The sequence below is a fragment of the Coffea arabica genome, chromosome 6e (genome assembly GCF_036785885.1).
Source record: "Coffea arabica cultivar ET-39 chromosome 6e, Coffea Arabica ET-39 HiFi, whole genome shotgun sequence".
In the NCBI taxonomy this organism is placed as follows: domain Eukaryota; kingdom Viridiplantae; phylum Streptophyta; class Magnoliopsida; order Gentianales; family Rubiaceae; genus Coffea; species Coffea arabica.
Window position 1 is genome coordinate 21,704,335 of NC_092321.1, and position 72,089 is coordinate 21,776,423.

At 35.3% G+C, this 72,089-nt stretch overlaps 2 protein-coding genes, 1 long non-coding RNA gene and 1 other non-coding gene across 4 annotated transcripts; 2 read left to right on the plus strand and 2 right to left on the minus strand.

Moving 5' to 3' along the window:
* Positions 1-29,338: 29,338 nt before the first annotated feature.
* On the minus strand, positions 29,339-29,428 carry LOC113697643 (small nucleolar RNA R32/R81/Z41). The gene has a single exon (XR_003449928.1). It is a non-coding gene; the product is annotated as a small nucleolar RNA R32/R81/Z41 (small nucleolar RNA).
* Positions 29,429-30,800: 1,372 nt separating this feature from the next.
* On the plus strand, positions 30,801-35,496 carry LOC113695425 (uncharacterized). The gene is made up of 3 exons (XR_011817066.1): positions 30,801-31,241; positions 34,481-34,535; positions 35,271-35,496. It is a non-coding gene; the product is annotated as an uncharacterized lncRNA (long non-coding RNA).
* A 13,470-nt stretch (positions 35,497-48,966) lies between these two features.
* Positions 48,967-52,935, plus strand: LOC140009789 (uncharacterized). Its single transcript, XM_072056108.1, has one exon. It carries the CDS (start codon positions 48,967-48,969, stop codon positions 52,933-52,935), a length of 3,969 nt encoding a protein of 1,322 aa, XP_071912209.1.
* An 8,522-nt stretch (positions 52,936-61,457) lies between these two features.
* Positions 61,458-61,937, minus strand: LOC113696582 (uncharacterized). Its single transcript, XM_027215977.1, has one exon. The coding sequence runs from the start codon at positions 61,935-61,937 to the stop codon at positions 61,458-61,460; it is 480 nt and encodes a 159-aa protein (XP_027071778.1).
* Between the last annotated feature and the right edge of the window lie 10,152 nt (positions 61,938-72,089).

Genomic DNA, 72,089 nt, shown 5'->3' on the forward strand with positions numbered 1-72,089 from the left:
CTATAAAACATTATTTTCTACAACTTTCATGTTTTAACCTAAGGTTAATTCGGCCTTCATCCTATCCAAACAGTACCGGGCAGAACAGGGTTGGTTAAAACCCTAATCTAGAATTTTCGCTTCAAACCAATGATTTTACACAACCAATCATTTCCAACATATACCAACTCCATTTTACACTATAATAAACCATCAATCCATGACTAACCAACACTAAACATATAAAATCAGAGAAATCATGAATAATTATAAAAATTCACCAATCTCTGCCAAAAGTCACAAAATCTTACACAAAACCAACTCTATGACTAACACAAGTCATTAATTTCACATTATCAAAACCAAAGAAGGAATTCCTTAACTACTCACCTTGCAACCTCAAGAAAAGAGCCAACTTAGCACCACTTTCTTCCAAACCACTTCACCAACAACCTTACTACAACTAAGCTAAGGGGTTTTATGGAGAAATTTCAAGTTTAATCGGTTGGATTGCAAGCTTGAGCAAGATTGAGAGCAAAAGAGTTGAAGGTTTCTTTTCTTTTATTTTCTTTCTAGAGAGAGCCGGCCAAAGAAGCTTGAAATGAAGATGATTTTAGGTCAATTTTTGATATTTAGTAAAGTTAGTGTAAGATGATCAAAGTCCAAGGGTGAATGGAAAGTGACACTTGTCACTTTCTTTAATGCAAAACTATCCTTTTGTCTCTCCAACTCTCATCCATTTGATAACCTCTAATTATCTCTTAACACCTGGTAAATTAATCCCTGTATACAAAACGTAATCTAATTGGCCGAATTTTATCACACTAGCGGGTCCCACATCCAATATACACTTCTAAAATCTCATGAACTAACTTATACTAGGAAAATGATTTAAAAACCCTATTTACTCATAAAAATTATTTAGAAAATTTTTTCTAATAAAGAAAATGCATAAAAGGTATGCAATTAAATAAAATAAAATCTAGAAAATAAGAAAATTCACGGGTTCTCACACACTACATAATCTAAAATAATCCCGTGCTCAACTATAAAATGACATTTTTCAGTTGAGTACTAGATTAGTTTCTATACACCATGTTAAAATTAACTTCAAATTATTTAGAGGTATCAAAACTATCACCATACATACTAAAGTCATCCATGAATACCTTTATAATTTTCTCCATATATTCCAAAAAGATACTTACCATACACTTTTGAAAAGTGGCAGGGGTATTACATAATTCGAAAGGCATTCGTCTATATGCAAAGGTTCCAAACAGGAACGTGAAGGTGGTTTTCTCCTGATTTTCTGGTGCAATTGCGATCTAGAAGTAACTTGAGAAACCATCCGAAAAACAATGATAAACTCGACAAACTAACCTCTCAATCATTTAATCAATAAAAGGGAGAGAGAAGTGATCCTTTTTAGTGACGGCGTTTAGTTTTTGATAGTCGCTGCATTGCTGCCATCCGGTAGATTTTTGGATTGGAACTAGCTTACACTCTTGGTTAGCTTCTACGGTCACTCCTATTTTCTTTGGAATCACTTGTACTAGACTCATCCATGGGCTATTTGATATAGCATAGATAATCCCCACGTCCAGCAGTTTAAGTATCTCCTTCTTCACTACCTCCATTATAAGCAGATTCAACCTTCTTTGAGCTTGTCATATAGGTTTGGTATCTTCCTCGAGTCTAATTCTATGCATACACACAAAAGGACTGATCCCTTTTATGTCAGCAATAGTCCAACCGATCGCTTGCTTGTGCTCCTTAAGAACCCTAATCAACTTATTTTCTTGGGTTGGTGACAATTTAGCAGAGATGATTAAAGGAAGAGTCTTCTTGTCATCGAGGTAGGCATACTTCAAATGGTCTGGTAGGGGTTTCAACTCCACAACAGGTGCTTGCACAATTGAATCCAATTGCACAATTGCACAATAGCTCTATTTGAGATTTTTTTGGCACGAAAATGGGTGCAAACTCATACCTTGTCGTCGTGACTACTAGAGATTACAGTGCTCCAACCATGCATTTCAGATCCTAGCTCAATTCCACATCTTGAGTTGTTTCTAACTTAAGGTGCTTAGTTAGAGTAACTTACAACTCGTCCCTACTAGCAATTTCAAAAGCTTCCTATACTACATGATTGATGACACTCATAGAAAAAACAGAGTTAGAACTAGAAGTGAAAGAATATTTCATGGTCTCAAAAATATTGAAATGAATAATTTTTCCATCAAATTCCATAGATAAGGTACCCTTACTGACATCAATTTTAGTTTGAACCGTACTCAAAAAGGGTTTACCTAACAATAAAGGTGACAGGTCGGAGAAATGATCATCATCCATATCAAGGACATAAAAATGAGTGGGAAATACTAATTCATTAACCTTAATCAGAACATCTTCAATTAACCCATCGGAGTATGCATTGATTTGGTCAGCTAATTGAATAATTATTTTAGTTTCTTTCAACAGGCCTAGATTAGAGAAACATAAATGGATTTAGGTGTTACATTGATTGATGCTCCTAAATCTAGCATGACATTTCTAATCATGGTACTTCCTATTCTACAGGGGATAGTAAACATATCTGAGTTCCCACATTTGGGTGAAAACTTCCTTTGTAGAACTGCTCGCACGCCTAAAAGAAAAACCTCTTGGAAGTCTGAGGACCTTTAGTTCTCCCCCACAATAACTCTCTCATCTCCCTTCAATTTTTTTTTATTGACACACAAATCTTTCAAGAATTTTGCATACTTCGGGACTTGCTTGATCGTGTCTAGTAGGAGAATGTCGATTTCCACGTTACGAAATACCTCCAAGATCTCCTTTTCCTTGTCTTGCTTCTTTGGTTTCTCCAACCTGCTTGGAAAAAGCGGTGGATTAGTTCTAACTTTAATTACATGATTAGGGAGTACCTCTGAATTTGTGCTGCTTATGCCTTCTTCCTCAAGCTCTTTTTCGATCCGTTCTTCATTTTTATCTTTTGGAGTCACGAGCTCAAGTCCTTCAACTTCTTTTCCGCTCCTTAGAATCATTGTGCTTACATTCTTTGGGTTGAGATGGCAATTTTTTTTGAACTTGAGATTCCAGACGGTTGCTTGATATTGCCATCTGACTTATCTGATTCTGTATTTCTTTCATCTGATTCATTTGAGTCTTTATATTTTGCAAATCAGACTCCGTCTTTTGTTGGAACGACATAGTATTAGCAGTTAGTTCTTTTATCATCTCTTATAACGACAGGCTCGAACTAGAGGAAGGAGCTTGTGGCCGAGATTGATATTGCTGTGGGTACCCCTGTTATCTATTTGGCATGAGGTTCTACTGTCTGTTCCCTCCATAGCTGAGGTTCGGGTAGTCTCTCCATCCTGGGTTATAAGTGTTGGAATATGGGTCATATTGCTTTCTTGGCATGGGTACGTGACCAGTCATGTTTACCTGCTTAACACTCTCTTCTTAAAGCATTGGACGCAACTCTGCGATGTGACTCACGCTGATACAGATACCACACACCTTGGCTTGTAACAAGTTCCTTACAGCCAATTGTCTAACAAATGAAGTTAGTCTGGACAATTATTGTTAAATAGATAAGTTTCTACCTTTTTCACTCTACGCGTTGGAACTTCTTCGGTTGTACCAAATTGTTGTGAGTTCTCAACTATTCCCTCAATCAATTCCCATGGCTCTTGAGGAGTTTTGTTTACTAGCGCCTCTCCACTTGTAGCATTGATAATACTCCTATTTTTGAAGAGTAAACCGTCGTAAAAATACTAATCAGCAATTGTTCGCTTATCTGATGCTGAGAGCATTTAATGCATAGTTTCTTGAATTTTTCCAAGTAATCATATAGAGACTCCCACGGATGCTGTTTAATGCCACATATCTCCTTCCTCAGGCTGGTAGCTCTAGACGCAGGAAAATATTTTTTCAAAAATTTCTTTTTCGACTACTCTTAAGTTATAATACTACCTAGTGGTAGATAGTACAATCAGTCTTTTGCCGAATCCTTGAAAGAGAAAGGGAATGCTCACATTTTTATCTATTCCTCAGTAATTTCCAGAGGTTTCATACTGGTGCATATGACATCGAATTCCTGCAAGTGCTTTGGGGCTCCTCATCTGGAGACCATGAAAAGGAGATAAAAGGTGAATCAGACCAAATTCTAATTCAAAAGGGGTATTATCATTTAAATTCGGAAAGGTAATGCATAATGGCTACTGATTCAAGTCTGGAGTAGCCAACTCCCTTAATGTCCGAGTATTAGCCATTTTGACGTATTTTTTATCAGAATCACTCGAGGTGTCACCAAAAGAATTCGTCGGTTCGACTTCGAAATTGAGCATCTGTGATGCAGCGACTAATTGCTCCTCTCTATGTTGTCTGGTCTTTTTCCTTGTTCTACGTGCAGTCTTCTCTACTTCAGGATCGAAAATTAATTCGCCTGTACGAGAAGAGCGAGGCACAAACCAGAAAAAATACTAGAAAATTCAGAATGAAATGAACTCAAAAAAAATAAATTAAATAATGTCAATCCCCGACAATGGCGCCAAAAATTGACAGGTTGTTGAGCGTGTACAATAATAAATACTTGCTCAAATAATATAGATTTTGTATACAGTGGTAGGTCAAATCCACAAGGACTGGGGAAATTCGTTTTCTTTTGAGTTCAAAGTATGGGAAATTTTTTTTATAGAAATGGAAATAACCAAGCAACTCAAATAAAAATAAAAGAAATAAATAAATGCAAACTAAATGACAATTTATTAAAATTGAGTTAATGATAAATGAGCTCTAGCCAAGGAATAACTTTGGAAATGGTTCATTTAATTGATTATTTATGCAATGATAATTTCAATAATTTTGATTATTAATTGACAAGCAAATTATAATTCTCAAATAAGCGATGACAGTCAATCCCTCCTTATGGTATCGGTGATTAAATTACGACCGTTAATCACTACACTAATTGAGAAATAATCCTAAGTACAACCTTAGAATTCAATTGTTCAATTGCCTTACAAACTAGAGAAGGCTTGTTCTAACCAAATAACAAGTTATGAGGGTTATTTTAATTAATCCGTATATTTTTCTGACACAAACCCAATCATACCAGTTGTAACAGCCCCACCTCCCCCTAAGGCGAACCAGAGGGTTCGGCGGGCCGCCTGCCCAACTCTCGCCGGGACTCAGTCGTTCACTACAGTTCTCAATTAAATTACAATATAAATCTCAAATATACATCAAATGTTCCAACATTTACATGTCAAAAGCGAAGCGTCCACGCATCCGCTGCGCCACTCTGATCCTTGATCACAATTAATATACATGAGGAAATCCAAAACTAAGCTATTACACATCCAACCAATTCTAAACGTTCAATACAATCCCAATATGAACGATTACACAAAAGGAAATCCAAATTCAATCCATACATGAGATAATCCATGAATAAACACTACAAGCCCTTCCTTCGCCTTGAGCCCTGTGGAGGGGAATAAAACATTTTGGGGTGAGTTAGAAACTCAGCGAGTAACCAATAAAATCAGTTATCAAATCAGTTTCACAATCATTCATTTCAATAATGTCATGATTCAGTAATCAATGCACTTTCATTGCTCTCGTGAGCCCGTGAAATCATGGTACTTAGACGTCCAACGCTCCAAACAATCATTTAACATTGAACATTTAACATTGAACAGTGAGAAAGAGCCCATTGGTGCTCTACAGGTACAGGAACATTAAACAGTGGAGGAGACGTTGGGGTCCAGCACACGAATTCCAAATACTCATTTGAGCCAAAACATGTCAAGAACTTATATGCCGGCACACAGGATATGCAATCAAAGAAACGATGCAAGAAACATTTTAAAGTAACGTTGGAAACAGTTTAAGGTCACTCACCTCCACGGCTCATAATCCTCGTCCAACATAGACAATTTCATCGTTCAAGTCCACGCCTTTCACTTGAAACTTAAGGTAACCAACGCTATTCAAAATCGGATAGCATTTCCCCTTAATTCCTTTATTGTCCAACCTACAACCAAACCCAATCACATAGCAATTAACCACAATTGCTCATACAATTCGCAAACGATAAAACATATGCCATTAGGGCCACAATACCCCTCAATCAAGCCAATTAGAAGCTTAAAGCCAACCATTAGAAAATTCCCAAATTGAAACCCTAGAAACCGGAAATCACACTACAAGCGAAAACAATCACAATTAACGCATAAGGGTTCCAATTATCACCATATCCAACCATCAATCCAACACTAATCATAGCCATTATATAAAATCAGAAAAATGCCCAATAAATCAGAAATTCACCATAAATTCCTTCAACCCAAGAAATACTACCACAATACAACACACATAACCACCACAACCATTAATTAACCAATACTAGAACAAAATGGACTTGTTTATCCAACTTACCTCAAAATCAAGAAAGCTATCAAAGTAGAGCTTCCCATCCAAAATCAATCCATCAAAAGCTTTAAACCACCCTAGAGAGCCCTTGTGTGAAATATCTTCCAAAACCATCGGTGAAATCGCAAGATTTTGGGACAAAATTGAAGTTGGAAAATGAAGAGGTTTCTTTCTCTCAAAGCTCACGGAAGAACTAGGGAAGAAATGAGATATTTTGGGGTGCAAAACAGTTAAAAAGGAAGAGAAATCAGTCGGTCAAACTTGGCAGCCGGAGCTGCCACGTCAGAATCCGACCTGAATCTGGCCGGATTTCCGGCCGGATTCTTGGCCGGATTCAAGGCAGTGGCTAAGTCGGATTTTTTTCAAAATGTTCAAACAATCCGGCCAAGAACTGGCCGGATTTGCGGCCGGATTTGGCCCCTGCCTTTTTCAAAACTTTTTCTTTTCTTTTCCGAGTTGAAAAGCTGTGCCACTCCGCTCGAACAACAACGATATATATCAAATAAAAACCCTCCGTCATACGGGGCGTCACACCAGTTATCGCTATTTTAAAATAATTAAATAATTACAAATTTAACGCTTTAATTAGCTATAGGTTATTAAATTAATCTAAATTCTGGGCTCTGGATATTCAATTAATGTAACAACCATAAGACATGAAATCAAAGAATATACGAATACTAGTAAATAAAAGAAATAAATAAAATTAATTCGATCTCACGATTTCAGACGAACCAAGTCCTTCGTTGTTCCTTGATTAGAAATAGAGATTCAGTTGTAGAAATAATTGTCGAAAGCATTCTCTAAAATTTAGACAACAAGTCTAAAGAAAAGCCAGAAAACAAAAAATGAAGTGCCTACTGTCTCTCTTGCAGTTGCCCAAAAAATTCCAAGTCAAATTGTCTTATGACTAGTCACGTGTGGCACAAAAAGGAATCCTTGTTTCCTAATTGACTTGTTTCCTATTGCTACTAAACTAGTAATTTAAAGCAAATTAGAAAGTCTATAACAGTCATCTAATAGAACATCCATGAACCTACTTCAAGTCTTCAATGCACGATGGAATAATAAGCGTCCACTCCTGAGTCTCTTTAGGACGTGCAGAGTTTAATATTGACGTGACCACGCTGATCAGCAAATCTAGTGAAAAAACTCACGTTTTTTCTCCCTTTTTATCCAAATCTTTGCAACCAACACAAATTACCAAAAGTGAATAGAATCTGTCAATTAACGCAATGTTTGGTAAAATAAAAGAGGAAAATAGTTATAAAATTATTGACAAAATTGCAACCTATCAGCTAACAAAAAAAAACTTTAATCCATATTTGGCAGCATGAAACGGGGTAAAAATAGGAATAAAAATAAAATGAAATATACCAGACTGTAGGAATAGCGGAGGTAAAAGGTCTATTGTCTGTGTTTCTCCTAAAAAAATTAGATGATCATGAATTGTGATTTTTGAGCAAAGGAAGAAAAGAAGTATTCATTCTCGTGCAAGAAAAACACACATCCAATTAATTATAGAGAAAAAAGGAAAAGATGCATCGACTGAGTAGGAGGAAAAGCATGATGCTTCTCTCCTTGTTGAAGCCCCTACTCATGGTTCTTACAAGCGACCTGAGAACCCCAGTTGCTATAAGGTAATATTTGCCCTTCCTTTTTCTCATGTTGTTAACTTGTTATAAAAGTAAACCATTCTACTTGTTTTTTCAAACAATTTATGATCTTGTTGGAAATGTCTTCAGTATTTCCTCTGTTTATTTTCTCAACTTGATTGTGCATAGATACGTTTTTTTGTTATGTCAAACTTTGATTTCTTGCAAAATTGTGAAGCACTAAAACTTCATATGCTGAAATATCTTTTTGGTTCCTCATCCGGCTTTAGTATTTTTCCTCAGTATTCAGTTTAGTGGTTCAAGATATATATTGCACCAAAAGAGAAGCTGTTTGATGTGTACGCTGATATTATTTGCTTGCAGAGATCAACTTTTTGAAGTCTAGTGCCATATTTCATACTACAAGTAGTGGTATTAGTTGTACTTTTAGGTCGAATTGATTAGTTACTTACAGGTTCGCTAGATCATTCGAGTCTATTTGAATTACCATATTTATTTTGGAGCCACCAGATGAAATCAGAATTAGCTACCACTTTAAGGGGGAAAGGTCATATTATTACTTGTTTAATTGATAATAGCCCTGGAGATATATGTCTTTCCGCACATGATTACTTGATTAAGTGCAAAACTATGTTTGTTGGGAAAATTTACATAGGAGGGGTTTGCATGCTCTGGTTCTTCAATAGCTAGATTGCTTACATGATATCATGCACTAGTTTGAATTTCTCAATAGTTCCATACTGCAGATATCACCAGCATGCCTTCTAGTAAAGATATTATTTTGGATCTGATAAGTCACAATTTTGTCATTTATTTTATAATTAATTTTTCCTATTACCTTACCAAATGTGAATTAATTGTCAGATTCTACTCACTTTTAAAAATTTGTGGTTATTGCAGGGAATGGAACAAAATACCATGAAAATGTGCCAATTTGACGGTAGCTAGCATAAGAGTTTGAGTAGAGGTCAACAAGGTGGAGACTGAATCGATTTTGTTTCCTTGTTGCGTGGAAGATATGCGGCAGTCAGGGGCAATTTTGGAAGACTGGACCACTTTTCTTCTTGTTGGCAGTTTTCAAAGAGGAGGAAGTCAAAAGAGACTCGGGATCTCTTCCCTTTCTTTTTGGGGAGTAACCGTATAGTAGTAGGAATGAGATAGAAAAAGTAGCCGTCAATTTTGACTCTTTTTTGGCTATTGACTTTTTCATCTTTTGGGGTCCTTGGTTTTTCCTACGGATGTAAGAACCAAGTAGAGACAATTAGTTATCCTTTGACTTTGTAGTTCTTTTCATTATTATCATTATTATTCCATCGTTTCTTCCTCCTGAATTGAGGACAATGTACGCCGAAACTGCCTCTACAATTTTGCGTGGATTTTTCTCAATGGAGATGAACTAAGTCTATACTTCCAGTCAAGGAACAATAGAGGATTTGGTCGACTCAAATTGTGAGATTTAACTGATTTAGTTTTTCTATTTTTTGCTGGTATTCGTATATTTCCTACTTTATTTTCTTATGGTTGTTGTGTTATTCAATTGTCCCGGATCCGGATGTTAGATTAATTCAATGACCTAGAGCCAATTAGAATAATTAAATCCGTAATTGTTTGATTGTTTTAAATTAGTGGCAACTGGCATAATCGGGGTTATGTCAGGAAAATATACAGACTAATTTGTAAATAACCCTCGTAGCGTGTTGTTTGGTTAGAATAGGGTTTCTCTAAATCTTAAAGCAATTGTGAAATTTAATTCTACGGTCGTATTTAGGATTATTTTACAATTAGGGTAATAGCTAACGGTCGGACCTTAGTTATCGATAATTACAGAGAAATTGGTTATCATCGCTTGTTTGATAATTATAACTTGTTTATCAGTTTATATGTGGAGTTATTCTTGCATCGATGATCAATTAGAACAGTCATTTCCGAAATTGCTTCTTGACTAGAGCTGTTCAATACTATTTGAGTTTTTACCTTATTGTCATTTAATTTTTATTTAATAGCAATATTTGGTCAGCATAGCTTATTGTTAATTTTCCTAAAATCCCCCCATAACTTGAACTTTAGTAGAGATAAATTACTCTCAATCCCTGTGGATTCGATCCTACTTGCCCTATATACAAATTAACAAGTTCTAGTGAATAAATTCTGGTATATCGGATTTGACAAACTCTTCGAAATCAGGGTGAATCTAGTAACCCATTGCATATCCAAAGTCCCTACTTCAGTACTAGAATTGACTCGAAACTGCTTTTGTTGGCAACTAGGATTTTCAGTATTATTATTGTACAGGCTCGACAATCTGTCAATTTTTGGCGCTGTTGTTGGGGACTAGCGTTAGTTAATTTGTTTCTTTTAAATTTATTCTTGTTTTGATTTACTCGTATTTTTCTAGTTTATGCCTCGTTTTTCTCGTACAGATAAATTGATTTTTTATCCTGAGTTAAAGAAGACCGCATGGAGACCACGAAAAGATACCAGACAGCTCAGAGAGGAGCAATCTAGTGCCGCATCTCAGAGACCTGACCCAGAAGTTGAATCAACAAGATCGTTTGGTGATACTTCAAGTGATCCGGATCGAGAAGAAGTCACTATGGCTAATACACAGACATTAAAGGAACTGGCTGCTCCTAATTTAAATCAGCAGCGCTTATGCATTATTTTTTCAAATTTAAATAATAACACCCTATTTGAGTTGAAATCTGGCATATTCATCTTTTACCATCTTTTCATGGTTTACCAGGTGATGAGTCTCATAAGCACTTGTAAGAGTTAGATGTTGTTTGCAATAGTATGAAGTCTCCAGGAATTACGAAAGAACAGATAAAAATGAGTGCATTCCCCTTCTCTCTCAAGGACTCAATAAAAGATTGGTTGTAATACCTACCTCCAGATAGTATCACCACTTGGGAGCAGTTGAAGAAAAAATTCTTGAAAAAATATTGTTCTGTATCTCGAGCTGCAAGTCTAAGGAAGGAGAAACGTTGTATCAAGCAGCATCCAGGAGAGTTGTTCTATAATTACTGGGAGCGATTCAAGAAGTTATGCATCAAGTGTCCTCAGCACCAAATAAGCGAGCAATTACTTATCCAGTATTTTTACGAGGAGCTATTTTTCAGAGACAGGAGTATAATTGATACTGCAAGTGGAGGGGCGTTGGTGAACAAAACTCTCGAGAAGCGAGGAAGTTGATTGAAGGGATGGTTGAGAACTCACAGCAATTCGATACAAGAGAGAATGTCATAATACACAGAGTGAATGAGGTAGAAACATCCTAATCTAGCTGCAGTTGACGGAGTTAACGTTCTTTGTTAGGCAATTGGCTATAGGAAATGCACCACAGACCAAGATGTGTGAAATTTGTACTGCCATGGGACATTCTACAGAGATGTACCCGATGATTCGAGAAGAGAGTAAGGAGCAAATAAATATGGCTGGTCAAGCGCCCGCGCTAAGAAAGTCATATGACTCGTACTCGAACACGTATAATCCGGGTTAGAGAGATTACCCTAACCTCAGCTATGGAGGGAATAGGCAATCAAATTGTGCATCGAACAGACAACAAGGGTATTATCAGCAATACCAACCTCAGCCAGCACCACCACCATCTCTAAGCTTGAGCCCGTTTTTGGAAGAAATGATGAAGCAGCTAATTGCTAGTCAACAAAAGACGGAATCTAACTTGCAAAGTCAAATGGGTCAGATACAAGCAATGCAAAGTCAGATTAGTCAGATGGCAGTAGCAATCAATCGCCTGAAATTCCAAATTTATGAAAAATTGCCGTCTCAATCTAAACAGAACCCAAAGAACGTAAGTGCAATGACCTTAAGGAGCGGAAAAAAAATTCAGGGACCCAAACTCATGACTCCAAAGGACAAGAACGAAAAAAGATCGAGAGAGAGTTTGAGGAGGGGGATAGCGGCAGCAAAAAGTCAGTGGTACTCCCTGACCCAATCATTGAGGTTAGAACTAACTCACCAACTTTTTCGAGCAGGTTAGAGAAACGAAAGAAGCAAGCTAAGGAAAAGGAGATTTAGAGGTGTTTCGAAAGGTAACAATCAATATCCCTTTGTTGGACGCAATCAGACAAGTACCGAAATATGCTAAATTTTTGAAAAACTTGTGCGTCAACAAGAAGAAGGTGAGGGGGGATGAGCAGATTGTGGTAGGTGAGAACGTTTCAGCGATTTTACAAAGAAAATATCACCTAAATATGGGGATCCAGATGTGTTTACTATCTCCTGTAAGATTGGACATTCTAATATTAAAAATGTCATGCTAGATTTAGGGTTTCTATTAACATGATGCCTAAATCAATCTATGATTTCCTAAATTTAGGACCTTTGAAAGAAATCAAGATAATAATTCAATTGGTTGATCATACATTTGCTTATCCGGATGAAATAATTGAGAATGTTTTAGTACAAGTAGATGGATTAATTTTTCCTGCTGATTTTTATGTGTTTTATATGGATGATAGAAGTGTTTCAAATCCATCACCTATTATATTAGGAAGGCCCTTCTTGAGTACTGCCCAAACTAACATTGATGTTAGTAAGGGTACTCTCACAATGAAATTTGATGGAGAAGTAGTCTACTTTAACATTTTTGATACAATGAAACATTCTGTTAACTCTCATTCTGTGTTTGCCATTCATGCTACTAATTCCTCTATGCAAGAATTTTCTAAGTTCGATTATAAGGGTAAATTCAAAGGTGCTACGAACCAGTATCATGGGATTAAAGCACTTTATGAGGTGAAAATGGGTAAAAAATTAAAGAAGATGGTTGCACTCAATGACTATTTGGATCTCGGAGTAATATCACTGAATGCGAGAAAATCTGAATTACACCCAAATTGAGGAGTGGTGTTTAATGTCTAACCAAAAATGTTAAAGAAAGGCGCTCATTGACAGGCAACCCAATTTCTTTTAATTATTTGTTTAGTTTTAGTTGGTCGCTTCTGTGTGTTTTCTCAAGGTTTTTTCAAATTTTTGGTTTAATTTTTCGTTTTTGATGATTTGTAGGTGTTCCCCAGTCATGACGCGTCCGTGTCACTAGGGCACGTGATAATGTGCAACTCCCAAGTCGTTCATCAAAAGGGTTTCCTCCCTCATGAAACACCCGTGTCGGGTTGCCTGAAAAACTCTTCCTTCGATCTTGAAACGGACTGATCGATATGACGCGTCCGCGTCAACAGGGCGCATGGTAACTTTTATTTCAACGACTCTTCATCAAAAGGGTTCTGGCCGTCATGACGCGTCCGAGCTACCAGGACACGTGATAATGCACAATTCTCTAAATTTTCATCAGAAAGGTTCTTACCCTCATAACGCGCCCGCGTCATCAAGGCGCGTGGTAACGTGCAATTCTCAGGTGCCTCATCAAAAGGATTTCTATCCTCACGATGTGCCCGTGTCAACAGGGCGCGTGATACTTTTAAATCTTAACTCCTTCGTCAGAAGGGTTCTTGCATTCAAAACGTGCCCGCATCATATTCGCGGAAAAGGTATGCATTGAAATCCGAAAAAAAAAGAAAAAAAATAATTCAATTATTTTTTAATCTCAAATTTTGAATTTCAAACTTTAATTTTGTTTTTAAAAAATTCTAAAAAAAAAAATTCCGTTCCATCTTCAAATTTAATTTTTTTCCAATTTTAAATCTGATTTCAAAATTTAAATCTTAAAAAAAGGCACCCCTTCTTTTTCAATTCTTAATTTTTTTTTCTTTTTTTCTTTTTTTCTTTTCTTTCTTCTTCTTTCCGCCTCTTTTCTTTCTTTCTTCTTCCCCGATTCTCCCCTCCTTCTCTTTCAGCCGAAACTCGCAGCTGCCTCCCAAACCCAAGCCGCGCCCCGCCATCGCCACGCACGCAGCCAAGCACCGCGCGCCTCGTTCTCCCTCGGCGCTATGTGCACCGACGTTCCCTCCACCGCCACCTCTTGCTGTCACAAGGGTAAAGGTACTCCACTTCCTCATAGGGGTACATGTACTCCACTTTTCGTTCCATTTTGAAGCATCACTTCTGGCAGTATTTGTTTGACTCAGTTGGGAACTGCTTTGCTAGATTATACTGGTGTTGGGAGTCATTGCTTCTTAATTTGAACTGATGTGTTCTTTGGGAATTTTCTGATCTTGTGGCTGGATAAATCCTACATTTGCCTGTTGAATTGGGTGACACCTATGACACTTGAATTGCTTGTTGCAATTGGTAGAGTTTAATTGAATTGTTGGGGACAATCTGGCTGTTGACTTAAATTGCTGATTTGGTGGGGCATTGTCTGAGACTTTGGTCGAATCGATTGTGCAATTAGTTGTTGAACTGTAAGATACCATTTTCTTTTTATTGGGTTGATTATTGACTTCAGTGGACTGGGTTACTATTTCGGGTTTATCTACCTGATAGATTCACTGATATTTTAGTCCTCTGTTTGATTTCTGTTGGGAGTCAAAATTTTTGCTGATTCGATTGATTAATTGGGAGGCACTAGTGGTGTTTCACTTGCCTATTGGCTTCACTGGAAGCTATTGCTTTTTTATTGCTATTTGGTAAATTTTGTTGGATATTTTGTCTTTTGCTGTTTGGTTTGGCTGCTAGCGACAATAGTGAGACCCAAATCCTCTTCTAGGTCTAGTACCTCTCAACTTCATCCTACTCCACCTCAACCCACTATTCCTGTGAACGAACCTACCAACCAACCTTCCTCTTCAAGTGTCCGAACCCACCTAGGTAGGGGTAGAGGTGTTCATGTGGCTACACCCGCTCACTTTGGGGGGCATTTAAAGTTCACTAGGCCTGTCGATCAGCAGAGATATGCTAAGTGCTGTGAGCGGCATATCATACCCTGCAAATGTTGTGACAAAATTACTATGATGGCTCTGGCTATACGGGAAGAGGTTGAGCAGATGTTTACCGCCATTGGTTGGAGACCTTACCTTGATATCTTCTGTCCCGCTTTTGTCGAACTTGTTAGGGAATTTTACTCCACTTTCAAGTTCGACTTGCCTACGGAATATACTGTAGATATCCCAAATGTGATTCACTTCCGCCTCATGGGTCAAGAGTTCAATTTCTCTATCACTCAGTTTAATTTGCCTTTTGGATTCATTACTCGGAAATATGCTGAGACTAGAGAATATGCTGAGAGTGCTTGTGATTACGTAGAGCCATTTTTCTCCCACTACCCCGATATTTGGAAAGACATGTCTGTCGACGGGGACCGTTATGACCCCTCTCGATCCAGGAGTTCTTACCTTAAGGATCCGAGTGCCTATTTTGTTCAGCGATTCTTGGCTTATAGTTACTCGGGTCGCAAGGATAGTTCGGGTACACTTTCTCGACTCGAGTTCTTCTTTATCTGGTGTATGAAGAATAATATCACGATAAATTTGGGGTGTTGGCTGGCATCACAATTCAAGACCGTTTAAGTCAAAAAGAACAAACCTTTGATACTCGGGTCGTACATCACATACCTGACAATCTAGTTAGGGGTTCTTAATCTACAGGACCACGACCTCCATTTGGCATTTGAAATGGAATTTTTGGATGCGGAGGCTCTAGAAAAAATAGGAGTTCTAGAGCCGGCTGATGATTACTACCGGTTTACACTTTTCGGACCCATTCGGGCACCAGGTTGACGCTTTCCTACACGAGTAGGACCCTCTTCAGCCCCTGGATCAGCCGATGACACTGAAGGCCCTTCTTCTTCTGCACCGCCTCCACCGATGGCCTCTGATGTTGAGTAGCGTCACTTAGGAGCATAGGTTCACCATATGGATATGAGAGCGACAAATATCACCAATCAGGTGGCACAAATGTCTCAGAACTTGGCCGCGTATTTCTACCACATCGGCTTCACTCCACCGTTCACGCCTATCTCTTAGCCACCCGCGAGGGAGGTTTCGTTGTCCTCTTTACTTTATTTGCTTTATTAGCTCCATTGAGAACAATGTTGGATTTAGGTGTGGGGGGAAAAGCTGTGGTACAACTAGTATTTCTAGTTTTTAGTTTTTAGATGTTTTTTCTTTATTTTTTATTTGTTATTTGTTCTGTTTTTTGTTTATTTTCTTTTTACTTTTATTAGTGATCAGCTCTTCTGTGACTACCAAGGTTTGATGATGGTTGTTGACTCTATTTCTACTATTGTCAAGTTTTAGTAATAAAAGTATATCAAGTTAATTTGGTTGAATCCAAATATATCTCTTTAGTGAATATCGCTGATTTTGTGACCCCTATAATTTCTGGTTAACTCTTATAGGCATAGGGAATAACTGTTTGACATTTTGATGTGAGTTGGTCCAATTATTAACTTTAGTTCTTCATGTTTGAAGAAATGAAGCTAACTACTACTATTTTTTATGATATTTTGAGTTATTTTGTTGCTTGGATGTGAATAAAAGTTGGTTGTACTCTGCTAGTTGTTACTGCTGAGTAACCGGGAATTTTCACCAAAAGTGTCGATTCTCGCATCAAAAAGTAGTAATTTCTATAAGTACGTGATCGTGTAGCGATGTGAACTGAGTAACTGGGCTCCTTCATCTAACAAATGTTGGAGTTCGCGTCAAAAGACTCTAATGGCTAAAGACTAAGCCTATTATTACTCCAAAAAAGAAAAAAATTAAAAAGTTAAAAAAAAGGAAGACAAAAGATCATAAAAAAAAGAAGTGTGAAGGTTGTGTCAATATGTGATTAGAGTCAGCTTGCTGATTTATGAATTTAATGCTGAGATTCTGGTTAATAGTTGAATCATTTGCTGATAAATATTGAGCGATCATTCCTTTTTCTTAGAATAGTTTGCCTTAAATTGGAGGAGTTCGCAGTTTAGAAACTAACCGAGATGATGTTTCTTGGATCTTGGCCATTGATGCTTGATAGGTGTTTTTCTTGATAGATGGAGCAATTGCTATTGTCAGAAATTAGTGTTTGTTTGTTGTTCTCATGCTTGAGGATAAGCATGATCTAGGTGTGGGAGGAATTGATAAGTCACAATTTTGTCATTTATTTTATAATTAATTTCCCCTATTACCTTACCAAATATGAATTAATTGTCAGATTCTACTCACTTTTGAAAGTTTGTGGTTATTGCAGGGAATGGAACAAAATACCATAAAAAGGTGTCAATTTGACGGTAGCCAGCATAAGAGTTTGACTAACAGTCAACAAGGTGGAGACTGATTCAATTTTGTTTCCTTGTTGCGTGGAAGATATGCAGCAGCTAGGGGCAATTTTGGAAGACTGGACCACTTTTCTTCTTGTTGGCGGTTTGCAAAGAGGAGGAAGTCAGAAGAGTCTAGGAGTCTCTTCCCTTTCTTTTTGGGAGTAACCGTATAGTAGTAGGAATGAGATAGAAAAAGTAGCCGTCAATTTTGACTCTTTTTTGGCTATTGACTTTTTCATCTTTTGGGGTCTTTGGCTTTTCCTACAGATGTGAGAACCAAGCAGAGACAATTAGTCATCCTTTGGCTTTATAGTTCTTTTCATTATTATCATTCTTATTCCATCGTTTCTTTCTCCCGAATTGAGGACAATGTATGCCGAAATTGGCTCTGCAATTTTACGTGGATTTTTCTCAATGGAGATGAGCTAAGCCTATACTTCTAGTCAAGGAACAACGGAGGATTTGGTTCGACTCAAATTGTGAGATCTAATTGATTTTAGTTTTCCTATTATTTTCTGGTATTCGTATATTTTCTGCTTTATTTTCTTATGGTTGTTATGTTATTCAATTTTCCCAGGCCCGGATGTTAGATTAATTCAATGACCTAGAGCCAATTAGAATAATTGAATTCATAATTGTTTGATTGTTCTAAATTAGTGGCAACTGGCATAATCGGGGTTATGTCAGGAAAATATACGGGTTAATTTGTAAACAATTCTCGTAGCGTGTTGTTTGATTAGAATAGGATTTTTCTAAATCTTAAAACAATTGTGAAATTTAATTCTACGGTCGTACCTAGGGTTATTTTGCAATTAGAGCAATAGCTAACAGTCGTACCTTAGCTATCGATAATTATGAAAAAATTGATTGTCATCGCTTGTTTAACAATTATAACTTGTTTATCAGTTTATATGTGAAATTATTCTTGCATCGATGATCAATTAGAAGAACTATTTCCGAAGTTGCTTCTTGACTAGAGCTGTTCAATATTATTTGAGTTTTTACCTTATTGTCATTTAATTGCAATATTTGGTCACATAGTTTATTGTTAATTTCCCTAAAATCCCCCCATAACTTGAACTTCAGTAGAGACAAATTACTCCCAATCCTTGTGGATTCGACCCTACTTGCCCTATATACAAATTAACAAGTTCTCATGAATAAATTCTGGTATATCGGATTTAGAAAACTCTTCAGAGCCAGGGTCAATCTAGTAACTCATTGCACATCCAGAGTCCCTACCTGCAGATATCACTGGCATGCCTTCTAGAAAGATATTATTGTGGATCTTTCATGTTTACCTATGTTCCCATTTCAATGGAATTTGCAGCGTCTAGAATTTCTTGGGGATGCGGTGCTGGATTATCTCATCACCATGCACCTCCATAATGAGCATCCCAATTTGTCTTCTGGATTATTAACAGATTTAAGGTCAGCTTCTATGAACAATGACTGCTATGCACGAACTGCAATTAAAGCTGGACTTCATCGGCACATTCTACTACATGATTCACAACACCTGAAGCGGCGCATTCTCACTATTGTTAAAAACTCGACTTCTGGGTGGGAGTCAGAGCCAGTAATCAAGGTCATCCTCCATCTTTAATGTAAACTAAAAAACAATCTTTATTATTTTAGCTGTAGCACAGTGTTTCTTATGATATCATAAGCTATTTTTATGTTTCTTTAAGTATTTAGTTGCTAACAACCTCATATTTTTCAGATTCTTGCAGATATTATAGAATCTCTTGCCGGGGCTATATACATTGATTCTGGATATGACAAAGAGGTTGTATTTCAAAGCATAAAGCCACTTCTTGAGCCTCTGGTTACCCCTGAGACACTAAAGCTCCAACCTGGGTAGGAACTAAAGGAATTGTGTCAGAAGGAGATCTTTGTCATGAAGGAGGAGGATGGCAAGCTTGAGGTTAATGCAAATGGTGTCATTTATGTTTGTTGACAACTGCAGCAAACAAGAAGACAGCAGAAAAAATAGCATCCATGGCAATTCTGGAGATGCTAAAGAAAAATTATTTACACAGGGGAGAGCCACATACAACCTTGCCTGTCTTGTGATATCAGACAAGTCAGATAGCCTTATGGCTGGATCATATAAGATCCTGGTGATGTTTTTATTCCAAAAAAAAAAAAAACTTGCTTATCATCATCATCATCAGCGGAAAGGTGATTCAGATTGTTGGTGTTTTTGTCGCCTTCACGGTTTCCATCATTGTACTCTGTAATGGTACTGGTAAATTATAATTTGGAAAAAAATTTTGCAAACAAAATCAAGAAATTTCAATGTGACTAATTGCAAAGGAAACTTATTACAAACCTCTGAAATCAATGATGACAAAGGATTTCAGTGGAAAACGTGAGAGGCAGAGAGTACATGTTCCCCACAAAAGTTTTGTTTTTTGGTCGTATTTTGGTGGTTATGGTAAAAAAGAAAAGCAAAATTAAATTAGACCTAAGACAACTACTTTGGCACCATATGATGGCGTTAATAGGAACCATTTATTCGGTGAAATTATTCATGACAATGTCGAATGACCTTTCATGTTTTAGCCAATTGTTTTGACAAGTCGAGAATTTACTAAAAAGGGGTTGATTCAGTACAAACTGCAATCAGAGAAGAACTCGTCCATGTTTAACCCTAAAGAGCAAAAAAACAAAAACAAAAAAAAAAAGAGACTTCAGTCATGGTCTTCCAGAATAATATCACTGCCCAAAAAGAGTCCAAGAAACCATAAAATTGAATCTCAATTTACATCAAATATGAAAATACCAAGCATGAGAAGAGCAACAATTTGCAGTAAGGAAAATAAAGGTACAATTGAAATTCGAGAAAGATGTGATGTAAATACATACACTCACACTTATTATACCCCTACATATAATAAACTTTCTCAAATTAATTTATTTTTACTAAAAAATTAGCACATGAAACCCTCTTGATTGGCCCGGGGCACCTGTTAACCAAACTCTTTGATTCATAGGCATATATAAATGGAGTTTGGATGTTACTTTTAGGGGTAGTTAAGGAATGACAAGTATGATAGTGCAATAGGTTAAGCTAATTTACAATTTTGTGATATAGATTAGGGTTGTACATGAATCGAATCGAATCGAATTTTCCACAGTTCGAGTTCCATTCAAAGTTTTGAGTTCGAACTCGAATCCTATACGAGCTCAAAATCTAAACTCGACATCTATTCGATTTAATATTCGATGGGTTCAACCTCAATTCGAGGGCTCAAAGTTTTGTTTAATCCTTCAATTTAATATTAAATTATTACTAATATTGATATTCTAAATAAAAAATAGAAAAAATTATTGGAATCGAATCGAGCCTTAATGAGCCGAGTATCTACAAGTTTGAACTCAATTTGATACTATAAATGAATCTTAATTCTTATTCAAATTCGACCTCAAGTTCATTGAAAATCGAACTAGAATCAAGGCTAAACTGTTAGTTAAGGGTTCGATTCATCCATAGCCCTAATAGGGACTTCAGCATAGCATGACTATTGTACCCTCTTTTTATGTAATTGGTGCGTGGTGCATCAGCATCTTAAATAGTGTTTATGGAGGCAAAATGACTAGCTTATCCTCTAATGTAACCATCGATTTTTTCATTAGCATAAAAGAGGTAGCCTATCAGTTTAAAAATCAGTGGAAACCTGTAATTTCTAATAAAACTCATTGAAATAATAAGTCCCATTCAAATCAATAATTGAATCATGTTTAAGACAATTTTAATGTGTAATAGGAAGTTTTTGGCTAAAATAACCTACTTTTCAAAAAATAATCCAAAGTAGTACTGTTTCAGTTTTTATTCCCTTGTTAATCTAGTTATTGCCACATAGGCTCCCTATCAAAGGAAAAGAATCACTTGTAGATCTTTCCTTCCATATATTACATGATTTTTCTTTGTTTGGTGCCTTAAGGACATTCTATAAGCAAATTGAAAAGGGGAAGTAGGTTTACAATTAGTGCTTCAAAAGTATCGACCACCCCCTAAATTGCAAATTTGCAGAGGAACTTTTTTTTCCCTACCATTATTCCTACTTAGCATTATTTTTTATCATAATATTACAAGTTCCTCTCTTTTTTCTTGTAACATGCAATTTTATATATGGCGGTCTCCTAACTTTGTACATTTTAAGAAGTTTGTAAAAATTCAAATTGTTTGACACACGAGTAAGCGTTTCAAGATATGTGATGATTACAGTTTTTGTGAACAGCAAAAATTCCACTGAAGAGGGAAAAGATAATTAACAAAAAATTCTCTTGCATTTTTGGACTCATAACAAAAACCCTTTCAAAAAAAAGAGAGAAAAGAGAATATAACTAGGTCACTAATAGTACCCAAGTTAAAACACTATTATATGAGCCAATCTAATGTGAGAAAATACTAATTGACTCAATAATAGATGGAGAAATAACCTTATTTACCTTTGAGATTGTCATAAGTAGTAAAATTTAAACTGTTGAAATGTCGTTAACAATCGATGCGGATTGTGACTATCATAAAGAAAGAATATAAGAGGACAACATGGCAACAAGTAAATTAACAAAGGAATAAATTTGAAAATGCGATAATTTGGCAATAATTTTGAAGGAGAATGTCATTGTGAAAATAAACTCGTGTAATAGATGAAGAATCAGTTTTCTTGGCCGTTACAAGTGTAATTGAAGCCGCCTTCGAATTCTTTTGCATTTTTTGGGCAGTTTCTTTTGAATATAATAATGGAAGTTATTAATACTAAAGATTGTTGGTTCAGCTGATCGTAGTTTGCATTTGGAGCAGCTGTTTAGAGAGGCATGTTTATTCTCTCTCTCTCTGCTAAAGATTAGGTATTTTTTAGAGTATTTTTCAAAAATTTTATTAGTCTTGTATTTGAAAATTTTTTTAATAGATGTATTAGGGTGTTTTCAGGGGTATTTTTTTAGATGTATTTTAGGGTATTTTTTGAATTTAAAACATTTTAGGTATTTTTAAAAGTTTACACCACTAACTGTTACCACCCGCCGCTACCATCCTCTCCCTCCTCCTTCCTCCATTCTTTTCTCTCTTTCTCTTCCTCTCCCTTCTTCTCTCTGTCTTCTCCCCTCCCCCTCCTTCCTTCTCCCTCTTTTCCTCTCCTCCCTTCCCTTTTCCCGCCGGCACCCTTTCCCTTCCCCTCTCTCTCCCCCTCCGTGACTAGTCACAACCAAAGGGCCACAACCAGAGATTTAGATCTAGTAGTAATTGGTTGCAATCAGAAGCTAGTCATGACCATTTGATCGATGGCCGTGCACCATCAACTAGATCTGAAGTGGAGAGGAAGGAGTTTCTGGCATAGGGAAAGGGTAAGGAGAGGAGAGGAGAAGGAAGGAGGGAAAGGAAGGAAGAGGAAAAAGGAAGGAGGGGGAGAAAGAGAAGGTGAGAGAAGAGAGGAGGGAGGGGATGGTGGTAGTGCTGGTGGTAGGTGGAAATGGCGGTGATGGATGACGAAAGAAGAAGAAGTGATAGAATTATTATTATTATTATTGTATTTGTGAGTTGTTTTTTATGAATTGATGATATTTTTGAAGTTGTTTTTGTTTGTTTATTTCTGTAGTATTGTATTTGAAAAACTAGTTTTTAAAAAATAGCAATATCCAAACAGAGCCAAATCCTGTTTAGATTCATTTGTAGATTTACAAAATATTGCATTTTGCGTTTGCAATTATAGTGTTGTCTCATTAGTTCTTTAGAAATTGCACGAATCCTTTAATTTAAATGCAAAATTAATGATTCCCATAAAAATATAAGAATACTATTAGATATTTAACCAAAATTTTAAAATTTTGATGCTTCTGATGGCAGAGGTTGTCGATACACTGCAAATTTGGTGATCAACGTATGTTCTAAATCTATATTGATAGCTCAGAAATGTGTTAGATTTAATTTACCGAAAATATTCTATCTTGTGTGTAATCTCTCGTTTTGTATGCTTTTCATTTGTAAATTAAATTGCTATATTTATGATAACACATGAAACATTTAAGTTGTCTGTCTTCAATTTAGGATGGATGGATCGAAAATTATTGATGAATAGTGCTATGGTACAGATGCTAATAGGTGAATTAATATAAAATAATGGCAGTTGACTTAAACATTCGGTTTTCTTTCCTTTTGTGACAGTTTAGAGTCTTCTGCATCCCCTTTTTGTGAATTAAATAATTCATCCAAAACTACATGTAACTTTTCCAACTCAATGCATAAGATTGTCTTGTAAAATGGTAAGTTCTAAGTACTTAACAAAATTTACCTTTTTAATATTGAATCTTAGCATTTATGTAATGAAATTTACTATATTTTTTTGTCAAACTTACTCATTTTAGTGATAGGTAAGTTTCTAAGGTAAATTAGTAAGTTTGTCCAATAAAGGAGCAAATTTTAAAAGTTACCTTTTTATTTATTATCATTTTGATTAAACTTACTAATTTAGCTGTATGTAAGTTTTTCAAGTAAAATAGTAAGTTTGTGCAATAAAAAAATAAATTTTGAAAATTACCTTTTTATTAGTCAAATTTACCATTTATCTGACAAAACTTACTATTGATCTCATTAAACTTACTAGTCTAGCTGTATGGAAGTTTTTCAAGTAAAATGGTAAGTTTGGACAATAAATTAATAAGTTTTAGTCATCCATATAAGTTACCATTTCAATACACAAAGTTTCTATTTATCTTCCACAATTTAGTATAATTGTAAAGAATTTCCTAACCAAGCATTAAGTAAGTTTCAAAAATATATTGGTAAGTTTGTGCAATGAAGTAGTAAATTTTAGTTCCTTACAAAAAATACCTTTTATTAATAAGACTTACCATTTGTTTTTCAAAACTTACTATTATTGTAATTAATTCTAATCCAACTTCGTATAGATTTCACATATAAAATAGTAAGTTTGTGCTATTAAGTAGTGAATTTGGCAAAACTAATGCTTACCAAATCAGTATTCAAACTTATTATTTTCGTAGCACAATTTACACTATAATCAAAATACCTTCCCACTTTCTCATCTAATGTTACTGTTTCTCAAGTAAATCACTGAACTATTCCAAAAAAATCACCTTGCTCTATTTAGCCTAGCAACATATACCTGCTAAGTTTCATTCGATCCTCCCTCCCTTTTCCTTTCGCCAGTTCTTGCACTATCCTTCCGACTAACTACTCCCTTTAAATTTAGAAAAGGCGAAGCCGGCATGCAAATTATTGATCGCAGAGAACTATAATGGCAAAAGAATTCAACTAGCAATGCATGTTTGGTGGAAAGAACATAACTTTTTGAATTATCAATGCATGTTTACCAGAAAAGAAACAACATTTTTCATCAATGGTGCAGATAAAGCAAAAAATTGACAAACTCTATTGAGCAAAAAGTTTTTCAGCTGCAGAACGCGGAGATAATCATATTGCAGCTTGCTTATTCTCAAAAGGTTATACTTTTTTAATACAAAAATTCTAAATAATTGACATTGTCTAATCCTCGGCCACTTCTGATTAGGAGATCAAAGCAACATCAATTGAACCTAAAGATCCTTAAAAGTTAAGAAAGATTTTGGGATTGATATCAATAACAAACCGCTAAGGATTTTGGGTTTTGGTTTATGAAGTATTGATGAAAAATTGGTAGTACAGTCGCATATATTTTGCCTTGAGATCAAAATGGATTAAAAGGGGTGGGGAAACAATGGGACTCGACAATAATCTTTTTTTTTTAATAATTAGAGATGGTTTAAGAGGACATGTGACACTTTTTTTTGGTAAAATTAGCGAAAGAATTTGTAAATTTCATTTTACCATTTTTGCAATGAAGAGTAATTCTCATTTGATATTAAAGCTTAATATTTTTATGGCTAAATTTACCAATTTTATGGTCAAATTTACTACTTTACCTCCTTACCTTACTTTTCAAGTTTCTGGGACTCAAGAAACTTGAATGACTAGTAACAAAATGATCGTTAAAAGTACTGGTCTAGCAGGTGGGGACTGCTTATAACTAGTTTTATCATTAAAATATTCAAAAGTGAGGTGACGATAAGTCACCATAGCATTATCCTAATGTGAAACTAGTAGGTAACAATTCCAGCAAAAACTAAAAGGATAGACAAGCTCTACACCACTAATGAACTTCTATGGGGAAACTAGTGCTCTTGTTTTCTTAGGCCACCACCAAAAGTAGTAAACATGAGGGTGCACTTTGAAGTGATAACAGATTCTTCTCCGTGTAATGCATTATCGGGAGTCTTACTATCATTTCACTTGAGGCTATTCTCTCTTTTGTCCATCAAATAATAGAGTTCCCTAACTACTAAAGCTTGCATAGAAAAAGTGAAAGAGGTTCAAGTTGCTGCTTGGAAATGCTACGTACATTGCATCTCTTAAAGGTCAAAGAAAGAAAATTTTATTTACTTGTACAAATTGGCATGCATCTTAAAAAAAAAAAAAAAGAGAAAGAGTGGATGGTCATGAAGTAAACATAGAAAAAAGGGAATGACTCTGATGAAGAGCTCGAGCAAGTATTTGTGGATATCCTAGAAGAACATGAATGAAGTGGGTATGGTGATGATGATTTCACTAAAGGAGAAAAGAAAACAAAGGAAGCTACTGAGGAGGAACTTTTCCAGGTTATCAACAACCATTTCGTCCATCTAGTAGAGTATCTCAAAAGACTTAGCAAAGCAGTTCTTTTTTAGAAGAAGGACATAAGTATGAGAGGTTGTGTGGAGAAATCCTGGATTTTTAACTCGTTCCATTTGAAGTTTTATTTTCAACAAGAGCTTCTAACACGTTTCTTCTAGGAAATCCAAAAGTTCATGATGTAATCAACTCAGGGGTGGACAAGCTTCATCATCTTATATCTTCTATTTGATTAATGAATTTCTATTATTTTCAAAAAAAACTTCTAAGAAAACTCTTAAAACTTTAGCTATCTTGGATTATTGAAAGACACTATACTTAAATGAGATCTCGTGAAAATAAACGGACAACCCTCCTAAGGATGCAAGCCAAGTAGTTAGTCCTCCCGAAGGAGTAGACTACTAATCAAAAAAAGATAGTCCTCTAAATGATGCATAATACATAAAAATTCATTTGGAAAAAGACTCCTCTAAGTCTAAACTTAGAAAAAATTAGCAAAGGGGCAAAAAGTTAATTCCAAATTTTCTACTACATTATATCATAGAACTCGTATTTGGCTTTTTGTGGCAGTTTACAAAAAAATTCTTAACTGAATAGATGGAACTTGATTTCCATGTGAAGCCATAATATATTCAAGATTTCAAGTTACCTTTATTTCCATTGTATATCTTTCATTCAAGTAAGCAAAATCCTTAATGCATTACTTTTAAGTAAATAAAATTACAAGGAGCAAATCTTGTGCTTAATGTAATATGTTCTTAGTTTTATTTTTTTCCCTTCAAAGAAAACCACCTAGTATGGTAGGGGTTTAGCCACCCTACCATTTGAATAACTTTTATAATTTTCATTCCTTGTTTCGTTGTTGTTTTGCGAGAAAGAAGATAATTACTTCTGCATATTAGGATTAAATGTTTATCATAAGTCATTGTTGTTTGGTATGTTGTGTATATGTTGTTGTAGCAAGCCTTTCTCTTAATTCGGGTGAATGCTATCACCATGATGATCAAGTAATTGCTAAGTTTGAAGATCAAATGCAGCAAGAAAGCTATCAAAGAAATTCCAATCTCAGTTTGAAGATTAAAGGCAACAGCAAGAATATCAATGAAATTCCAATCTCTCATAAGCTAATACAAAGCTTTACCATCCAAAAAACCTATAAATTCATCATCAGAAGCTGCCACACCGTCAAATGGTGAATCCCAAAACCCTCATCCAAGAATTTGTTTTAAAGCTATAAAAATCATTTTGATACAAGGAATTTCACCTAAAACTACTAAAATATTGTCACTAGTAACTTTCATTGTACATAAAACCATATTCATAAATAGTCCCTCCAAGATACCATTTTGGAAATCACTTTTGAGTTAAAGGATTTCGTAATGGTAAGAGGTAAAAGTGCAATTCTAGAAAGCAAACCTCGACATATTAGGCCATAGCATGACCCATGAATTTGACACCCATAATGTCAAGAACTTCATAAATGTCATGTTTTATTTTATAATAGACCTTGTTTGTATGTGTCTATAATTAGATACTCAAACGAAAGTACAAACTTTAGCCATGTATTAGTCCTTTGTTATGTCATTACCATCTTGATGAAAGATGAATTGTTTGTTTGAGCTTACCATGATTTAGATGTACCTTGAAATCGTGTAACAGCTTTCAAGATAACTTTATTAGCCACATCGGTCAACAGCAATTTTCCAAAAGTTACACCACCCTACACACAAAGAGATTATAAAAATTCATAATGGTAAAATATCAGTTTAAGACGCATATATTTCTACCCTACTATGATTCTAAGTATCTATTAAATTTTCTTTTATGTTACTCTTGAGCTATTGGATGACAAGAAGCTGGTTACTCAAGGGAAAATTTCTGAAACTTAAGAGGCTTGAATCGTTGGTTGAACCTTGACTAAATCTTTCCCAAATCGGTTTTTCAAAAATAATTGAATTGTTTTCAACTAGCTTTTTGGAATTGAGAGCATATATCTAAAATGTTTGACAACCATGCAGACTAACAATACCATTTTTGTTGTGAAAACTGGCCAAACACATAACCACATGAAGCTGCAATGAATAATTTTGCCACCTACATGATTAGATATTGCTCATTTTCCTCACTAAATTCAACAGTTAACAACTGGGAAGGGGAAGCGTAACTCAACATTCAGCATGAGGTCATATCGTCTTCGTATCTGTCTCTGAGATCATTTTAAAGCATAGACTGTTCATAGAAATTATTAAAGAAATCGTACGTGAATGAAACATAATTGGAGATGTCAAGTGAATTACTAGCGGAGTCATGATGTTATACGAAAGAAAATTAATATATACTTAAACACATAATAGTGTAGAAATATATGTGCATTAAATTGATAATCTACCATTTTGAATTTTTATAATCCTCTTTGCTCCTTCCATCCCATTGTTATTGTCATATTTTTACTTTATTAATGTCTCAAAATAAGAGTCATCATTTCAAATTTAACACATGTTATTGTCAATTTATTAATGCCACCTTATCTAGACATATGATTATCATGTCTCCATAAAACGACTCTAATATTGGGACGGAGGGAGTATGTGTAGTGTGGGGAGTAATGCTCATAATAGTCTTCACATTTTTTAGGAAAATGGCCATTTTGATCCTTCAACTTTTGGATTTTGGCCAATATAGTCCCTTGTCCATCTTCATGACCATTTTAGTCTCTTATCTTTACAAAAGAATGCCAATTTAAGACCTCTAATGGAAAATTAGAATTTTTTAACAGAATTAGTTACATATAAGGCATGTGCACTATTAGAAATGATGGTTTTGGTCCATTATCTTCAAAGTCATGTCCAATTTTGTCCCTTATATGTTTATTATGGTTTTCTAGTTTCTCATTAAAAGTCCAACATTGATTTTATTTTGTGAAAATGCGAGTTTAAATTACTGAAAAGATAAAATTAGACATGATCTTGATGGTAATAGACCAAAATAGTCATTTTCAGCACTTCACATGGCTTGCACTTAACTAATTCCATTAGAGATTTTCATTTTTTCTGTTTGATATCCTAGATTATCTCTTTTTTTTGTAAAGATAAAAAACTAAAATGGCTACAGTGATAAATAAGGGACTAAATTGATCAAAACTCTGAAGATAATGGACCAAAATGGCCTTTTTCCTTTTTCTAAAATGGAGCATCAAAATATGAAGTTGACTAACCAAGCTTTGAAGATAAAACTGTTCACGAATTTTTTCTTTCCCTAACTTACCAAAACAAGAGCTTCAAAGTTCAACTAGTTTTTATGTTATGGTACAAATATTTAATTTATGTAGAAGATACTTTGGAATGTGGCCATGCCAACTATCTCATTACTAACTAGTTATCACCTAGTGCATTACACGGGCATCTGTTTTGCTTTTACGTTTTCTTTAGTTTAAGTGAAACTATGTTTTTTTTCCTCTATTAATTTGGAGAATGAATCAGAAAGAACGTAGCAAGGACTATTATAAATAAAATGAAGAAATTTCATCAACACCTTTTATTACTTTCATCATATTCATCCTCCTTAATATACGAGGTGAAATTATTAAGATAAAAAATTCGATACCTATTAAGAAAAAAAGTATGAAGACAAAACGAAGAATCATTACTAAACCCAAAGAATTTCGAGCAAAACATATGAAGAAAATAAAAGTTGAAACCTTCCTAACGTGCCTGCAAGTGCAAAATGTGAGAACCCTGAAAATAGACATATAAATATCAGTGCATATTTTATTTGCATTTTAATTCTTTAATAAATTTTAGCACGAAGTCCAATTGTTTTTAAATAAGTATGTAGAATTAAACGTTATGTGCAAAATAAAAGAATTGTGCTAAACTACTAAACTTCTTAGTTTTGTTACATTAACTTCATATTTCGATGGTAAACTATTTCATTGATCTAATCATTAATTACTTTGAATTCTAGTATTGTAACTAATTGTTTTGAAATAAAAGTGTAAAGATAATTTCTATGTAATAAATAATATAATTGTGCCAATATTAAATTATTCGGTTTTGCTATACTAAATTAATATTTCTTGAGTTAGATTAATTCTATTACTTTAAAATAAATTCTTTGATTTCCGATAACTAGTTTTAATCGTTAATAATGTTAAATGTTAATAGGAATTTCCGCGTTAAGATGAAGACCAATGAATTTTAGATAAATATGATTCTAATATACTAAACATACTTAATGCGTGAAAATTCGATAAATATATCCTTATCTTTCTTTGTTTTCACAATAAGTGCGTAAAAATAATTTTTATGTGCAAACTGACACCCTTGGATTAAATTATTGTTTCACTTGACTTTATATTGCTAAAACGATAAATTTCGAGTTAGATTAACTCTATTTCTTGAGAAATAATAATTGAAAATTCTAATAACTAATTTAATCGCTAAATAATATAAGAATTACTAGGAACCTTAATATTCAAGTTTAATCGATAAATATTTGATAATAATGGTTCAGGTATATTAGGGTATGATTAGGCGTTCAAATCACACTTGGGGATAATTTTTAGAATTAAGTTGGAATTGAGAAATTAAGTTGAGATTAGGGAGCAAAGTGAAAAGACTAAAATACCCTTACATTTTCATGCAAACCAAACAAACCCCCTGACAGCAAATTCAATCACCGCAACTACTGGCCAATCTGGTCTGGTGGTGGTTCTGTCCCCATCGGTCCCCCCATAGGTCCAGTTGGATCTCCCCTCTAGTTAGGTTAGAATAGAGTAGAAATAGGAGTAGAGTTGACGATTGACAAAAAAAAAAAAAAAAAAAAAAACTACCGGCCAATCACATTTTTGCTAAATCGATACGCAATTGATTCCTACACGCAATCTCTGATCCAAAACAGCGGCACCTTATACCATACTCTCCAATTCATAACACAAAACCGCAAACCATTTCTTCCTTTCTTAATAATACCAAGATACCGCTTTCACAATCTCATTTCCTTCTCTGCACAACTCCACCGAAACCACTGCAATCCCTCTCCACAACCGCACCTCACCTCTTCCTTTACCTTAGTCCGAGAGCAAGAGAGATTGAGAGCTGCAGTCTCGGTTCCATCGACAAGAGTGAGCAAGATGGAGCCGAGCTTCTTGTTTCTTTTCTTTCTGTCCGTAACTTATAGAGGGAAGAGAGTGACTTGCGATCCATTCTGCCTTCCATCCGTGAGCTGGTGAAGAGCTTGAGACCACATTTCCTTCATCCAGCCGCAAGCCAGAGCAAGGGAGAGAGGGAGAGATAGCGGTCTGCAATTTCTGGGCTGCCGAAGGGAGGAGGATTATTTCTGCTGCTAACCGTGTGTGTGAGCTCCATTTGAGGTAACTTCTGAGCTGAAATTAGTTGGTTATAGGCAAGTGAGGTCAGCTATGGACTTGCATGTGGTGCTTGTGAGGTTAGATGAGGATTTGTGACTTAAGAAATCTGATTTGGAAAAGAATTAAAGCTGTCGAAAGTTTGAAGCTGGAATTGCAGCTTGTTTCTGGAAATTTCGGTTCTTACTTTGCTAGCTGTGATCATCTGAGCATAAGGTTGTGATTAGCTAAGTTGATAACACAAAGATTAATGTACGCATGCTGGATTGAGTGTCCGGATGAGGAATTAGGAGCTTGAGAAAAATCCGATCCAGTGAAAATGATTTCTGCCGTGAGCTTGAGATGAAAAATGCAGTTGTAATCTGCTTAATTTCGATAATCTGAGCATGAAACCGTGTTTAGCTAATTAAAACTTGGATGATTAAGTTGATTAGGGCTTTGCATGTTAACTCTGTGCAGCCGGATGATGAATCAAGAAACATAAGAAATTCTGTTTTTATGAATTGTTGCAGCCGAGAGCTTGTCCTGTATTTTACAGCTTCATTTGATTCAATTTTGTTGTTTGGAGTTTGTAACCATGATTAACTAGTTAATAACATGATAATTGAGCTTTGCATGTAGCTAATTAATGGGTTTAAATCAGAAAAATAAAATGAATTAGAAATCTGCTACACGTAAGTTCGACCGAGGCCAAGCTAAACAGAATTTCTGGATTTGTTTTAGATGAGTTTAATTGCTGTTTGAATCTGGTTTTGGTATGAAAATCTCTACTAGCTAGCTAAGAGTTTGCATGTCTTAATGGAGTACTTAAACTCTGTTTTAACCGAGGAAAAACTGGATTAAGAACTTATAATTGCTGGAAAATTTTTGTGAACTACCGTGAGTTTGAACCTGGAAATTTTGAGGTTTGTGACCATTGTTTGAATTTAATTCCGAACTAGAATGTTAATTGGTTAAGATAAGTTGATGCATGACAAATTTGAGAACCTAAAACCATGTTTTAGCTAAGGAAAAGTTGGATTTATAAACCTCTAAGTGCTGGAAAAGTCTTGATAGCCGAGAGGCTTGAGCAGGGATTTTCAGTTGTCTTTGGAAATTTTAATTGGTTTCTGGAAATTTATTTTATTTTTCCCTTGGAATATAATGGTTTAGAAATACATAAGAGTTGTAAATTCTAAGTTGTGTAAGTTGTTTAGCAATGAAATATTTGATATATTGGAAGATGGAACCAAAAATGTTGGTATATGAATGCTGGAATTTCTTTTGTGGTAGCCGAAGGTTGAGTTGGAATCTCAGCTTGGTTTTTAAATTTTTCCTTGAAACGTGATGGATGGAAATGCCTGGAATATGTTGTTTTGGAGTTCTATAAGAAATGTATGGATGGTTTGAATAAAAACATTTTGGTATTAAAAGAGAAAAAGGAGTTTTTCACAAGTGAAAAATGAGTTTCCAGATTTTCGGATTTCTCTGACCAGTCTCAGTAAAATGCTTATATCTTGGTGTAGGAAAATCCGATTGAGGTGCCGTCAGTGGCATTTGAAACTAGAGTCATGGGCCTTTGTTTTGTAGAAATTTCATATTTTTCCTCCAAGTGTACTGCTGTCCGTGATTCCTCAAAGTAGGCTGTCCTGTTTGAATGTCCTGTTTCCTCAGGAAACTGAATTCTTGACTTGGATAGAATATTTGGCCCAATTGTGATTTGAATCTCTGAAAAGTGTCTTCTGGGATGTGATAGTATTAAAAATCTATTCTACAACAGTATAATTTTCATAATTGTTTGATTTGTGGAACATGAACTAAAGCAATTTTTGAAGGAAAATATTTTTCCAGCATGACCGAACTGGTTGGGACTTTTGGTGAGTTTATTTGCTGGATTTGTGTATTATTTACTTTAGCTTGGTTTGGACAGATTATAATCTATATGTATAGTGATTCTAGAAAATAAAAGTGGAAAGTTTAATGGATATTTTAGATTCTTGGAATCATTTGGATCTCGAGTTGGTTATAGTTTTTGTTCTTGTTTTGAATGAATTGGTATTTGAAAGTGTGTATTGGTTGTCAAGAGCTAATGATTGATGAAGCATTGGCCATTTGAATGATTTTATAAGTACTACAGGGTGATGAAAGTTAATTGCTGGAATGTCTTGGAGGCCTTACTTTTATTTTTATTTGCTTATGATGGGCTTGCTGAAACCAAGTGCTAATGATTGATGAAGCCTTGGTCGTTCAATTTTATTTTTATCAGAAATGCAATTGTTGAAATCTAGGGCTAATGATTGACGAAGCCCTAGTGATTTGCTATGTGATTTTGCCATATTTGATCCATAATATGATTGCGAAATGGAATCAAAACTGTGAAAGTCGTTTCGACCTTGCGAACTCGAGTAACTGTGATCAAATTAATCAAAAATATTTTTCCAGCTAGTATTAGATTATAAAACTCAATATCTAGTGTTTTGCCTAAAACTTTCCAACTCGATAAATTTTCCTTTAGCTTAAACTAGCCTTAATAGTTATAGAAAATAATTTCTCTAGCTTTTGAAAATCCCAAGTCTTATTTTAATTCCTTTTCTTTCTTGAAGATTTGCCTTGGATAGTTGTCGGTAGGAAAAGTTCCAAGATAAGAGTTTTAATAGCTTTAATTAAAAATGTAGAAACTTGCTCAGCAAGAAACTTTATTTTAGATAAAATAGTTTTTAGTGACAATTTTTACAAGAACCATAGCTTAAAAGAAATCTTTCGAAGTATCTTTCTAGTTTTGATATTAAGTGATTTGTCGATTTATCTCAAGAAAATAATACTAATTACCTTTTATAGGGAAAACTACAAGAAACATTTTTACTACTTTTGCCAAGTTTCAACCTAAGTAAATCTTTGAATTTACTTCGAAACGATAAACTAGTTATATACTCAATAAACCTTTATAGTTATAAACCTGGAACTTGAATAGAAATTGAAAGTGTTATATTTGTACTTTAAAGGTCAAACTTGATTTTAATAATTTTAAATAAACGGCGCAGAAAACTTGTTTGGCAAGAAATCTTATTCAAAGCAAATTGGTTCTGGTTTGCATCTCTAGAAAGAAAGAAATCCTACGAAGTATTTCATCACTTTCATCAGTTTAACTCTAGGGAAATTGTTGATTTATTTGGAGTAGATAAACTAGTTATGTACCAGATAACCTTGTATTTATAAACCAAGAACCCGTATAACAACACTTATAGTTTTAAAACCTGGTTTTCTAGGGTATTGCGAGGACGCGGAATTCGATTCCAACTTGATATCTGAACTCCACTCTTGGTGAGTGTCCCTGCTTGTTCTATGCCTAATCGTTTAAAGTGCTTCCTTGACTTGTTATGTGATAAGTTGAAAAAAATTGGTTTCTGATCCATCGAAGTGAGCTGTGTGTACTTTATCACACTAGCCGTTCGAGTGGTGACTTGTGCAAAATATTTTCTCCTAAATCCTTGATTCAAAAATGGAGTTGCGTCGTTGGGTGAATCCCTCGACTCTTGTATCCAACTACCATGAATCTAAATGTAGTTACGTCGTTGGGTGAATCCCTCGACGCTTGAATCTAACTACAAAAGTCATTTGGGTGAATCCCTCGACGCTTGAATCTGATTGCAATCACGTCCTTGGGTGAATTCCTCGACGCTTGAATCTGATTGCAATCACGTCTTTGGGTGAATCCCTCGACTAATTTTATACGGGTATATCTCGAGTATACTGCGTCGGTAGACGAAGTTCGGGCCCGAAGCAGAGGTATGAACGGTGACGGGTTAGGATTAAAATAAGTGGATCTACATAGACTATAAGTAGTGAAAGTTGACGGAGGGTCAACTACGAGGGTATCTGATCAAGCGAGGAGAATGGCTCCCGAGAGCCCCTGTATCCTACCTTGTGCGGTTATATACGCTTTCTTAATTGATTAAATTTGTTTAAATTGTTATCCGTTGTTTGATTTATGTGATTGCATGTTTTGGGGCACCACTGAGCTTTAGCTCACCCCACGTTTATTGTTTTCCTTAACAGGTCCTGGAAACTGAAAGCTGGATGCTTACTTATGTTTTCCTTATGGATTGTATTTGACTACTATAACTTATTCTGTGGGCTGTAATGTGTTTTTTTTGGATAATGTACTTTTCTTTTTGGATTGCCACTTGAAGCTGGAAAATGTGTAAACCCTAATTCGATTACTTGGTTTGTAAGTTTGTATTTGGGATTTATGTATGTATCTATCCGGATTGGTGCGACTTTATACTTTGGTACGTAGCACGTAGGACGTTTAAGAGCACCGACTGGTTATTTTATCACTGCTGTCTCTGAAGTTAATGTGGCTTTAAGGATGATCCTATTCGGAAAAAATTGTTTTGTAATATATTAGGTTATTCTTCGAAAGGATTCAGGTTAGATTGCTCGCGTGAGTCCTGGCGAGAGTTGGGCAGACGGCCCGCCAACCCTTTGGTTCGCCTCAGGGGGAAGTGGGGTCGCCACACAAAAGATAATAGGTAAGAGATTTACATAGTTGTTTAACATGAAAAAGCGTCCACGGAGGGCTAAGAGAGAAATTTGATGAGAAAAATTTATCCAGTACTGAAAAAGATAAAAATAACAAAAAAAAAGGCTGGAGAGAGAATAATGATGAGGTCTTATAAAAGCGCCTATAAAAAACAAACTCGTTTTGTCAAAATTGCTAATATGTATCAAATGAACTCGGGAGTTCCCCCAAACACTTCACAAGGCTGAATTCTTTGGCCTAATTGAGGCAGAAAATAATTGTCCCCATTGAAGTGTTTCAAGGGAACTCTAGAGAACATCTAATGCTCTATTAACTAATCTATACTTTTGCCCCTTGTTAGGTCACTCTATTTATAGGGCTCTCTGGTCTCCACACATGCAGTTTCTGCATGTAATTACTAATCACAAGCCGCATGCTGTTTTCTGGAGAATGGATGAACCTAGTCATGATATAGGGTCAGATGAAAGACAGATAGCCAACAAAACTTGAGAGGTCATCTTTCTTCAACCTTTTCAATCAGTAGGTATCCCCTTTGATCTCTCTTTTTCAACTTTTTGTTCATGAATATAATGATATTATTTTTCCATATAAAAAAGAATGGCGAATCTATCAATCTCATGCATGTTAATTTGGCAGAAGCATACAACTGCTAAACCTAGTCAGCTAGATACATAAATCTAGTAATTATCCATCTTAAACATACTAAAAACTGTGGGATTGTTTGTCCAAGCAATTCGCATCACTTTCTAGTTGCATTAAAAACCATAATTTTGCTGATAAACCTGGGAGTTAAGGATATGAGAGTTGGGATACGAGTGGTTGAGCTCTAGAGGCTACAAGGGTAGTAGGTTTATTCTTATCTTTAAACTTGCTACATCATTCTAACTAGGTTCAAGCTAGAAAATCCATTTGGAGACTTGATTTTTAAGAGATCCTTTTAGAGGGCTAGTTGTCCTAATCAGGAAGGCCACAAATGCACCTGTACAAATCTTATCCACTCAAACAGAAGATAATTATGGAATCAGCTACACCACTACAAATTCTCTGCTTTGCATATCCGCACTTCATTGGTTAATTTCCATGTGAATCTATCTTTCAAAAAGACTGTCTTTGAGTGGTTGCGTTCTTTAGCCTAAATTAAACGACATGACAATCAAAGACAAATTTTGTATTACAAGAAGTGTATGGTTGATTAATCAAAGACAAATTTTGTATTTTGTAACACAAATAGGTTTGTAGGAATCCAAATTCTACCATTTTCATTGAATAATGATTAATGAACTATTGGCCGTAGAAGCACCATGAATCTTTTTGTTGCACAATCCTTGATTATGTCTGGTTTTTCTAAGATCGTCCTAATTTAAGTCCTTGAGTAAAAACTCACCCATCTGACCTCCAAAGTGGTTTGAGAACCTTGAGACTACACCCCCTTTACCAGCCAAACTCTCCAAACCCACCTTCTTTTCTAGTCAGTTAGATTATTTTCTACATATAATGACTGACAACCAAATGGCTTCTGATCATTTCTACATTACAAAGCACGATCTCTTAGTGTACTTCTAGCGTATAAAATTAACCATTTGAATATTAACTGACTTGTTAGATAAGGATCCATTTGAATGGAATAATGAAGTAAATGCTGGTTTTCAAACTAGAACTGTACTGCACCAGTTTTAGCCTTGCTACATTTTTTTGAAACATTAATTATATATTTATGATTAATACTTATAGGGCAATAGAATTCATAAGTACTAATTGGCTAGCAATACTGCTAAAGCCATAATCTTCTTGTCAAAGTAATATTTATCCAAACACGGACATTACTCTCAATTAGTTAATTAAGGATGGCAATGGGGCGGGGGACCTCTCCCCTGTCCCCCGGCCCGCTGCCTACAAATTCCCCCTGCCCCCGCCCCATCTCCCCTCCCCCGCTCCCCCCGCCCCGTCCCCGCCCTGCCCCGCTTCCCCCGCGGGACTAATAAAAATTTGTTATATAATTTTATTATAGTTAAAATTTAACAAATAATTAAGTGCTAAAATATCAACACATCATCAAATTATTATTCATTGTAATTTCACAATTGAAACTTATAAAAATAATCAAACAAAAGTTATTTGAATACAATCCAACATGATGGTATAAATACAATTAAAGTAGTCAAGTTTTCACTTTTGGCACAAATACAATCACCAATTCATTATTGTACTTGTGCTTTTTTTTTGAGAAAAAAATGTTATTGTATTAAGTGTAATTAGGGATTTAGTATAAATGTATTAGTAAATATAGTATAACCAATTAATAATTTGTGTTAGTACACATATATAATTATTAGTGTAATTGAAAATATCAATTATATTACATATACTAAATATACATTATATAATAAATATAACTAATAATATCATTATCATAAGTTTGTAACTAATTAAATTATATATTATATATATAATCATATACATATATATTTTTATATATTTATTTTTTTAAAATGGGTGGCGGGGCGGGGGATGGGGCAGGGGTACACTCCCCCACCCTCCAGCCCGTTTCTAAGCGGGGGGTAAAAAATTCCCCCCGCCCCAACCCCTGCCCTATTAGCCCCCGCGGGCACCCGCCCCCATTGCCATCCTTATAGTTAATGCCATATATTCTAATTGTTGTTTTTGAACTCATTATCCACAAATTACTCATTTTCTTTCTCTTTCTCATTGACAGAACGAGCTTTTGTCTACTTCTCTCACTTCCCCTCCAATTCTTGCCTTCCAATCTCTCTCCCTATTTCCTATTTTACAATTTGTTTTCATTTTGTTAAATTTTTTGTAGTATGTGGTTCAAGATCTTTTGCATAATGCTCTTCTCGGCTTTGCTCTTGCTATTTTTCCATCACTATCAGTAAGTGTTTCTTTTTTTCTTCCTTGTTTGCTTTTATTCCATTATGTTTTCTATTAAATAATCTCTGCTTACAATTTTTTCTTTTATTCCATTATGTTTTCCATCACTATCAGCACATTATTACAAATTTCATCAATTTGCTTATAACTCCTCCATATTCCAGGTGCTTCTTATTATGAGTGCTTTACCTGCTTCTGAACGGCTTCATCAGTTTTAACTAAACTTTAAATCTTTACGGTGCAATGGTTGCTTTGATGGACAAGCTCATATTCGTTAGCAAAAGAAGAGGGAGGTCATTAGGCCACATCTACTCATCCATACTAAAGTCATTTTTTTCATATTATAAAATTAGAACCTTGAGGGTCTACAATGTTTTTTTAATTCATATTTTTTTATTAAAGATCATGGAAAAACTGTGCGATTGGTTTTATAATGTCATTCAAACTCAATCCTATGATGTATGCAACATGCTTTATTTCTTTGAATTTTGCTTGTTTAATGTATTAGTGTATTGATCTTCTTGTAAACTTCACTATTTTTTCCGCTTTTCTAATTATTATATGAATCTTGATTTTCATGTGTCCATATTTTATAATAACTAGATTAAATTTATTTTTAATTGTGTTATGTTCTATATCCCATGAATATAGAAGGAAAAGTGTGTGTACATTTTTTGGACTATTTTCATTTTAGATTGTTTGTTGTTTTAGTTAAATCATATCGTATTTGCAAAAAAAATAACTTCTAAGTATGACTTTGAAAATTAAAAATAAGAATGCTTTAAAGTAAAAGAATTACAATCTAAGAAAAAATATGGTAAAAAACTCAAAACCAAATCAATGAGTTATGAAAATAATAGATAAATAAATTAAAGAGATAGAAGAAGTAGGGAAGCTATTCAATTAACTAGAGAGAGGCGAAAACAAATAATTGGTGGATAATTGACCCAAAAGAATCAATGAGAATATATGGTGTTGAATAGTTGAGGGTAATGTTGGTATTTGGATAAATATTATTCTAGCAAGAATATTATTGCTCTGACAGTATTGTCAGCCTTACTAACTACATTTGGTATAAAATGCGAAAATGGAAATGTTTTAGTTGGAAATCAAAAAGTGCGGCCCATGAAGTATTTCTCAAATTAAGGGTGACAACGTATGTGTTTGGTTGGGATCTAAATTTTTACCATCTAAACCCATCCCAAACTCAGCCTATAACGCATAGATAATAATACAAAACAGTATTAAGATAATAGCACATGTATAAATTTTCACCCATTTATATGTATTTAGATAATACCACAAAGAATGCTGTATACATAATAGTGCATACATACATATATGTATATGCGCATAGGCATGTTTTGTATTATAGTTACTACATATATTCATGTTAACACATTTATTTTTGGAAGAATCTTTGTCATTCTTTCACCATATATTTTGTTAATCAGAATATACTTTTCCTCAAGGAAGTTTCAAAACTATTAAAATTTAAATTTTTTCTCAGACGACTTTTTGTAGAGCACTAATCATGGTAAATAAAATAGGTCAATGACCCAAAGTCACAAGAACTGTGTGAAATTATGGATATTCATGGGTCCATACCCATTAGGTCCCTTGTACACCTTTGGACCCGGGTTTGAATCTAAACAAATTAATTTTGGTGTGGATCTAAGACGGTCAAATGACGAATAGATCCGAAGCCCAAATCCATTTAGAGTTTGTATCCAAACACTTTATATCTTATGAAGTTGAGCCCGCAAATTTCAACCCAAACCAAGCACTAACATCCTTTACAAGAATCACGATATACGTGTATATTGGTTGATGATATGTAAAAGCATGTTAAGCAACTTATAAATTATGATTTGAAGAATATAGTCTGACCACAGCAGCGATTGGTGTCGAATTCACCTAAACTTTTCCAAAAAAAAATTTGTGTCAGCTGGCTTAATATTTATTGAAAATCAGACATAAGCAGCATATGATACGCTCCTTTTGGCTTGGTCTATGCATAGGTTCTATATAAGATTTAAAATTTTTCCTTTAAGAGGAATTTTCACAAGAGCTATACCTCTTCTTGGTAGACTGCTATGTAACTGGTTTCTCGGTTTTCCTTTTAAATGTTGCGTGATCATTTGCATTTGGTATGTTCATCTATCAAAATGTTTTCTGTCAATCAAATTTGAATGCAGAACTCTAAGATGCAGTAGTGGACTGAGAAGGATTTTGGCACTGGGGCCAGCGGGCAAATATTAGTTTACGAAATCGATAAAGGAGCTTACCAAAAAAAAATCTTTTTGGGGCCAGGGTGGCAGAGCAGGGAAGCAAAGGGAATATAATGTAATTTTTTTTTAATGTAAGTGAGAGATTTTAAATTCAGAATCTCTCACTTATATTCCCTATTTCTATACCACCCAATCCATCTCACCCCTGGGAATATAATGTAATTTTTTTAATGTAATTTTCTTAAAGACTTGTCTAGGAACTTTTCACTTTTAGAATGCAGGAAATATAATTTTTAAAGTCTTGGAAGGGTTAATACTTAATACCCCTACATGGCACTTGACAGGAATTACCCCTTGTGGTTTTAAAATCATAAACTCAACAGGTATGTTGCATGTCCAACTATAAAAATTCCAACAGAGGTTTTCAAATGGGTTGCAATTTTGTCATTAATTTTACAATTATTTTCCTCTTTTATCTTACCAAATATTGCGTTAATTGACAAATTCTATTTACTTTTGGTAATTTGTATTGGTCGCAGGGTGTTGGAATGAAGAGTAATAAAAAGGTGCAAATTTTTCACTAGACTTGCTGTTCGGTGTGATCGCGTCAAACTCAAAGCTCAGCATGTCCAGAAAGCTAGGGAATGACGCGTGATATCTACATGAGAATTGAAGTTGCAAAGTGGGGTCATAAATTTGTCATCAGATGGAATTGTTGACTTTACACTTTCGGTTAATATAGGATTTGCTAAATCAATTTATTTGGCAATTAGTAAGAGAGTTTTAGCAGTTGTAGACACCAAAATTTTATCATTTTATTTTTCTTCATTTTATTCCTATTTTTGTTCATTTTTAGTTTAATTTTTTTATTTTAATTTATTTTGTTTCATTTCTATTTCTTGAGAAAAATCATCTCAATTCCTTTTTAGAAAATTGGAAAGAAAAAAAAAAGAAGAAGAAAGAAAAGAAAAGAAAAATCAAAATCAATTTTTGGGAAAAAAGAAAAAAATTTCCTTCACGTGCACGTGCGATGCTCGCACACGTTTTCTTCACCAAAAACTGGTACAGAAGCCATGAACCAGGCCATAGTACCAGAATATTTGCAGCTGGCATATGGAGCATTTTTTATTGTTTTTTTTTCTTTGTTATTCCTCCAATACATTGCTAGTACAAGAACCACCTCACCCCAACTAGAATCATCAAGAAATTTCTGGAAGGGGGAAGATCAAATGGCTCAAAAAGAGCCCAAGAAACTCAGCTTTCATCCTCACCTTTGAGGTAAGGGTTTAGGAGCTTTTTGGACCATATAAATAGAGCAAAACGCAGCCTTACGGTGGGAACAAGAGTGAGAGGCAGCGCAAAGAGAAAAAAGGGAGAAAATGAGAGAACACAGAGATACAAAGAGGAAGAAAAAGTGCAGAAAATTTCTAGAAGAAACTGAGCAAAGGTTGGCGAAGAGGCCTCCTTCCTGGCCAAAATCCAATCTTATTCTAGATCTTCTAGGCTTCCTTTCTGTTTCTCATTTGCTAAGTCCGTAAAGGTATAATTTTTGTTTGGAAAATTTCTCGAAATAACGTCTCCAGGCCCTCCAAATCTTGGGTCGAAATCATCTGCTCGTCAGCACTTGAACATCTTATGGAAGAAATTTGATGGGCTGATTGCGGCGACCCCACTTCCCCCTAAGGCGAACCAAAGGGTTGGCGGGCCGTCTGCCCAGCTCTCGCTAGAACTCACGCAAGCATTCTAACCCAAAATCTTTCGAAGAATAACCTAATCTATTACAAAACAATTCCTCCGAAGAAGACCGTCACTAAAACCACATTAACTTCAGAGATAGCAGTGATTTAAAATAGCCAAACGACGGCTCCTAAACATTTCACGCGTTGCGAACTGCGGAATAGAATCGTACCGTCCCAACTAAAAAAAAATTCATACAACACAATACAACAATCAAGCCAAGCATCCAAATTAAGTTTTACACATTTTCCAGCTTCAAGTGGCAATCCAAAATAAAAAGTACATTATCCGAATTTAACACACTACAGCCCACACAAATAGTCATAGTATACAAATACATCCCAAAACGAAACATGGATAAGTTTCAAAGCTTCAATTTCCAGAACCTGTCAAGGAAAACAAATAAACGTGGGGTGAGCTAAAACTCAATGGTGCCCCAAAACATGCAGTCACGTAAATCAAACAGCGAGTAATAACTTAATCAAATTGAACAGTTAGGAAAGCGTATAACAGCACAAGGTAGGATACAGGGGCTCTCAGGAGCCATTTTCCTCGCTTGATCACCATTCATCGTAGTTGACCCTCCGTCAACTCTCACTACTTATAGTCCATGTAGATCCACTTATTTTAATCCTAACCCGTCACCGTTCTTACCCCTGTCCCGGGCCTGCACACCGACTAAGGACGCAGTATACTCGAGATATACCCGTAGATGATTGGTCGAGAGATTCACCCAACGACGATATTGTAGTTAGATTCATGCGTCGAGGGATTCACCCAACAACGTGGTTGCAGTCAGATTCATGCGTCGAGAGATTCACCCAACAACGTTACTGCGTTTAGATTCATGAGAAAATGATTCACGCAAGTCACCACTCGAACGGCTAGTGTGAAAAAGTACACACCGCTCACTTCGATGGATCAAAACCAATTTTTGCAAATATCACATCTTAATTCAAGAAAGCACTTTAATCACGTAGGAATAGAACAAGCAGGGACACTCACCAAGAGTGGAGTTCAGATGTCAAATTGGGAATCGAATTCCGCATCCTCGCAATATCCTAGAATACCAAAATTTTGAAACTATAAGTTTCTATTCAGTTTTTAAGCTTATACAAATCGAGGTTTATCTAATATATTACTAGTTTACTTCCCATAGTAAATTCAAGAATCTACTTAAGTTGAAGCTTGACAAAAGTAGTAAAAATGTTTCTTATAGTTTTCCTTGAGATATTTTTCCTTAGAAAAGGGTAACTAGTATTATTTTCTTGAAATAAGTCGACGAACCTCTTAACATCAAAGCTAGAGGGATACTTTGAAAATTTCTTTAAAGCTACGGTTCTTGCAAAAATTATCACTAAAAACTATTTTATCTAAAATAAAGTTTCTTGCCGAGCAAGTTCCTACATTTTTAATTAAAGTTATTAAAACTCTTATTTTGGAACTTTTCCTACTGACAACTATCCTAGGGCGAATCTTTAAGAAAGAAAAGGGATTAAAATAAGACTTAGGATTTTCAAAAGCTAGAGAAATTATTTTCAATTAAGGTTGTTTAAAACTTGTACTTTTGAATTTTTCCTATAGTCAACTAGCCAAAAACAATTCCTAGGGAAAAGAAAGGAAGTAAAACAAAGCCTAGAGTTTTTGAAACTAGTGAAATCATTTTCTAAAAATAATAAGGCTTGTTTAAGCTTAAAGGAAGAAATATCGAGTTGACAAGGTTTAGAAAATCCCTACATGAAATTTTCAACTTTAACATACCGTGCTAAGTTTTATCGCACCATACTAGGGCGAAGATATATTTAAATAGCTTGCTTAACACTTTCTCAAGTTCACCAGACCAAAACGAATTTCTTACGATTCTGATTCACACACACGTAATATTTTAGATTCGTCAATATAGCAAACTCACATTTCAAATAGAAGTCTCACTAGGGCTTCGTCAATCATTAGCACTTGGTTTTTGGCAAGTTCATATCACATCTTAACTTAATCGAAATAAACATATTAGCTCCAAACAAGTCCAGCAGTTCAATTTCACCACACTTAAACACTTATATAAAATTATTCAAATGGCTAAGGCTTCATCAATCATTAGCCTTTGACAACCCTCAATCACATCCAACCACAATTAAATCAGGAATTCAATTCACAAACAAGCTAAGTGTTTGATCCAAGTCAAGATTTCAATTTCATGAAGGACAGGACATTTCAGCAGGACAGCCTACTTTGATGAGTCACGAACAGCAGTACACATGGAGGAAAAATATGAAATTTCTACAAAACAAAGGCCCATAATTCTAGTTTCAAATGCCACTGACGGCGCCTTAAATGGATTTTCGTACACCAAGATATAAGCATTTTGCCTAGACTGGTCAGTGAAATCCGAAAATCTGGAAACTCTTGTTCACTTGTGAAAAGCTCCTTTTTCTCTTTTAAAACCATAAGACTTTTATTCAAACCATCCATACATCTCTTATAGAATTCTAACACCACATTTTCCAGGCATTTTCAACCATTATGTTTTCAAAGAAAATTTCACGATCAAGCTGGAAATTCTAACTCAAACTTTGGCAACCACAAGGAAAATTTCCAGCATTTGTATACCCACATTTTTGGTTAAATCTTTCGAGATATCAAATGTTTCATTGCTAAACAGCTTTCACAGCTTAACGTGTACATTTTGTCATGCATTTCGAGCTCATAATACCCCAAGGAAAAATTCCAGGAACCACTAAAAAGAATTCAGTTCAACCTTTCGGTCATTAAAATTTCCAGCACTTCGTTGTTTATAAATTCAAAATTTCCTTGGCTAAGACATGCTATTAAACTCTCAACTTCATCATACAACTACGTGGCTAGACCGTTAGCATATCCAGCTCAAAAATTAATTTCGATTAACCACACCAGTCATCAAATTTCCAAGAAAGAATCTCCAGCTAGCCTCGGAATAAACATGCATGTGGCAGGATACATTTTGGTTTTATTTTTCTGGTTCAAACTAACTAATTAACTACATGCGTAGCTTAATCATCTTGTAATTTACTAGTTAGTCATGGCTAGAGGCTCAAAACAGCAAAATTATACCACATGAAACTACATTATTCAAGACAACTCTCGGCAGAAATTTTTTTTCATCAAAACAGAATTTTCCTAAGCTCCTTAGTTCATCATCCAATTTTTTCTTCAGCTAAAACCTTGTATTTTGCACTTAAGTCTCACATGCACAATTTCTGAGTTAATTAGCTATCATTTCCAGACCGGAAATCAGTTCGGCAACAGCAATATACGTTCATAACTCCAGAATTTTGTGCAACTACTCTCGGATGAGCTTGCATGTGATGGATTCTGTTTCATTTTTATTTTCTAGCGTAATCCAGGCTAATTAATTTCATGCATGACTTTATCATCTTGTTTTCAGGTGATTAAACACAAATACAAATTCTGATCATCCCACAATTAACGAATTAAGGCTACAAAATCCCAGCTCAAGCTCACGGCAGTACCATTTTTTTTTCTTCCAAACCAATTTCTGGTAGCTTAATCCTTTATCCAAACGTACAACTCTCACATGCATACCTCTACTCAGCCTCATCTACCCAATCAACTAGTTCAAGTCTAAATATTACCTCAACCTGGAGTTCACACGCGCGTCTGGCAGCGGAAATAATTTTCCTCCCTTCAACAGCCCAGAAATTCCAGACCGCTATCTCTCTCTCTCTCTTGCTCTGGCTTGCGGCTGGATGAAGGAAGTTTGGCCTCAAGCTCTTCACCAGCTCACGGATGGAAGGCAGAAAGGATCACAAGTCACCCTCTTCTACTCTCTAAGTTGCGGACAGAAAAGAAAAAAAAACAAGAAACTCGGCTCCCTCTTGCTCACTCTCGTTGATGGAACCGAGGCTACATCTCTCACTCCCTCTTGCTCTCGGTCCAAAGCGAAAACTGAAATGTGTAGTGGAGTTTGGGTGCTTAGTGGTTGATATGGTTGAGGGTGGTGGTGTAGTCACGGTTATTGAGAGGGAGTTGAGTGTTTGTGAGATTGTGTGTTGAAGTGGTGAAGTGAGTGCATTGGTCGAATGAGAGGTGAGTGATCATGGTGTCCGAGGGAGTGTTTGGCTTTGCATGGAATGGTTGTGGTCGTATGGTGATTTTGTGAAATTGTGAAGGGTAGTTTAGTCTTTTCACATTCCTTCTAATGAACACTTAAGTCCTTGATTCTAGTTTGATCCCAAAAATTAATCCCAAGTATAATTTGATCGCCTAATTATATGCTAATCTTGCAAGGCTTTAATTATCGAAATTCTTATGTCCTAAGTATACTTAAGGTACTTATGTCGTTTTTGTCTAAAATTTATCGATTACGATTTAACATTAAGGTTCCTATTAACCCTTAACATTCTTGCTTTATTAGTTAAACTATTAAAATCAAGTTTGACCTTAATATATAAATTTAACATTCTTAATATTCATTTATCCTTTTATCTCAAAACTTATTAACTTAATCATTATTAACGCTTAAGATTAGCTATCGGAATTCAAAGAAATTTACTCGTTAGATTAATGAAATAGTTTACCATCAAAGTATGAATTTAAGGTAACAAAGCTAGAAAATTTAATAGTTTAGCACAATTCTTTTATTTTGCACATAAAAATTATTCTTACGCATTCATTGTGAAAACAAAGAAGGATAAGGCTATAATTATCGAAATTTTCACGCCTTAAGTATGTTTAGTATATTAGTATCATGTTTATCTAAAATTCATTGGTTTTCATCTTAACGCGGAAATTCCTATTAACATTTAACATTAGCAACTAATTGGATTTAATCATTGGAATTTAAATAATTTGTTTTAAGATAGTAAGGTTGTCGACTCAAGTGTCATTAATTTAGCATAATGGCAACTAAGAATTCCAACATTTTATGTTAAGGCGGAAAATTAATCTAACTCTAAAGATATTAATTTAGTCTAGCAAAACCAAGAAATTTCATAACTTAGGTAAAATTTCGTCCCTCTATGAAGGATCTCAGGAAATTCTTCTTTTCTCTTGATCTAAAAGAGGCTGCTAAGGTTGGTCTTTTAGACTCCAGACATGTAGTGATTAACTTGGGGAATGAGGTGGACTTTCATCGGATCTGGGCTAGAGGTATATGGTATGTTTATGGTGCCCCTATGCGTGTCTTGAAATGGTCTCCTGCTTTCCATGTGGACAAGGAGCCTTCGGTGGTTCCAGTTTGGTTTAAGTTACCAAAACTGCCGCTGCATTACTTTAACAAAGAATGCTTGTTCCAGATCGCGGGAATTTTGGGCAATCCTCTGTTTGTAGATTCTGCTACCATGGTGGCTTCAAGACCAAGTGTGGCAAGGGTGTGTGTAGAAGTAGATTTGCTAAAACCTCTTACTCCTAGGGTGTGGATTGGTAATGGTGATCATGAGGGCTTTTGGCAAGCTTTAATTCCAGAAAGCCTGCCTAAATATTGTTCCCACTGTTTTAAGCAGTGACATATCCAAGAGGATTGTCATATGCTATATCCGGATCTTAAAATTCAGAGACCGTTAGCTACCAAGAAACAGGATGGTCATGCACGTTTTCAAACTATTTCTTCACCTGCCTTGGCCACAATAGGCAAACAGGATGATCATTCTGGGAACAGCAAACAGGATGATCAATCTCGGAAAGAGGTGCATCCAATAATTGTGCCGGCTACTACGGAGGAGGATGTGGGTGTGGTTGATAAGGAGGGGCCTTCAAAAAATGCGAATCCTCTTGTAGAAGAAGCAAATATTTGTACTGGGATTTTCACCGAACCTGCTGATACTCATGCGGTGGTGTCTCAGCATGATCTTGATGGACTGGAAGATACTATAATGGTGGCTCCCACTGGTGATGGACTGGAACTTATGGATGGAAAGGAAAACCAGCAAGCCAGTTCTTCGGAGCAGAATGCGCTTGTCATCGATATATCTCATTGTGGTGTGCTGGAGGATTTGCAGGCAAAACAATCATCTGCGGTTGCGGATATCTTTAATCTTGACCCGATCATTCAACAAGTCAGTGAAAAGCTCCAACACGAGGAAGGTTTACAGGTGGTTACGCATGGCAAACCGAAAGGTGTCAGGGCTAAATTTTCATCTGATCGTTCGTTGCGATCGAAAGCCAAGGTTTCCTCAAACTCTTCCTCTTCCTTGTCTCAATGATTAAGTTTATGTTTTGGAATATTAGGGGTGTTTCTCGCGCCCCAAATTTTCGAAGATTGAGGTATTTGGTAAAACACCATTCTATTCAACTAGTAGCTATTTGTGAACCAAAAATTCAAGTTGCAGAGATCCATTCGATCAGAATGAGACTTAATATGGACCATGCTATATTTAGCAGTACGGGTGATATTTGGATTTTTTTTAAAGCCTCTATTTCGTGTCGTAAAGTAGGAGAATCTAATCAACATTTGTCGTTACAAATTGATTCTGCATTATTTGCGGTCCCTATTATTTTTTCATTTGTGCACGCCAAGTGTACTGCCCTTCAACGAGTAGAATTATGGAATAGCCTTCTTGCGGACAAGCCGACTCAGTCTGCCTGGCTTCTTGTGGGGGATTTTAATGTCATTGTCTCGGAGGAGGAGAAAAGGGGTGGGGTGCCGTTTACACCAGAGGAAGGTTGGGAATTGTTGAACTTTATGTCTCAAGCTGGAATTTTTGATGTGGGGTATTCAGGGTCTATTTTCACATGGTGCAACAATAGATATGGTCGGGCGCGTATTTGGAAGAGATTAGACAGGTTGCTTATGAATCAGGTTTCTTCCAACCTAGGCTTAGGTTTCGATGTACAACATTTGTGTAGAGACCCATCAGATCACGCTCCATTGTTATTGTCGGCTCAAACAAAATTGGATAACAAACCAAAGCCTTTTCGTTTTTTGAATTTCTGGACATCCAAACCAGAACTGTTGGACGTGGTTAGGTGCAACTGGATTGGGAATTTTTCAGGCCCTCCATTAAAGGTCCTTGCAGCCAAGCTTCGGAATGTAAAGATGGCCTTACGAATGTGGTCGCGCGAGGTATTCGGTGACATCTTTGAAGCTGTAAAGGTGGCAGAACAACGTGCTCTTAATGCTGAGGTTAGTTATGATGCTGATCCGTCTCAGCCAAATTTAATTGTATTACACGAAGCACAAGCCCAGCTAAGGCGTTCACATGCAACTGAGAATATGTTTTGGCAACAAAAATCTAGGATTAAGTGGTTAAAGGATGGCGATAGGAACTCCAAGTATTTTCATTCTGTGGTGGTGGAACGTCAAAGTAGATCATTAATCCATCGCATCAAGTCGTCTGATGGGAAGTGGTTGGATAGCACATCTGATATTGAGGGAGAGGCTGAATCATTTTTTAAACGTTTGTTCACGGATGAATCATATGCTCAATCCTTTGAAACTCTTGAGGTTATTCCTAGATTAATCTCCTCACATGATAATGTGATGTTGGAGAAAATCCCTTCCAAGGAAGAAGTTAAGTTGGTGGTTTTTTCTATGGATGGTGATAGCGCGGCTGGTCCAGATGGTTTCTCCGGAAAGTTTTTTACCTTTGCATGGGACATTGTGGCTGAGGATGTATATGCGGCAGTTATTAGCTTTTTCTGTGGGGAGGTTTTGCCTAGAAGTATATCCTCAACTTCAATAGTGTTGATTCCAAAGTCGCAATCTCCACAAGACTTTACACAATTTCGTCCTATAAGTTTGTGTAACTTTATCAACAAGGTGATCTCAAAGATTTTGTCGGATAGATTGTCCCGTCTCCTTCCTAAGATTATTTCTCCTCAGCAGAGTGGATTTGTTAGAGAAAGGCATATTTCAGATAATTTTTTGTTGGCTCAAGAGCTGATCTCTGGAATTCGGCAGCCCAATCAGGGGGGGAATGTGGTTTTGAAGTTGGATATGGCCAAAGCTTACGACAGAGTCTCATGGATCTTTCTGTTGCAAGTACTTCGTCGCTTTGGTTTTAGTGAGCGGTGGATCGATATGATTTGGCGATTGATTTCTAATGTCTGGTTTTCGGTTCTTATTAATGGCTCCCCATGTGGTTTTTTCCAGTCAACTCGAGGCCTGCGGCAAGGAGATCCCATTTCGCCTGCTCTTTTTATTATTGGGGCAGAGGTTTTATCTAGATCGCTGAATTCTTTGGTAGGACAGAGAGGCTTCCTTCCCTTCAAGGTCCCTACTTCATGCCCTATTGTCACGCATCTAGCTTATGCGGATGACGTGATTATTTTTTGCAGTGGAGTTAAGCGTACTTTGAAGAAAGTTATGAGTGTTTTGGAGAACTATTGTTGTGTATCTGGTCAGCAACTTAATTCTCAAAAAAGTTGCTTTGTTGATCATGAAGCTTTGACTTTACCTCGTAAACGTGTCATTTCACAAATCTCAGGTTTTCAAGCTAAGTCACTTCCTCTTCGATATCTTGGCTGTACTCTCTACTCAGGGAGAAGGAAAACCAGTTATTTTTCAAATATCTGCACTTCAGTTGCTAAGAGAATTCTGTCTTGGAAGGAGAAGCTTTTGTCATCTGGAGGGAGGTTAGTGTTACTCAAAAATGTTCTATCATCTTTGCCTTTTCATGTCTTAGCTGCTACAACTCCTCCAAAGGGTGTTCTCCGCACCATTGAGAAAGCATTTGCAAATTTTCTATGGGGCACAACTGATAAAGGGTCTCGGTATCATTGGATTGCATGGGATTCATTGTGTAAGCCGTATGCCGAAGGGGGTGTGGGAGTGAGGGCTTTGACTGATGTGTTTAATGCCTTTTCATTGAAGTTATGGTGGTCTTTAAGGCAACGTCAGTCTCTTTGGGCAGAATTTATGTACAATAAATATTTACATAAATTGCATGCTTGCGAAGCGGAATTTCAGCCTTTACAATCGGTAACTTGGAAGAGATTGGTTACATATCAGTCTTTGGCAAATTCCCATATTCAATGGGTGTTGCAGAATGGCTTGATAAACTTCTGGCATGAGAATTGGACTGGTACAGGTCCTTTATGTCAGCAGATCGACATTTTTGGAGATCACACAGTGGCGGATTTTGTTTCAAATGGTCAATGGAACATTCCAATGCTTCGACAATGGCTCCCAGAAAACATTATATCTACGATTCTACAAATCACTCCCCCGGATGTTGTTTCTAATCAACCTGATAGGATGGTGTGGGATTTAGAAATTTCTGGTTCATTTTCCTTTTCTTCAGCCTATAAGGTGGTCCGCACCGTTGCCAATACGTCAATCTTTTCATCTTCCATTTGGGTGAAAGACTTGCCAGCAAAAATCTCATTCTTTATGATGAGAATGCTATCTTGGAGACTGCCGGTTCAGGATGTGTTACAGCGCTTTGGTGTGTGCGGACCATCTCGTTGCGTTTGCTGCCTAAATCCTGGATTTGATTCTATTGATCATGTTTTCTGTACAGGTGAAATCCCTCGCCAAGTTTGGAAATCGTTTCAGGTTGATATTGGCGAGTTTGTCACTCCTTCAACGGTAAAGCATGCAGTCATTCAATGGTGGTTGCTGCCAGCTAAAAACATTAAGCTTAAACTGGTTTATCAGCTCCTGCCATCGCTGATTTGCTGGCATCTTTGGAAAGCTAGGAATACTGCGGTTTGGGAAGGCAAGGTGTTGTCGGTCATGCAGATTCATACTTTTGTTCTTTCTGATCTCTATGACATTTTCCAATTACATTTTACAGACATTGGAGTTGGAAGGTACTCGTGGCCATGTTTTTACTCTTCACTGGTGAGTTGGAAAAAACCATTTAAATTCATCCTGGTTAGGTGGATCCCTCCAGTCTTGTCGACATGTAAACTGAATACCGATGGTAGTTCTCTTGGTAATCCGGGAAGGAGTGGCGGTGGGGGGGTTTTGAGAAATAGCTCGGGGGTTTTTTTGTTGGGTTTTGCGTGTTATTGGGGTGTCATACCGAGTTTACATTCAGAGTTGAAGGCTTTGTTATTTGGAGTTAAGCTTTGTGTTATGCGAGGTTTCTTTTGCTTGCATTTGGAATCAGATTCGTCACTTCTTGTCCAAATGGTTAAGGGGATTAGTAGATGTCCATGGGGTTTGCAACGAGAGCTGGACCAATTGCTCACTTTTAGGCATTTCTTTCAATCCGTCACTCATTGTTATCGCCAAGCGAATTTGCCTGCAGACCGCTTATCTAAGGTTGGAACTGAGTTAAAGTCCAACATAGTGTATGATTCATGGTTGGAATTGCCACGATTGGTTCGTGGAGACCTCAAGTTGGATAAGTTAGGTTATCCTAATTTTCGGGTTTACTAATCATTTGGATTTCTGGAATGGGGTCTAGTTCATCCACACAGATTCAAGCGTTGTTGCTGTTACTGTTGTTTTGCTATTCCTGCTGTAATTTTTTGCTCTCCGGTTGAGCAATTCTTTCTTTTTGCTGGTTTGGATGTTTTTGCACCTCTGTTTGGCAGATGCTGATGTAACGTGATTTTACCATATATATAAAAAAAAAATACTACCAAAAAAAAAAAGGAATAAAAGAAATGAAATTGAAATATGCACCGACTTATATATATTTTTGTGACGCCCCGAAAAGTATGAGTGTGAGGACCCGAAAATTTTCTAATTTTCTAGGGTTTATTTTATTTAATCGCCCTCCTTTTCTACATTTTCTTTATTAGAAAAATTTCCCAGATAAAGTTTATGAGCAAAGATAGTTTTAAAATAATTTTTCTAGTATCGGTTAGTTTTTTTTGAGAAATTAAGAGCATATACCGGACGTGGGACTCGCTAGTGCGGAAAGTTCGGAAAAATTCGGTCAATTAGGTTAAGTTTGGGATACTGTGATTATTTTACAAGGTGCTAAGAGATAATTAGATGTTACTCAGATGGATTATTATTGGAGAGACAAGAAGATAAGATTAAAGCTTAGAGGTGCCAAGTGTCACAAACCCATTGGATGTTGAATTTGACCAAGACTTTTCTAACTTTACTAAAACCAATTTGGACCCAATTTCTCTCCATTTTAGCTTGTCTTGGACGAAATTTTGAGAGAAAAGAGAGAGAAAATCCATCATCTTGCACTTCAATTTCTTGTCCAAATCTTGAGTTCCAACCGATTAAATTGCAAATCACTCCATAAAACTTGCTAGCTAAGGAAGATTGAAGCTATTGGTGGAGTTGTTTTGGAAGAAAAATCCCTAAGCCATCACCTTTCTTGATATTTGAAGGTATCATGTCTAGCCATCCTTTCTTTGTTCTTGATTTTGTTAAATTAATGACTTTTGATGCCTAAAGAGATGTTTTAGTGGAAAATTTCTGGCTTGAATGCAAAAATTTCCAGTTAGGGTTTCATTGCCCCAATTCTGCTCGGTACTGTAGCACCTAGTTAGAGGCCGAATTGGCCTTAGCACAAAACATAAAAGTTGTAAAGAATGATGTTTTCTAGTTGCCTGCAAATTTTCAGCCCAATCCGAGATGGGTAGCCTGAGATAAGACGGAAATACCCAGACTGGTCTAGGTAGGAGTTCAGTGAACAGGGTTGTCTTTTCACCCAATCTGATCGTGACTTTTCACCATGATCCTTACTGAATTAGATTTTGGCCAAAACATGAAAGTTGTATACAAGGGTATAAAATAGTTGCCTGAAAAATTTTAGCTTGATCCGACCACTGTGGCATGTGAAATGACCGAAATACCATTGACTGTCCATGAAACCTGTTTTGCGCCTAGAATTCTGTTTTCGTGTAGTTTTTCCATTTTTGATCCTGAAAATACATGATTTGGCCTTGGCTTAAAACATGAAAGTTGTAGGGAATGACATTTTAGAGGTGCCTACAAAATTTCAGATTAATCGGAGTAGCGTAGAGTGAGAAAAGTCGAAATTACTATTGCTGTTCTGGTTTACCCGAAATTGGGAGTTGCGTCTGTAATTGGTTATTTTGGTTGGGAATGCTTCGGAATTGGTTGTTGAGGTCTTCTGATGAAATTTAGCCCTGTTTCTTATCTTTCAGCTGGTTTTGGAATTTCTGGATTTGGACTTCGGTAGCCTGATTTATGATATTTGCACCAGAATGCGATTTGTGAACCTGTTTTTCCGATTCTGGAGTCGTATCTTGCATTTTTGACCTGGTTACACTCGAAACTGGGTTGAGTGACCTTCTGCAATATTGTAGCCCTATCTCTTAGCTTCGAAACGGTGAGTCTTGCACCTCCATCCGATAATCGTAGTGCCTTTGGTGCCATTACCGTAAAATGACGTCAAAACCTGTTTTTCTGGTTTTGAGCTTAACTTTCATTTCCGGACTTTTTCCTAGCTTGACTTGTACTAGTACTACTTGGAGCTTGCTGAATGGCTATTGGATGAACTTGTTGTTGTGTGTGTACCTTTGGGTTGGAATGAGAAAATAATGAAGTCATGATGGCTGGAAAAGTTAGCAAATTCAGGGGAAGTGCTGTCCGAACTTTGAAGGAACTTGTTTGTATTGAGTTTGTGATCTAAGACTTGGATTTGAGCAAGGCAATGTTATATGATGGATGATTTCTGAGCCATTGAGGTGAGTGACCTCAAACTATTTCTAAAGCTATTTATGAATCGTTTCCTGCATTATTTACTTTTGAACTGTTTCCAAAGTTACTTTTGAACCGTTTTCTTGCATTATTTACCTTTAAACTGTTTCAAAGTTACTTTTGAACTGTTTTCTTGCATATCATGCGTGCTTGCATATGAGTGTTCCTTGTTTGCTATATTTCCTTGACTTATTGGCTTGTTATTATTGATTGATAATGTGTTAAGTGCTCTCAATGATTGTTAAAACGAGTTTTCTAGACGAGTGTGTACTTTATCGCACTCGACCTAAATAAATATGAAATTTTTATTGATTAATGATTAAATGCTAGTTGCGCATGAATGTAAGCCTTTTGGCTGAACTGGCCACTGCCCTTCATTACCGATCAACTCGAGCCAGAAGCGGACTCGGTCGGGCGATATGGTGACCCTGGGTTAATTTGGTATACTCGAGTATTACCTTGTAGTCCGACTACGTCCGGATGGGTGGAGTCCGGCTACGTCCGGATGGGAGGAGTCCGGTCAACGTCCGGAAAGAGGATGAACGAACACAAGGATGAACGAGGGATTCTACTTACAAAAAATGTATTTTTAAAACGATTGGAGGAATAAGGGGAAAAGTCAGGGGAATGAACGAACAAACGAACAAATAACTCCATGTGGGCCCGTATCCTTTTAATGAATGTTACTATCGCTTTCCATTGTAAATGTTTCTTGAATTATTGATACTCCATCATTGATTTATGACATCATTGAAAAGAAATATTGTTAAACCGATTTGATTACTGATTTTCTGGTTACTCGTTGAGCTTCTAACTCACCCCAAAAATATTTTATTCCCCTCCACAGGGCTCAAGGCGAAGGCAGGACTTGTTGTGCTTATTCACGTGAATGGATGGCTTATATTTTGTACAATTTGGATTTGGAATCATTTGATGTATAGTTGGGAATTAGTTTCCGCTGCATTTGTGACATGTAATTATTGGATACTTGGATGTATATTTGTGGACCATGTAATGTATATTTGAGTTATAATCGGGATTTATATTGGAATTTAATTGAGGAATTTAGTGAGCGACTGAGTCCCGGCGAGAGTTGGGCAGGCGACCCGCCGAACCCTCTGGTTCGCCTTAGGGGGAGGTGGGGCCGTCACAATTTTTCAGGGTTCTCACACTGATTCCTTCATTTGGATGCATTTTCCTCATATTCTCCACGTTTATTCGGCCCTATAAAGTGTTAGAGGTAGTTCCTTTCACCCTTTTCCTTTCACACAAGCTTAAATCTGCACCAGATTCACAAAAATCATTGCTGCAAGTTTTCCTTTTTCGGCATTTTTTCTACTCATTTGCAAACATTAGTTCAAGTTCCACTATAATTTTTGTGATTAGATGTAGTATTTGGGGTGACGAGATCTGGGTTACATAATCTTGTTGTTTGGTTCGAATTTTTCATGGCCGTTTGTGATTTTCTTTTTACGTCAGATGAAACAAAGTAAAGTTGCAGAAAAAAAGCTTGCATGGATAAGTTCTGGAAAATTACAGTTTAGCCCCTCAATTTTTACATAATTCCATTATGGCTCAAACTTGGAAAAAATAAATCAATCCTGCCCTTTTTAAGTTTTAATCCCCCTTTTCATATTTTAAGTAGGTTTTTGGATAATTAGGCCTTAATAATTTTTTTTTGTTGGGTTAGGTTTTGGGTTAAGAAATTTTTTTACTTGGGTTTTTGTTTTATTTCTTTCTGGGTTTGACATTGGGTTAAAAGGGTTGAAACCCAACCTTTTGGTTGGGTCTTCACTGAGTAAACATGATAGGCTAGTCTACCCATTTTTCTGGACTTTTTGTTGGGCCTAGGTAACTTTAGCCCAAAGAAAAATTTGAAGGATGAACCAAGTGGCCTTCATCTTGCAAGACCAGAAACGAAAATTGCATTCTAGTCCCTCATATTTTAATTATTTTCACTATAATCCTAAAAACTTTGGATTTCTTTCAATTAGGTCTCTAATTTAATTATATTTTGGTCCCCAAAACTTTATTTTCTTTAGTTTTGACCTCTAATTTTTGTAATAATTATAATTTAACCCCAAAAACTTTTCAATTTTTACAATTAGGTCCCTAATATTTTTGATTTCTTAAATATAAGTTATTTATTTTCTTTAATTGTTAATTATACTTCATTTAAATACTTTAATTGGTAGATTCCATAGTTATTTCCCTTTTTATAATTTATTTGTTAATTAAATTGGTATCTTGACTGTTTTTGTTGATTTTGGACTATAAATAGGGCAAATCCAACCTCATTTAACCATTACTTAAAAGGGAGGTATCTTCTAGTATTATTTTAAATCCCTTTATGTGCTCTTGTTTGTTTTTTATATGTGATTGCATGTTTTGAGTGCTTTTTCCTTTATTTATTCATTTTAAATTTTCATTTATTATATTTAATTTTTGATGATTATTTGAGGGCATTGAAATGCCAATTTGTAATGTATAGATGCTCAAGACATGTATTTAATTAGGATATGTAATAGATAGGTTTTAATTTTTGCCAAAAATGTATTTAGTTAGATAAATGTAACAGTTAGATTATTTTTTAAAAATATTTCCCTGTAGATTGTAGTTAGGGCCCAAATGTAATAGTTAGACTTTTATTTGCATTTATTTGTTTGTGTACTTGCATGCTTATGTGCTTACGTATTTATTCGTTTTTACTAGGATTTTACATTTAGAAATTATACTTATGTGTTATGTATTCTATGTGTTATGTGTTCTATGTGCATTGTGTGTTTATTTGCTTTAATTATGTTGTATATGATTTATTTATTTATAATAAATGTATGACGTCACCACACTAGTCCAACGCTAACTGTGGCCTTTCTCCCCGTTTTCTCACTAATCCAACGCTAGTGGGGACTTGTAAAAATGGGTTAGTCCAATGCTAGACCAGTTAGACCGTTTTCATGCTAGATTCACATTTTTGCGTGATATTCATTGTATTTCATACATATTTTACATTTTTATGATATTTTCTCATCTTGCATGACATTTCTTATATATTATCTCCCCTAATCCTATATGCGCGAAACATGACATTTAAACTTACATTTCATTTAGGAAATTAGAAGTAGGCTAGTTCATTTACTTGATTAAATTAGAAGAGTCACCTTTCAAATATGAGAAACGAACGAGTGTGGCTCCTTAACCTTAGCACGCTCTCATCCCCTCTATAAAAAGAAAAATTAAGCCACGAATTTTAGTTTCTCGTATCCATTATGTTGCATTCCTCTCCTTTAGGTCACGTATATTTATATATTATAATTTTTCTTTTTCTAAAAATCTCATCTTTGCATATTTGTGACATTTTCTAAGAATCATTTTGGGCATCACAATTAATGTGATTCGCAGCAATCAAATTTTGAAGAGATATTTCGACCCTCTCAATATCCCTTAGATCTAAATTCGCATCCATATAGAAACATCCTAATGTGATAAGTTGTATAGGTTAGATTAAGAAAATTTTCGATTAAATCTCGCAACTAACTTTGAATAGATTAAAAGGGTACCTTAGGTTTGATTCTATCAAATTTTTGTCTCCCCTTTCTTCAACCGTGACTCTCGAACTCTTTTCTCTTGTTTTTCGAAAATCCGGAGTCATCTAAAAAGGGTTTTGTTTATTTTTTATTTTAAAAAAACATATTTTGGGTAACTTGGTACACATTAATTCAATACCAAGTGGCAACTTCTATTTTTTCTTAAAAAAATTCTTTTTAGACTATTATTATGGACCAAAACCATCGCTCTTTTTTAAGTCCCATTTTAGACCCTTCTTTTTCTTTATTTATTCTCTAAAATAAAAAAACTCATTTCAAATAAAAATTTTCAAATAAATACATCTTTTCTATCACACATAAATTATTTTTCAAAAAAAATGGAGCACGACAATTGGTGACTCCAATGGGGACTTTTAGAGAGTCCAAACACTTGATTTAGTCGATTCTTTTATTTTTCTAACCAACTTTGCATATCGCTATAAGGCCCAAAGACAACCTAAGAGGGGGGGTGAATTAGGTTGATTAAAAATTCTTTATCGAATTTATGCACTTTTTCTTTAATAAAAATTTACCTTCTTTTCAAGTAGTGATCAGCCAAGTAAATTTAAAGAAGAGAGCAGTGTTGATCAGAAATAAGAATGTATATAGGCAATGAGAATTTTATTAAACAAAAAGGAATAGGATAGAGTATCAAACCGATTATTTACCAAGCTTTTCTTCAAACTTGAAGACCAATCACAAAGATGAGCATCTTCTCTTTGATGAAAAATAATCAACTCAATGTACAATGGAGGGATCACTTCCTCCTTGCCCCAAGTCTCACTTAGTCAAGTTAGGTAGTTTTACTATCACTCAGATAACCCTCAAAAAAGCTACACTATTGAAAATTTCAAACACAAGAGAAGTGCTTATAAGAACTTCACACTACTTGGAGAACAAATCTTGTTTAGGAAACTATTTTCTAGCCAAAATATCTCTTGAGATCTTGTAAACAAAGTGTGCAAAAGTCATTCTCTAATTCAGAATCGTTTGTATTTAAAGGGAACCAAAAATGGGTTTCATTAATGCTTCCAACGGATAAAAGGCAGATGAAGAGTCAGTTAGCCATTGGGGCTGTCGGACGTCCGACAGCGTAGTCATCGTCCGATCTCATCGTCCGAAAATCAGCCAAGTTGTTGTTCGGACGTCCGATGGGATTTTATCGTCCGACAGCTTCTGCGTCCGAACGTCGTCAGAGAGTTATCAAAGCTCTGCGAAATTTTTAGGACGTCCGACACGATCGATGTGCGTCCGAGGAGTGCGTCCGATCCTTCCGGACGTCCGATGCTTCCTCACGAGCGTCCGACAGAGTTTCCTTCTTGATGTTCTTCATCCTTTCGGACGTCCGATATATTCCTTACGGACGTCCGATATGAGTGCCCTGTTTTTGCTTCTTCTTTTGGTTGATTTTCTTTCCTTGACACCTTTGTACCTGATTCTCTAAAAAGCAAAACACTTATATTTGAAGAGAATTAGATAAACATTTCAAAGTGCTTTGTGATCATCAAAATCAAGAATAACAATCGTATTAGGATGTTTTAGGTTGTATTTTTCTTTTCCTTTTTTAGGATTATTGCATCTTACACGCGCAATCACCTCTCACTTTCCGTGTATGCGATGAATAATTTGTTTATTTACTTATTTTTACTTATGTTTATGTACATGTATCGCGCTTTGCATCTTGGGTGGAGGGTATAGCTACCTTAGAGCCTTTACACATGTTTATTGGTATTTAATCCCTTCCCTCAAAGGAGCACTTCATACGTGTATACGCTAATTTTTTTAACCCCTCATTTTATTTTTTTTAGTGGTTGCACCACTCATTCCTATTAGGATTAGGATCAATCCACTTGAACATGTGGTTATGACATGATGTGCGCGTAACAATATCTGAGAGATCACTCGAACCACCGACTAAAAACCTAGGGCTTGATGACCCTTCACCTCTTGGTCTAAAGGTTTGGGAGACTAAAACCTTATCGACTCTAGATGTATTAGTGAATTCAATCTCATGCATCCATATTAGAAATTATTTAGTATAGAGTCAATCTCACCTGATTAGGAATACTAGACACGAGGGGATGGATTCTACCCTTATTTGTTTACTTTACATTTTTGTATCATTTTATTGATTCAACGTGTTATGTGTTATTTATTAAACTAACCTCTTTTTGTTTTCTCTTATTTTGCATTTACAAATCTTAGAAAATAAGAGTCCTGACATGGTATTCTTTTAAGGGCCCACCTTAGTAGATAGATTTTCACACATTTAAATTACAAGTTATTGCCTTTTAATATCTTAATATTGCACTTCATTTTTAGGCCTACCCTGACATATAAAAAGGGTTCCTTCAGATCATGTTTAATTCCCGTTATCACATATTTACTTACTATAATAAACTGTCATTATGAATAAACTATAGAGAGAATGCCGCATAGGGCATTCCATGTTAGGGATAAACTACCTATTGTTTTGGATATATAATCCAATGAGACTTGCACGTTTATATTTTTTGTATCATCCAAAGAGGTAGTGCATAAGGTAAGGTATGATCTGATCCCTTCCATGATAACGACATTGAAAATGAGGGGACAATTTTTGAACATTAGAATATGACCATTTTTTTTTTGACAAACAATAACATTTTATATATATATTAACACTTGATATTACAAGAGCTAATTACAAAAAGGGGTAACTACCCCCATATCTTTTCTAGCTAACGTTGAAAGCCAAGTTGGGAATGAACCTTCCCATTCAAAGTTTCTAGTTGCCATTGCTGCGAATTGAGCCAATTCGTGACTACAGCTATTAGCAGATCTAGGAACAAAAGTGAAAACGCAACTTTCAAATCTTCTCTTCAGGACAACAATGTCTTCCAGGATTGTTTGAAGTCTACATTCCTGAACATTGTCCGTGTTGATGAGGCTCACAACATACTTGCAATCAGATTGGACTTCTATGTTTGTCCATCCTGCAACTTGAGTCATTTCTAGCGCCCCTCTGATTGCTAGAGCTTCCTCAGTGGCTGCTTCTCCTTTCCTCCTCTCAGTGATTCCCTTCGCTCTCACTAACACTCCACTCCAGTTCCTTGCAATGATCCCAAATCCTGATCTGACCATTTTAGCAGAAATTGCAGCGCCCGTATTGATCATCATTATTCCTTCCTTCGGAGGCTCACATCGCTACTGGACTGGTGTTGCCATTTCTGGGACTGAATTTATTCTTGTATCTGACTCATTTGCTGCCTCATACTCGATCCAATCCTGTTGTGCCTTGTCTACAATTACTTTTGCATCCTCTATCTCACTCTGGAATGTGAACTTGTTCCTCGCTTTCCAGATTTACCATAAGATGTTTACCGTTAGCTGGATTCTGCCCACTCCTTGTGTCTCCTTTGCTGCTTGCGACATAGCTTTCCACCATCTCCACAAGTTACCTTGTAGTTTAGCCAAGCCTTCCCATCTTACAGGCAAAATCTTCCATATCACTTGAGCTTTTGGGCAGGTGAAGAATATATGTTCAATGGTTTCCGTTTCGTCCCCACAGCAGTGACATATCTTGTTACCTATTCCAAGTCTCTTGTAGAGAGCTTCGTTAGTGGCCAGCCCATTTTGTAGGCATCTCCATAAGAAATATTTCAGTTTCATCTTAATGTTTAGGCTCCACAATCTTTTCCATACTGTATGCTTTCTTATCTCCCAACTGGTTTCCGGATCAGGTGCTAGCCTTTGGTTCGTTTTTTCCTTTTCCCCCTTTGCAACCACATATCCAGTCTTCACAGTGTAGATTCCAGACTTGCTAAAGTTCCAAAACAATCTGTCTTTCCTATCATACAAACTAAGGGGGATATTAGTAATATGGTCCACATCATCTACATTAAGCCATTGCTGCAGAAGATCTTTGTTGCACTTTCCTCCCTCAATAAGCTCATTAACAAACTCAAGATGACATCCTATTGGTTTTACCTTAGAGACTCTTCCATCAACCAGCCCAAGTATCCATCTATCATGCCAAATCCTCACTGACCTCCCATCTCCCACTCACTTCCATAGCCCCTGTTGAAGTAGTTCACCCCTCTTATGCATACTTTTCCAACACCAAGAGGCATTGTTAGGTGGTTGAAGTCCTAACCAATTATCCTCTTTCATATACCTAGCCTTCAGGACTTTGCTTACTAACAAATTTGGATTGATAATAATTCTCCAATTTGTTTTGCAAGCATAGCCAAATTGGAGGCTTCCAGGTCTCTAAAACATCTAATAACATCTTTTTGTCATTTTATCAAAGTTAGTAAAAATTCCTTGCATAAATGACGCTAAGTTAAAGAAATTCACAAATGATTCCTCATTGTTGAGATAATAAATATATCGAGATCAAATCTTGATTTTAGAAGACTTATAGACTAATGCATTGTACTGAAATTTGTGAATTTGAAATTACAAATGGGTGGACAATCCAGTTAATTTTCGAATAAACCGTCAATTCTATCCAATCCATTTTACCAGTTTATTCATTTTTAAGACAATCCAGTCAACCATTAATTCCATCCGGCCTATTTGATCAATTTATTCACTTTTAGGGCAATCCAGTCAATTTTTGAATAAATTATCAATTTCATCTGATCTATTTGACCAATTTATTCTCTTTTAGGGTTTCGATCTATGGTTCACTAAAGAAGTTAGTCGAGATATTACAATTCTTTCAAAAATAGACTCTTTCATGCTAAATTGACATTTAACATCTCTTCATGTGTCAACCAAAGCAATCAATCCATTCGGACTTTGTTCTCATCCTGTTAAGTCAAATTTCCCTACCGTTCCAATTAGCCAAATTTTTAAATTACTTTTCACTTGAATATCAATAAATTGACCGGATCTATCAGATATCTATGGTGCCTACCCTAGAGAATTGCATTTTTCATGTTAGGCCAACTCTTGGTATAAAAAGGTTTCCTCCATAGGACATGCATACCGATTTTACATTTTTACTTACTAACTCTGGGTAATTTTCTTTTATTTTTTCCCCCTACATTTATAAAAAATGATTCAATAAAATAAAAATATTTTTCCTATATCTGATGACAATTTTGGTTTGATAAATTTTAAAAAATAACAAGTATTGCTTGATTTTTGGGCAAATCCTACAATGTAAAAGTCTGAAGAATACATCTGAAAGCGTTAGTCAAAAGCATCTAAGAGATTTCATAATTGTTTGTCAAAAAAAATAAAAAAAAACAACAAAATAATCCTTTTTTATTTGATTTGTTAACACATTTTGTCTCAAAAGAAAAAGAAGAGAAAAAGTATGTATGTATATGAAATTGTATTCTTTAAAGATTTTTTTTCTCATTTGTATTGTAGTTGAGCAAAAATTTTGTTTCAAATATTTGCAATAATAAAGTTTTTCATTTAGACCATTATTATTTTGTACATATTCATGTACATTTCATCCTTTATTTGCTCATTGGAAGATTTCATGATGGACTTTAAGAAATAAAACTAAGTTGAGATTCCCAATCTCTTGCATGTAAATTTACACGAGTGTGTTTAGCTTTCTAAAAATCTTTGCATGCACTAGATTTGTAATCCAGACTATTCAGTGAGAGCGTTCGAAATCAAAAGAGATCATTCAAACTTGATAGTCTGTCTTAAAAGACCAACTACGATACTTTTCTCTTTCATTTTATAATTCATATTTTGTCCACTTCTATCGACCCTCCAAAATTAATCACATTGGTTGACAAGCTGCAAAGTGGGGCAATCTTTGTTTTGAAAATGCCCACTATATCTAATCAGATTCAATTCACATTTAAGTGAAAGCAAAAATTTAAATTACTCTTGTTTGTTTTGAAAATTTGGAATGATACTTTAGGCATTCGTTTCTCTATCTATACAGATTTTATCACTTGTTCTCTCATTTGAGTCTTTGAAGGTATAATTTCGTTTCAAATAAGAGTCTTAGTAATCATAACCCTACATTGAAAAAATTTTCAAATGTCAAAAGGGAATGGATTCTCAATAGGCTATTCTTTACTTTGATTGTCATGTAATGTAAGAATAATGTTTTGGCCATCGTTTCTACTATTTAAACACTGTTTATCTTTTGCATCCATATTTGAGTTTAAATTGGTGGTTTGTTTCAAAAGCGCTTATGATTGCATCCCACACTGGGGAAGGAGATTTGAGAATTTTCAATAATGGCAAAGATGCTAAAATTTTGAAAGGGACATGAAGTATTAAAAAAAAGAAGAGAAAAGAAGAAAAGAAAGAGGGGGCATCTATACTCTAAAAATTAGGGGGTTTTCAATTCTATCATTGATATTTGAGATTTCGGTATTGACAAAAAAAAGAGAAAAAGAAAAGGAAGAGAAAAGAAAATGCAAAGATATTCAATGCTGAAATCCTCTAGTGATTGATGATAAAAGTCAAAATGGAGCCCAGGGTCTTTGAGTCCAAAACTAGGATAATTTTTTGGAAGGAATGCGATCTTAAATGCAATGTTCTTGAAAATCTTGTTTCTTTAAGCTATCATCGTCAAGTTGCATTACAAACTCATAAAATCCATCGCTAACTTATCTTTCATGATAACTCGAAATAAGATCATACTTTTAAAAAATCTATCAATCACTCATGCTCATAAGGCTATAATCTATTTTCATATAATTAGTTATCGCTTTTACCCATATATTACAATTTTATAGAGTTTATATGTTGACTGAATTTTTTCAAAAAATAAGGGTGGAAAACTATTTACTTTCACCGAGATATAATATTGAATGGGTTAGAGACTATCTGAGCACAAAAGCAAGATAGATCCTAACATACCATTTCTCTTAACCACCTCAAAATCAGGAATAATACCTTCTTGTTTGGTCCTAAAGGATGAACTAATAAGAAAAGTGAACATTTTCTCTAAATACCGATCCTAAAGTGAGGAAGGAATTTTTTGCAACTAGGTTTTGTTTTGAAAGATTCATCATGGAGTCTTCTACATGAGTTCGAATAAGACATTTAAATTTCTTCATTTGAAAATTTCAATTTCTATTCACATTGCATGTTAATATGTGATTATTTTTCTAAACTTTAGGATACACAGTTTTCTTGTTTTGTCCAAATAAATGGATAATCATTCGAGTAAAATTTTTTGTAATTAAAATAGGCCCAAATTGAGGCGAATTTTTGTAATACATTTATGAGATTTTGCCAAAGAGTCAAATAATATGCCTTCAAATCTATTGTTCAAAATTTCATTTCGATAAGACCACTCCTTTTATGAGCAGTAATTGCATCATTTTTCAAAATAAAGTAAAAATTTTTTTGTGACATTTCAAGTACATGTTGTACTTTGGTAAATCCCATCTGTGCAGGCATTCTTGACTAAAATTGATGAAGAAGAGCAAATCAAAATCTTGCAAATTTGAATGTTAATAATGCCACATGGCAAGGTGGAGAATTGGCTTATTCATTGAAAAGGAGTACAAAACTTCAGCAAAAAAAAAAAAAAAAGAGAAGTCTAGTTAGAATTAAATTGAGGTAATTTTTAGTTTAAAAAAAAGCCTACACTGGGGCAAATTTTGAAAATGAGATGTCAAAAGTTATTTCAAACTTTTATTTTGTTGGGTTTGGATTTTATCCCACCAACCTTTATTTTGTTATCCCACCAATCTTTATTTTTTGGGCTTGGGTCTTATCCCACCAACTGTTACTCGTTGGGTTTGAGTTTTATTCTACCAACTTTTATTTTGTTGACTTTGAATTTTATCCCATCAATCGTTATTTTGTAGGGTTTGAATTTTATCCTACCGATCTTTATTTTGTTGGAATTGGATTTTATCCCACAAACTGTTATTTTGTTGGATTTGAATTTTATCCCACCAATCGTGTTGGGTTTAGATTTTAATCCACCAACCTTTATTTTGTCAGACTTGGGTTTTATCCCACCAATCATTTATTTTATTTGGTTTGAATTTTATCCCACCAACCTTTATTTTGTTGGATTTGAATTTTATCCCATCAACTACTATTTTATTGGGTTTGAATTTTATCCCATCAACTGTGTTGGGTTTGAGTTTTATCTCATCAATCATTTATTTTGTTGAGTTTTATTTTTATCCCACAAATATTTATTTATTGGGTTTGAATTTTATCCCATCAACCTTTATTTTGTTGGTCTTAAGTTTTATCCCACCAATCGTTTATTTTATTGGTTTGAATTTTATCCCACCAACCTTTATGTTATTGGGTTTGAGTCTTATCCTACCAACTATTATTTCGTTTGGTTTGGATTTTATCTCACCAACCTTTAGTTTGTTGGGTTTGAATTTTATCCCATCAACTGTTATTTTATTGAATTTAGGTTTTATTTTACCAACCGTGTTGGGCTTGAGTTTTATCTCACCAATTTTTTATTTGTTGGATTTGGGTTTTATCCCACCAACCTTTAATTTGTTGGGTTTGAGTTTTATCCCACAAACCATTTATTTTGTTGGATTTGGATCTTATCCTACCAACCGTTTATTCTATTGGGTTTGGATCTTATCTCATCAACTGTTATTTCGTTGGATTTGAATTTTATCCCACTAATCTTTATTTTGTTGAGTTTGGATTTTATTCCACCAACTTTTATTTTGTTGAGTTCAAGTTTTATCCCACAAACTTTTATTTTGTTATATTTGAATTTTATCCCACAAACATTTATTTTGTTGGATTTGAGTTTTATCCCACCAACCGTTATTTTGTTGGGTTTAGATTTTATCCCACCAACCGTATTGGATTTGGATCTTATCTCACCAATTTTTATTTTGTTGGGTCTGAGTTTTATTCCACCAACCGTATTGGATTTGGATTTTATCTCACCAACCGTTTATTTTATTGAATTTGAATTTTATCCCACCACCCATTCACTTTGTTGGACTTGGCTTTTATCTCACCACTCCTTTTATTTTTTAGATTTAAGTTTTTCGATTCATTAAGTTTTGTTAGCTATTCGATTGTAGCTGAGCCAGACATGTGAGAAATTTGGTGTCTATGTTTTTGTCTCGAATTTCTTCGAAATCCAGACAAAGAAGGGCAAGTTGTAGACACCAAAATTTTATCATTTTATTTTTCTTCATTTTATTCCTATTTTGTTCATTTTTAGTTTAAATTTTTTATTTTTATTTATTTTGTTTCATTTCTATTTCTTAAGAAAAATCATCTCAATTCCTTTTTAGAAAATTGGAAAAAGAAGAAGAAGAAACAAAAATCAAAATCAATTTTTGTAAAAAAAAAAAAAAAAATTCTGTGCGTGTTTTCTTCATAAAAAACTGGTACATAAGCCATGAACCAGGCCATAGTATCGGAATTTTTTCAGCTAGTATATGGAGCATTTTTTGTTGTTTTTTTTTCTTTGTTTTTCCTCCAATACATTGCTAGTACAAGAGCCACCTCACCCCAACCAGAATCATCAAGAAAATTCTAGAAGGGGGAAGATCAAATGTGTGACAGCCCCATCTCCCCCTAAGGCGAACCCCAGGGTTCAGCGGGTCGCCTGCCCGGCTCTCGCCGGGATTCAGTCGTTCACTACTGTCCTCAAATAGATTACAAGATAAAATCTCAAATATAACTCAAATGTTCCAACATTTACATATCAAAAGCGAAGCGTCCACGCTTCCGCAGCGCCACTCTGATCCTTGATCACAATTAGTATACAGGAGGAAGTCCGAAACAAGGAGGAAGTCCAATCAATTCTAAACGTTCAATACAATCCCAATATGAACGATTACACAAAAGGAAATCCAAATTCAATCCATACATGAGATTTTTCTTCTTTTCCTTTGAGAGAGAGCCGGCCATGAAGCATAGAAATAGGATGATTTTTGGGTCAAAATTGAGTATTAGTAAAGGTAAGAAATAATGGTCAAAGTCCAACATTAAATCACAAGGTGATACTTGTCACCTTTTGGTTTAAAACTTATCTTTTTGTCTCTCCAATACAAATATCTTAACACCTTGTAAAATAATATCACTTAATACAAAATTCCAACAAGTTGTCAAAAATATAATGTGTTTACCGCACTTGCGGGTCCCACGTTCAAAATACGCTCTTAATTTCTCAAAAATTAACCGATACTAGAAAAATCATTTTAAAACTATCTTTGGTCATAAACTTTATCCGGGGAATTTTTCTAATAAAGAAAATGTAGAAAAGGCGGGCGATTAAATAAAATAAACCCTAGAAAATTAGAAAATTTTCGGGTTCTCACTCTTATACTTTTCGGGGCGTCACAAAATGGCTCAAAAAGAGTCCAAGAAACCCAACTTTCATCCTCACCTTTGAGGTAAGGGTTTAGGAGCTTTTTGGACCATATAAATCGAGCAAAACACAGTCTTAGGGTGGGAACAAGAGTGAGAGGCAGTGCGAAGAGAAAAAAGAGAGAAAAAGAGAGAAAATAGTGACAAAAAGAGAAAGAAAAAGTGTAGAAAATTTCTAGAAAAAACTGAGTCAAGGTTGGTGAAGAGGCCTTCTTCCTGCCCAAAATCCGATCTTATTCTAGATCCTCTAGGCTTCTTTTCTGTTTCTACATTCTCTAAGTCCGTAAAGGCATAATTTTTGTTCAGAAAATTTCTCGAAATAACCCCTCCAGGTCTTCCAAATCTTGGGTCGAAATCATCTGCTTGTCAGCACTTGGACATCTAATGGCAGAAATTTGATGGGCTCGATTCCTTCATTTGGATGCATTTTCCTCGGCTTCTCCACATTTATTCGGCCCTATAAAGTGTTAGAGGCAGTTCCTTAGGAACTACCTTTTTCCTTTCACACAAGCTTAAATTTGCACCAGATTCACGAAAATCATTGCTACAATTTTTCCTTTTTCTGCATTTTTTCTGCTCATTTGTAAGCATTAGTGTAAGATTTTCAGGATCCCAATATAAGATATTTGAATATAGCTATAATATAAATGCGGAAGCGTACCTATAGTCATGTTGACAAACTGACACTTGAATTCTTGAAGATTTTGGGATGGCTTTCCAGGTCAACACGTATTTATCGATCCTTGAGAGAGTTCTTTAGTTTCTCTCTAGTATCTTTCCTAACGATGAAATATCAGGGAAGGGTTATTTTGTGGTACTAAGAAAAATACGACAAATAAAATGATCCGTGTGACTTGGGGACCATAACCCTATTTATAAGTAACATTCGTGTTATCTTTTGGAACCCTATTTCAGTCCATCATAGAAATAGGATCCCTTAAATCTCTATACATTAAAGGCACACATCCTATTAGATACATTAAGTCCAAATCATATTTGATTACTTTAATTGGATTTAACCTTATTTGACAGTTTGCAATACATAATTATTCACATATAGTCCAATGTTGGATTAAAAATCCAACAATCTCCCACTTGGACTATATGTGTAACCTTATAATTATGTTTCGTAATTAACCATATGAGATCAACTTTACTGTCATTATCATAATGTATTTGTAACAAATCCGATCCATCAATCATACCAATATAGGATCAAAGCGGCCTTTATTATAATTTTGTAACTCGACCCATCAATGGTCATATATATTGATATAATTAAATGACATGAATCATGATGTGGATGTGTACCATGAAAATTTCATGTAATGTGATCAAAACATGCATATTTCCAACTGGTCCATTTTAAATTTTAACGAGATCAAACCATACCAAAGTCAGAGTGTAAATGAATCCAAACTTTATTTATGCATAAAATATCTTTAAGTCATTAATAATCGAAAAATATCATAAAAGTATTTAAAATATCAAACTCTCACTAAAACTGTACATCATTTAATAACATGACACCCATACGAGCAGTATGCTCATGAAATATTTTGGGTGGTAATCCCTTAGTAAGCGGATCCGTAACCATGAACTTTGTCCTGATATGCTCTATCGATAACTGTCCACTTTGTACTCTTTCTTTATTATTGGAATTCCTGTTATTATTGGAATATAGGACTGCTGACCTATTATTACAAAATAATTTGAGTGGTCTTTCAATACTATCAACTACGCGTAATCCTGTGATGAAATTTCGCAATCAAATTCCTCGATTGGATGCCTCATAACAAGTTATAAACTCTGCAGCCATAGTAGAAGATGCTATGAGGGACTGTTTAACACTCTTCCAGGATATTGCACCTCTAGCCAACAAGTAGACATAACCTGACGTTGACTTTATTGTATCTTGACATCTAACATAATCGAAATCAGTATACCCAATAATCTCTAACTCATCTGACTTCCGATACGTGAGCATGTAATCTTTTGTTTTCTGTAAATATCGTAAGGCCCATTTGGTTGCTTTCCAATGATCTAATCTAATATTACTCAAATATCTACCTAACATTCCAGTAATGTACGCAATATTCGGACGCGTACATACTTGAGCATACATTAGATTCCCTACTGCTGATGCATAAGGAATCTTTTGCATCTCTTTTTCCTCAAAATATTCTTAGGACACTGTTCAACACTAAATTTATCTCTTTTAGTCACGGGGGTGTCACCTGATTTACAATTTTGCATGCCATACCTTTTAAGAACCTTTTCGATATTATCCTTTTGTGACAATTCTAAAATACCCCGAGAGCGATTACGGTGTATCTATATGCCTAATACAAAAGATGTATCACCAAGATCTTTTATTTCAAAATTTTTAATTAGAAATTTCTTGATTTCATGTAATAGACCCATATCGTTGCTGGCAAGTAAAATGTCATCAACATACAATACCAGAAAAATATACTTGTTCCCACATAACTTATGGTATATACAATCATCTACTAAATTTATCTCGAAACCAAATGAGATGATCATTTGATAAAATTTGAAATACCATTGTCGAGACGCTTGTTTGAATCTATAGATGAATTTTTTAAATTTGTAAATCATATTTTTTGGATCGTCTAATACAAAGTTTTCTGATTGCACCATATAAATTGTCTCATCAATATTATCATTGAGAAACACTGTCTTTACATCCATCTGATATAATTTAAGATCGAAACGTACCACTAATGCCATGATAATTCTAAAAGAGTCTTTTTGAAGAGACTGGATGAAAAGTTTCTTTATAGTCAATACCTTCATTTTGTGTAAATCTCTTGACGACAAGACGAGTTTTGTATCTTTTCACATTACCTTTCGAATCCCTTTTGATTTTAAATATTCATTTACAATCAATGGGTTTTGCTCCTTCTGACAATGGGACAAGATCTCAAATATCATTGTCCTTCATGAATTTAATCTCCTCATTCATGGTATCGATCCACTTTTGAGAATTTG

Bases quoted from the DNA above. Each gene is read 5' to 3' on its own strand.
- LOC140009789 (XM_072056108.1), top strand. From the start codon at position 48,967: ATGGACCATGCTATATTTAGCAGTACGGGTGATATTTGGATTTTTTTT.
- LOC113696582 (XM_027215977.1), bottom strand. From the start codon at position 61,937: ATGATGATCAATACGGGCGCTGCAATTTCTGCTAAAATGGTCAGATCA.